At 32.0% G+C, this 72,089-nt stretch overlaps 5 protein-coding genes, 1 long non-coding RNA gene and 1 other non-coding gene across 12 annotated transcripts in view; 3 read left to right on the forward strand and 4 right to left on the reverse strand.

Annotated features, from left to right (window-relative positions):
• Positions 1–1,211: 1,211 nt before the first annotated feature.
• LOC110652421 (B-box zinc finger protein 19) lies at positions 1,212–15,795 on the forward strand. 3 transcript variants are annotated; one of them, XM_058141452.1, is made up of 6 exons: positions 1,212–1,677; positions 3,363–3,459; positions 3,571–3,686; positions 3,778–4,020; positions 4,166–4,251; positions 15,386–15,795. In XM_058141452.1, the coding sequence occupies exons 1-6, from the start codon at positions 1,585–1,587 to the stop codon at positions 15,387–15,389; spliced, it is 639 nt and encodes a 212-aa protein (XP_057997435.1). In that variant the 5' UTR covers positions 1,212–1,584; the 3' UTR covers positions 15,390–15,795. The 3 variants fall into 3 exon arrangements, with proteins under 3 accessions (XP_057997435.1, XP_057997434.1, XP_021663703.2); XM_058141451.1 differs by having other exon boundaries at positions 1,215–1,677; positions 4,166–4,261; XM_021808011.2 differs by lacking the exon at positions 15,386–15,795 and adding an exon at positions 4,342–4,583 and having other exon boundaries at positions 1,215–1,677; positions 4,166–4,261.
• Positions 15,796–21,284: 5,489 nt separating this feature from the next.
• Positions 21,285–23,521, reverse strand: LOC110644113 (fructose-bisphosphate aldolase 1, chloroplastic). Its single transcript, XM_058141279.1, has 6 exons — positions 23,202–23,521; positions 22,620–22,889; positions 22,352–22,461; positions 22,171–22,261; positions 21,814–22,083; positions 21,285–21,714 (listed from the first exon to the last, which is right to left on the reverse strand). The coding sequence occupies exons 1-6, from the start codon at positions 23,370–23,372 to the stop codon at positions 21,436–21,438; spliced, it is 1,191 nt and encodes a 396-aa protein (XP_057997262.1). The 5' UTR covers positions 23,373–23,521; the 3' UTR covers positions 21,285–21,435.
• An 868-nt stretch (positions 23,522–24,389) lies between these two features.
• LOC110644117 (uncharacterized) lies at positions 24,390–26,441 on the reverse strand. Of its 2 annotated transcripts, XM_058141281.1 has the most exons (3): positions 26,338–26,441; positions 25,783–25,884; positions 24,390–25,390 (listed from the first exon to the last, which is right to left on the reverse strand). In XM_058141281.1, the coding sequence occupies exon 3, from the start codon at positions 25,319–25,321 to the stop codon at positions 24,575–24,577; it is 747 nt and encodes a 248-aa protein (XP_057997264.1). In that variant the 5' UTR covers positions 25,322–25,390; positions 25,783–25,884; positions 26,338–26,441; the 3' UTR covers positions 24,390–24,574. The 2 variants fall into 2 exon arrangements, with proteins under 2 accessions (XP_057997264.1, XP_057997263.1); XM_058141280.1 differs by lacking the exon at positions 25,783–25,884.
• Positions 26,442–26,521: 80 nt separating this feature from the next.
• On the reverse strand, positions 26,522–26,594 carry TRNAE-CUC (transfer RNA glutamic acid (anticodon CUC)). The gene has a single exon. It is a non-coding gene; the product is annotated as a tRNA-Glu (tRNA).
• Positions 26,595–33,029: 6,435 nt separating this feature from the next.
• Positions 33,030–36,448, reverse strand: LOC110644120 (endoglucanase 24). Its single transcript, XM_021796748.2, has 4 exons — positions 35,785–36,448; positions 34,461–34,760; positions 34,138–34,299; positions 33,030–33,793 (listed from the first exon to the last, which is right to left on the reverse strand). Exons 1-4 carry the CDS (start codon positions 36,196–36,198, stop codon positions 33,185–33,187), a joined length of 1,485 nt encoding a protein of 494 aa, XP_021652440.2. The 5' UTR covers positions 36,199–36,448; the 3' UTR covers positions 33,030–33,184.
• Positions 36,449–52,146: 15,698 nt separating this feature from the next.
• The window catches only part of LOC110644114 (uncharacterized), a 24,593-nt gene continuing 4,650 nt past the window's right edge, over positions 52,147–72,089 (forward strand). Inside the window, exons 1-17 of one of the 2 annotated variants that reach the window (XM_058141289.1) lie at positions 52,147–52,346; positions 53,091–53,220; positions 53,314–53,443; positions 53,579–53,679; positions 53,849–53,993; positions 54,097–54,235; positions 55,635–55,728; positions 59,172–59,324; positions 60,850–60,950; positions 61,456–61,569; positions 62,107–62,330; positions 62,759–62,817; positions 62,914–63,099; positions 63,188–63,311; positions 63,573–63,628; positions 65,170–65,315; positions 65,450–65,614. In XM_058141289.1, the coding sequence (XP_057997272.1) occupies positions 53,160–53,220; positions 53,314–53,443; positions 53,579–53,679; positions 53,849–53,993; positions 54,097–54,235; positions 55,635–55,728; positions 59,172–59,324; positions 60,850–60,950; positions 61,456–61,569; positions 62,107–62,330; positions 62,759–62,817; positions 62,914–63,099; positions 63,188–63,311; positions 63,573–63,628; positions 65,170–65,315; positions 65,450–65,614 (1,998 nt within the window). In that variant the 5' untranslated portion in view covers positions 52,147–52,346; positions 53,091–53,159. Of the gene's footprint in view, positions 52,347–53,090; positions 53,221–53,313; positions 53,444–53,578; positions 53,680–53,848; positions 53,994–54,096; positions 54,236–55,634; positions 55,729–59,171; positions 59,325–60,849; positions 60,951–61,455; positions 61,570–62,106; positions 62,331–62,758; positions 62,818–62,913; positions 63,100–63,187; positions 63,312–63,572; positions 63,629–65,169; positions 65,316–65,449; positions 65,615–72,089 lie in introns of those variants that run through there. The other variant, XM_058141290.1, reaches the window with a different exon arrangement.
• LOC131176293 (uncharacterized) lies at positions 56,802–57,042 on the forward strand. 2 transcript variants are annotated; one of them, XR_009146416.1, is made up of 2 exons: positions 56,802–56,851; positions 56,909–57,042. It is a non-coding gene; the product is annotated as an uncharacterized LOC131176293 (long non-coding RNA). The 2 variants fall into 2 exon arrangements; XR_009146417.1 differs by having other exon boundaries at positions 56,803–56,851; positions 56,914–57,042.

Genomic DNA, 72,089 nt, shown 5'->3' on the forward strand with positions numbered 1-72,089 from the left:
TTTGGTGATATGGGGTATCATCAGCCTGGTGTACTGTACTATAAAATTTTATTGAATGAATTTCTTTTATATATATGTTTTATGAAATTATTTTATTAATGATTTTGATAGCATGAACATGATTTTATTGAATAGAAAATTTATTATGAAATTAATCAAACATCTGTCTGTTCCTATTCCGTTGTGTGCTCTAATTATCATTCACTGAGCATTAGCTCAAACCATGCTTTCTCTGTCTATTATCTATTTCATATCAGTAGAATTCAGCAGTTGATCCAAATATTCAATCTATTTTTTGAAGAGGGACAAACTTTGATTTGTTATCATGGTATGCTCGAATTCATGTTTCATCGGACTAATAATTAGTTTAGTTTATTGAATAGTTTAATTTTTTATTTGAAATCTATAGAAATTTCACAGTTTACTTATGACATATTTATGTTGTTTATTTAGTGTTTTGTTTATTGGGATTTTATATTTTTTTTATTAGTAAGTGACAATATATTTATTCAAAATACTTTGATAAGACTTGCATGATTTAAGAATACATAAATTATGCGCCCATCACGACATAAAATTTTAGATTGTGACATAGAGCAAGGAAAATATTTCATTAACGGAAAATAAGATAAAAAATAAGTATAAATCAATACATTATATAAATTAATATATTATATTTTTTATAAATAAAATAAATAATTTAAATAAAAATAATATAAAGAAGTTGATAGCATTTTTTGTGGATTTTTGAAAAAATGACACTGAAAAATAAACAATGAGTGAACTCGCATGCCTTATTTGAATGGTCTTTTTTAAAGACAATTGTTTTTCTCTCTTTTTGGTCAAATGCCAAATCAGTTAGAAAAAAAAAAAAGAACGGTGAAAAAAAAGTCGTTTTAATATCTAATATCAAATCAATATATATTTTTTTTTTTTTTTTTTTTTTATATGAAAATTAAACTCAAAGGTCCAATGCGATATTAAAATTTGATTATAAGAGAGAGCGCGGAGTGTGTAAAAAGTCCCGCAATGCTTCAATATCTGAAACCCATCAAGACGTATCACGAGGATTTACACTGAGATCAATATTTACTTTGACCGCTCAAAGAGAAATGAGAAATTTATTAGAAATTTTATTTATTTATTTATTTATTATGAGGGTGGATTATTAGGCAAACGCACGTGCTTGAGGAAAAGCAGTGACCAGTGATTAGTGAAGAAAGGAAATACATAGAGACTTTTGGCCAAGGTCGAAACTATTCCTTTTCTTTCTCCAGTTTCTGAGACTCCAAACGACTTCCATTTGTGTCTCTCCTCCTCTCTGCTCAGCTTCTTCCACTTCTTCTCCTTCACACGCTGTCCCTCTTAAACCTCCATTTCTGCATCTCTCTCAATCTCTCTCTTGTTTCCTTCTTCAATACTCTTTGAAACTGATCAATTCTTTTCTTTTGCTCTGCAAAACATAGAAATGGCGCTCACGGGAAGAAAGGAATAACAATGAGCAGCACGGATTAAAGAGTGAATTAAATTTATTAAGTTAATATTTTAAAAAAAGAAACGAAAAGTAAGTAAGTAAATAGAGATATGCGAACGCTTTGCGACGTATGCGAGAGCGCCGCTGCGATCCTCTTCTGCGCCGCCGACGAGGCCGCTCTTTGCCGCTCCTGTGATGAGAAGGTAGTTTTGTTATTAATTTTATCTTTTAACGTCTTTCTCTTGTGATGCTTAAAAGTTTGATTAGTGAGTTTGTAATTGAGTTGATCGAAGTGGACGATTGGCTTGAGGTAGTTTATCTCTGCTATGATGAGTTAAAATGATTCAGGTGTTTGTAAAGCTGGAAGTAACTGTTTTCTTAAGTTCTTTATACGTGAAGTTAATTGAATTCTTAATCGTCTGTTTGTTTTGAGGGAACTGAAGGGAAATGGGGAGAAAGGAAATGAGATCAATTTATTTTCTTTTGTTTGGATGTTTAAGTGAGGAAGAGAAAAGAACAGAAATAAAAAGAGAAGGAAAGAGGAGGGGGAGGGGAGAGGATTACTCACCTTACATTTCCTCTCAAAATGGAGAGAAATGGTAGGAAATTGAACTTTATAAGCTATCATTTTTTTTTTCGAATTTCCATATATAACCTCTTATCAATGCAATTAATGTTCCAAGGCTATCATAGTACAATGATTTTTTTTTATATACTTTCATCAATCTTCTAAATAAACATACAAACAATCAAAGAGAACCTTGTTTTCTTTTCATTTCCCTCTCTGAATTTCATCTTCTTTCCCCTGCAACATTTGATTACCAATTTTGAATGCATGTTAAAAAAAAATGAATACAAGTACAGTTAAAAATTTATTTTTTGAATACAATTAGAATCTGCTAAGCATGATATTCGAGAGATAAATCTAGGAATAATGTTCTCGTATTTCCATGTGATAGTTTGGAATTTTGGATTTAATCATTCTCTTATGGTGTGAGTGTTGGCTTTATTAGCCTGTGATCATATCAGTTGACTTTTTTTTTTGGTCAAATTGAAGCAAATATGTGTTTACTATCTTTTTCATTGCCAGTCTACATTATTTCTTAGGTAATTTGGCCATTTACCCATGTTAATGCCTCTAAAGGGACAACTTATGGTTAATGCTTGAAATTTCTATTGAGAGGTGTTAAGTTCAAAATGTAATTGCCGCTGTTTGGGGCTGAGGCGGAGGAATTGATTCGTGGGAATGAGAACTACTCTCACTAATGAAGTGCAAACTCACCTACATAACATTCTGAGCATGGGCAAGTTTGTTTTATAGACACAAAATTACTTGACTAACACTGTAAAGTATGGTTGTATGGTTTTCTTGCCCAAAAAAGAAAAAGGATATCCATTATGCATTAACTTGATTTTATCCACGTGTTCTCAATGTTTAGATAGTGAGATTTGACATTTTAATTGTAAGGCATCTAATGAATTCTGAGCTAGACATTATTGAGAATGAGGCCATCTGGTGCTAAATTTTTGGTGCAAGGACTTACCGTAAGGGTTCTTACTTATTGCCCCAGGGTTTACTTTCGAAAATATGGCATAACTAGGCATTTGAAGATTTTGTTTAGAAGCTCATATTTCACAGCAGATATGAAAAGTGTGAGTAAGAACTCACATTGGTATATAATGTTACCTTATTAGCTCTGTACTTATTATTAGTTTAAGTGTGAAATGTGGACCATTTGTTTTCTTAATGATAATATGTTGATCTTGCTTGTGTAATTTTCGAAATTCTCGTCCACATCTCTTTTGTATATTTTTTTACTCTACCGAAAAAATAGCAACAATACAAAGTACTGCTGCATCATGTGTTTTTTATGCATTGGAGTTGCAGGTCCATTTATGTAACAAGCTTGCTAGTCGACATGTTCGTGTTGGGCTTGCTGATCCTAGTGATGTGCCCCGTTGTGACATATGTGAAAATGCACCTGGTATAGGTTTTTAACATTTAGCAGTTTTGCTTTTTGCAAGGATATGCATATTTGAACTTCTGTTCAGGAATATGAGAGATTTTTTATGCTTCCCTTGCAACATGCATGTAGCTTTCTTTTACTGTGAGATAGATGGTAGTTCCCTCTGTCTGCAATGTGATATGATTGTGCATGTTGGGGGTAAAAGAACCCATGGGAGATATCTTCTATTGAGGCAGAGAGTTGAGGTTTGTGTCTCTGGACTGGGAGCTTGGTTTTTATTTTTTTCTGTAAATAAGGTCCCAAAAGTATATGCTTCCCTTTTGTTGTCTGGTTTAGTTTCCAGGGGACAAACCTGGCCATTTGAATGAACTTGGACAGCAAGCTCTTGATCAAAATGAAGTAAGGAGGGACCAAAAGCTGGCATGTAAACTCAGGTTGACAGACAATAAGCAAAATCACAGAGCATCCCCCATTTCAATGATGGAGAATAACACTGATGGTGATGGCAAGATTGACAACAAATTGATTGATCTTAATGCCAGGCCTCAGCGGATACATGGGCCAAATTCAACTAACCAGGTACTCACTTTTCCGCTGACCATCTTGAATCTATGTTTACATTTTTCAAAATCCATAACTTCATATTCATATGCATGCTAAGAACTATAATTTTATGCATTAGATTTACTCCTTAACAAAATTACATGGTTTTGTTTCTTTCAAGGAACAAGGTTTAGATGTTATGAGTGGTACTAATCATGAATCTGCAAGTGTGGTTCCTGCTGGATCCTTCAAAAGAGATCCTGAAAAGTAAGCAAAGGTATAATCTACATACTTTATAATTAATCAAGTCTGGTTCAAAGTATCCTTTCCTCCATTTATTATCAAGTTCACATACAGGTTGATGTCATGGGAAAGCTTCAAGTTAGCTTTGAAATTGCATTCCCCAAACTAATGGGCAGAGAAGATCTCTTATCTAAAACTTGAAAGCTGTACTGCTTGTATGATGCTAAATGTTCCCCCCCTTATGCCCCTAATTTCTTATGTTTTCTTGGCATGGCACTAAGTAATATTTCTTGAATTATTTGAAGAGAAGTAATGAATTGTCATTCTTAATTGAATAGTGATAATTTTATTGTTTAGCATGGCATACTATTTTTATAAGGTGGTAAAGTGTTATGCAGAGTTTGATCCAATCTGTAAATTTCCAAGATTTTTCATTTTGTATTTTCGCTGATTGCACCATAGTTTTAAATTATGGTTGCAGGTAACAGAAACATGCCTATAACAGTTGTAATATAAGGGTAACGGCTTGTTGCTACACAAATATCTTAAAAAATGTTGCTAAGTTTATGAAATGAATAGATATTTAAAAAATATAATTAAAACTAAGATATATAACTAAATAATAAACATAAATATATCAAATAAATACATTAAATCCATTTGATGATCTAAGCTCAAGAACTCAAGTTCTTGAAATGAATAGATATCTATATATAAATATTATAAAGCTGAATTTTGAAATAAGTTAATACAATGTTGACAGGTGTTTACTCTATTTTTTTGCCAAGTGGCATCTTTTGGAGAGAAAAGGTTCGCTACCTATTTATGTTCCAAGCCCCAGCACCTTCTCTCCTGCATCCCTCTTATTCAATTCTTATTATGAAATCCGTCTTTTGCTCTGTCTACCCTATTCTTTGGCTTCAGTTTCAATGATTTTTCGTCTCCCCCTTAATAATCCTTCATGTATAAAACCCCCACCCCTTTAGCTGTTAACATCATTGTAACACCCTAGGCAAATCCCACATCGGCAAAACACGGGAGAGATGCTGGCTTTATAAGTTAGCGGTTCGTAACCCCTAGTGACGCGTTTTAAAACCGTGAGGGCTTCGGCCCAGAGCGGACAATATCACTAGCGGGCCGGGCCATTACATTTGTGGTATCAGAGCCGCTCCGCGTGCAACCTTGGGCGATGGTGGGGCAAACCTCAGCGAGGACGCTGAATCCCATAAGGGGGGTGGATTGTAACACCCTAGGCAAATCCCACATCGGCAAAACACGGGAGAGATGCTGGCTTTATAAGTTAGCGGTTCGTAACCCCTAGTGACGCGTTTTAAAACCGTTACATTCGTGGTATCAAAGCTCTGATACCAACTTTGTCACGACCCAAAATTCTGAACCGTGACCAGCGCATAATTTAAGTATTCTTAAATCATGCAAGCCTTATCAGAGTATCTTGAATGAATATATTGTCACTTACTAATCCCAAAAATAGACAAAATCCAAATAAACAAAATGCTGAATAAACATCATAAATATCCCATAGGTAAACTGCGGAGTCTCTACAGATTTCAATAAAAACTTAAACTGTTCAATAAACTAAACTAATTATTAGCCCGAGAAAACATGAATTCGGGCATACCATGAGAACAAATCAAAGTTGTCCCTCTTCAGAAAATGGACTGAATATTTGGATCAGCTGCAGAATTCTACCGATCTGAAACAGATAACAGACAGAGAAAACGTGGTTTGAGCTAGATGCTCAGTGAATGATAATTATAGCACACAACAGAATAGGAACAGGCAGACGCTTGATTAATTTCACAATAAATTTTCTATTTAATAAAATTATGCTCATGCTGTCAAAATCATTAATAAAATAAATTCATAAAACATATATATAAAAGAAATTCATTCAATAAAAATTTTATGGTACAGTGCACCAGGGTGATGATACCCCACATCACCAAAGGCCAGATGGTAAGCGCGCTACCAGATATCAGATACCTTCCTCCTCCTTCACAGATATCAATGCATATGATACTAATGCAAACCATAAACTGCAATAATGCATGACTCGACAATGCAACCTAATACCGTAATAGTCCATACGGCGGGGCCAGATAGCAGAAACAGATACTGGGCACAGGTACCAATTCAAAACAGAAAATCAATTTGTACAAATCAATCAAAATCAATAAAAAAAATTTCAGATAGCAAATAATAACTGATAGTGCAATTCCAATAGTGTATTTTAATAGTTTCAGAGACTCAAGAAAATCAAATCAATCTCAAATCAATTCAATAAAATCAAATCAATCTCAAATCAATTCAGTAACACATCAGTAAATTTCATAGTCAAATATCAATCAATATAAATACATTAAAGGCCTGTTCTCGGAATCCTAATGGGTCTAATGCAGAGATAGTTGACAAAATTAATTATTTAATCGAAATCGAAATAAAATTCAATATTAAAATAAAACTCTAGAAAATCATATATAAAATAATTGTTAAAATATTAATTTAAAATTTTATTTAATAACAAACTTAATGCTAAGAAATTTTAAAAGGGACTAAAACGGTGTCATGTACTATAATTATCACTCACCTGGAACCTCCAAGACAATAGTTATTTTCAATGGAAGAGAGACAATTTCAACTGACTGATTGAATATTTGAATCTCCTACATACCCAAAATATAAAAGAAAAATATTAAATAATAATAAAATAATAACTCTTGTTTGTATATATATATATATATATATATATATATTTGCGGATTTTGCGGATTTGTGGTGTGCACGTGGGAGGAATGGTTTTGCGGATTTGTGGTGTGCATGTGGGAGGAATGGTTTTGCGGATTTGCGGTGTGCATGTGGGAGGGATGGTTATACTTATTTATATATATATATGGTGAATGGGACGGGACGGACGATGGACGGGACGAACAATTATAGTTTTATATATTAAAATATAATAACTCTTGTTTACATATATATATATATATATATCAATTATTATGCAATAATAATTATGATCAACACAATTTAATACCAATGATCAAAAAATAATTTTCTAGAGTAGTTGTAATAGATCAAGAAAATAAAATAAAATTAGATTCACCCATTATTGAATAAGGAATGAGAATTCTTACCTTGAAAACAGAATCGAAAGTGATGAATAGAGAAGTAAAAATTTAAGGTTTCTCTGTTGAGAGTATTTGATAGAAAAAGGAGGTGACAAACAGGTTTTGAGAGCAAAGTTTAGCAGAAGAGATGATTAGGGTATATATATATTTCAAGAGTTCTATTAGGTGTAGAATGGGATAAGAGTTATTATTGAACTGGGTTGTTCAGATTGCAGATATATATTTAATTTCAAAAATAATATATATATCTAAAAATAAATAAGCAGACCATCTAATAAAATATATATTTTTTATAAATATATTAAATTATTGTTAGCTAATTAAAATAAGATAATAATAAATAATAAATGTATATGGGTTTTCACATACTTCCCCCCTTAAAAAAAATTTGGTCCCCGAATTTGAATAGACAAAATTCTAACCTGAAGAATCAAATAAGTGAGGATATTTGGCTCGCATTTCAGATTCTGCCTCCCATGTGGCCTCACTACTTGAGTGATTATGCCACAAGACTTTGACCAAAGCCACTTCCTTAGACCGGAGTTTCCTAATTTGTCGATCTAAAATCTTTACTGGTTGCTCCTCATATGACATATCATCCCTAAATTGCATGGTTTGAGGTTGTAAAACATGAGATGGATCTGGTACATACTTCCTAAGCATAGAAATATGGAAAACTGGAACTCCATGAAGACTAACAATCTTGTTTGTATACAACTGTGCAAGTTTAGCAAAGTCATATGTAGTCTTCACAGGAAGGAAGTGAGCAGATTTTGTCAATCTGTCCACTATCACCCAGATTGCATTGTAACCACCTCGTGTACTAGGTAAACCCACAACAAAGTCCATGGCAATATGCTCCCAATTCCACTCGGGAATAGGCAATGGCTGAAGTAACCCAGATGGTCTCTGATGTTCTGCCTTAACCTGCTGATAAGTCAAACATTTAGCAACAAAGTCTGCAATATCCCTCTTCATGCCACCCCACCAATAATGCTCCCTTAAATCACGGTACATCTTAGTTGAACCTGGGTGTACTGTGTAAGCAGAATGGTGTGCCTCCTCCATGATTTCTCTTCTCAACTCATCAACATTGGGGACACAAAGTCTAGTGCCATAACTAAGAACTCCATCATCATTCAACATGAACCCTTGAGCTTGGCCTTGATGAATATTATCTATAATCACACACAGCTGAGAATCCCTCTTCTGAGCAGCCTTAATTCGATCAATCAAGATAGGCCTAACTCGAAAATGTGCTAAGAATGATCCAGCTATAATTTTAAACTCTACTCCCTGATCTAGCAACCCATGTAATTCACCAATCAAAGGCCTCATCTTGGTAGATATATAGGCTAAACTACCAGAAGACTTCCTGCTTAGAGCATCAACCACTACATTAGCTTTTCCAGGGTGATACTGTATGGTGCAATCATAATCCTTCAGCAATTCTACCCATCTCCTTTGCCTAAGATTAAGATCACGTTGGTCAAATATGTATTTGAGACTTTTGTGGTCAGTGAAGATTTCACAAGTCTCACCATACAGATAGTGCCTCCAGATTTTCAAAGCAAAAATTACTGCAGCCATTTCCAAATCATGAGTTGGATAATTCTGCTCGTGCCTTTTCAACTGACGAGAAGCATATGCAATAACCCGTCCATGCTGCATTAAAACACATCCTAAACCAATCCTAGAAGCATCACAATATACTACATAACCCCCTGATCCAGATGGAAGAGCTAACACTGGTGCTGTAGTTAAGCGAGTCTTAAGCTCCTGAAAACTTTTTTCACAAGCCTCAGACCACTGAAATTTCACATTCTTCTGTGTCAACTTAGTTAAAGGTGCTGCAATACGAGAGAAGTCTTGAACAAACCGTCTATAATACCCTGCTAAACCCAAGAAACTACGAATCTCTGACACAGTTGTGGGTCTAGGCCAATGAAGCACTGCCTCAACTTTCTTCTTATCAATGCACACCCCATCCTTAGATACTGTATGGCCTAGGAAAGCCACACTATCTAACCAAAACTCACATTTTGAGAACTTGGCATATAGCTTGTGTTCTCGTAAGGTCTGAAGGACAATTCTCAAATGCTGTTCATGCTCCTCCTTACTCTTTGAGTACACTAGAATGTCATCGATGAACACTATAACAAATTGATCTAAGAAAGGCTTGAAAACTCTGTTCATGAGATCCATAAAAGCGGCCGGAGCATTGGTAAGAGCAAAAGACATTATAAGAAATTCATAGTGTCCATAACTAGTCCTAAAGGCCGTCTTGAGTATGTCTTCTTTCTTGACCCTCAATTGATGATACCCAGATCGAAGATCAATCTTGGAAAAATACTTTGCACCTTGAAGTTGGTCAAACAGGTCATCTATGCGTGGAAGAGGATACTTATTACGCACAGTTACCTTATTCAATTGCCTATAATCAATGCACATTCTCAAAAACCCATCATTCTTCCGTACAAATAACACAGGAGCACCCCATGGAGAAACACTAGAGCGAATAAACCCCTTATCTAGTAGGTCCTGTAGTTGCTCCTTCAACTCCTTAAGTTCTGCGGGTGCCATATGATAAGGTGCCATAGATATGGGCTCAGTTCCAGGAACTAAGTCTATACCAAACTCTACCTCTCGCTCCAGGGGTAAACCTGATAAATCTTCTGGAAACACATCAGGAAACTCTTTAACCATTGCAACATTCTCCAAACCTACACCTTCTACCTGAACATCTCTAACATAAGCTAGATACCCCTTACACCTCTTTCACAATAATCGTCTAGCACTCACTATTGAGATAAAATTACTAGATGCTATACTGCGATCTCCCTGAAATTGAAATTCTTCCTCCCCAGGAATTTTAAAGAGTACAACTTTATTATGACAATCCAATGAAACGTGATAAGTGGCTGATCAATCTATGCCTAAAATCACATCAAACTCAAATATATCTAAAGAAACAAGATCTGTAGCTAATTTCCTTTCTCCAATGTGAACTATACATCCCCTATACACCATATCAGTGTTTATTGCATTCCTCATAGGTGTTGATACTCTAACAAAGTAGGTGGTGTACTAAATATCGTGGAAAAGTATGGAGAAACAAAGGAATGGTTGTGCCCCAGTCTTAGCCATAGTCGTATGTTTAGATGTCTGATTAATAGTTTGAGGTGGTACCTCCCTTGTTGGATCAAGGTTTGCACCATTAAGACCCTTGACCCAAGCTCTCCTCTTACGTTTAACAGACTCAGGCACCTATTCATTTTAATAAACAAGTATTAAATCTGAAAATGTGAGCCAAATTAAGACAGGTGAAAAAGTATGAAGGACGCAGATATCTAAAGCAATGATAAACTAAAAAGACGTTAAGGATCCTATGCTCCGCAAGTTTACTAGACCTCAACCGAGCTCTGATACCAACTTTGTCACGACCCAAAATTCTGAACCGTGATCGGCGCATAATTTAAGTATTCTTAAATCATGCAAGCCTTATCAGAGTATCTTGAATGAATATATTGTCACTTACTAATCCCAAAAATAGACAAAATCCAAATAAACAAAATGCTGAATAAACATCATAAATATCCCATAGGTAAACTGCGGAGTCTCTACAGATTTCAATAAAAACTTAAACTGTTCAATAAACTAAACTAATTATTAGTCCGAGAAAACATGAATTCGGGCATACCATGAGAACAAATCAAAGTTGTCCCTCTTCAGAAAATGGACTGAATATTTGGATCAGCTGCAGAATTCTACCGATCTGAAACAGATAACAGACAGAGAAAACGTGGTTTGAGCTAGATGCTCAGTGAATGATAATTATAGCACACAACGGAATAGGAACAGGCAGACGCTTGATTAATTTCACAATAAATTTTCTATTTAATAAAATTATGCTCATGCTGTCAAAATCATTAATAAAATAAATTCATAAAACATATATATAAAAGAAATTCATTCAATAAAAATTTTATGGTACAGTGCACCAGGGTGATGATACCCCACATCACCAAAGGCCAGATGGTAAGCGCTACGGATATCAGATACCTTCCTCCTCCTTCACAGATATCAATGCATATGATACTAATGCAAACCATAAACTGCAATGATGCATGACTCGACAATGCAACCTAATACCGTGATAGTCCACACGGCGGGGCCAGATAACAGAAATAGATACTGGGCACAGGTACCAATTCAAAACAGAAAATCAATTAGTACAAATCAATCAAAATCAATAAAAAAAATTTCAGATAGCAAATAATAACTGATAGTGCAATTCCAATAGTGTATTTTAATAGTTTCAGAGACTCAAGAAAATCAAATCAATCTCAAATCAATTCAATAAAATCAAATCAATCTCAAATCAATTCAGTAACACATCAGTAAATTTCATAGTCAAATATCAATCAATATAAATACATTAAAGGCCTGTTCTCGGAATCCTAATGAGTCTAATGCAGAGATAGTTGACAAAATTAATTATTTAATCGAAATCGAAATAAAATTCAATATTAAAATAAAACTCTAGAAAATCATATATAAAATAATTGTTAAAATATTAATTTAAAATTTTATTTAATAACAAACTTAATGCTAAGAAATTTTAAAAGGGACTAAAACGGTGCCATGTACTATAATTACCACTCACTTGGAACCTCCAAGACAATAGTTATTTTCAATGGAAGAGAGACAATTTCAACTGACTGATTGAATATTTGAATCTCCTACATACCCAAAATATAAAAGAAAAATATTAAATAATAATAAAATAATAACTCTTGTTTGTATATATATATATATATATATATATATATATATATATATATTTGCGGATTTTGCGGATTTGCAGTGTGCACGTGGGAGGAATGGTTTTGCGGATTTGTGGTGTGCATGTGGGAGGAATGGTTTTGCGGATTTGCGGTGTGCATGTGGGAGGGATGGTTATACTTATATATATATATATATATATATATATATATATATATATATGTATATAAACAAGAGTTATTATATTTTAATATATAAAACTATAACTGTTCGTCCCGTCCATCGTCCGTCCCGTCCCATTCACCATATATATATATATATATATATATATATATATATATATCAATTATTATGCAATAATAATTATGATCAACACAATTTAATACCAATGATCAAAAAATAATTTTCTAGAGTAGTTGTAACAGATCAAGAAAATAAAATAAAATTAGATTCACCCATTATTGAATAAGGAATGAGAATTCTTACCTTGAAAACAGAATCGAAAGTGATGAATAGAGAAGTAAAAATTTAAGGTTTCTCTGTTGAGAGTATTTGATAGAAAAAGGAGGTGACAAACAGGTTTTGAGAGCAAAGTTTAGCAGAAGAGATGATTAGGGTATATATATATTTCAAGAGTTCTATTAGGTGTAGAATGGGATAAGAGTTATTATTGAACTGGGTTGTTCAGATTGCAGATATATATTTAATTTCAAAAATAATATATATATCTAAAAATAAATAAGCAGACCATCTAATAAAATATATATTTTTTATAAATATATTAAATTATTGTTAGCTAATTAAAATAAAATAATAATAAATAATAAATGTATATGGGTTTTCACAATCATCAAAGAGCATATCATCGTGATGCTTACAGTAGAATGTGGCATTTCTCAAGTGTATGAAGAAGCATTTTTGAACCTGGAGAAATGCCTTGATAAAGGTTAGAAAGTCACTCGCTATGTCTTTGGCTTGTAAGCAATCTAATATTTATGTTGGTTTTGCTTTTGAATCTTCCAGATTATGCATCTGAATTTGTATCAATAGATGTTGCACATTTTAATTGTATGTTGTCTTAAATGAGATTTGTGTTTTTCTGTTGGATTGGGCTAAGGAAACATTGTATTACATTGATACTTTAAGTATACTATGTAATTTCACAGCGCAACGTGCAAGAGATTGGCTAGTTTAAATATATAATTAAAACTAAGATACACAATTAAGTTTTGATTTGGTCTCTGTACTTTAAATAAACCTCGTCTATTTGATGATCTAAGCTCAACAACTCAAGAATGCCTAAAGAATCACTTGAGAAAATTGAGAAAAAATGACTACAAAAAGTGTAGAAAACTGAATGAATAAAGCCAACATTGTCTCTACACCAAAAAAAAGACTCCAGCTGCTGCCTCAAATGAAGACTGCCCAAAAAATCCTCCAGATGCTGCCTCACGAGAATAACAGCCGTTACGGCCGTGAAGTAGCAGTTGGGTAACAACCGTTGCCGTTACTTAATGGTCATAATGGCTGTGACACACCAAAATTTAAAATGCCATTGTTTCAAGGGTGTAACAGTACCTGTAAACAACAGCCGTTACATAATGCAATGGCTGTTTTTTAAAACTATGACCTGCATTGAATTGCTTGTTATCTTTTGACTGCATTTAATCCTATAATATTTGGAAAGCTGGAGTATATGTAAACTTATGGTGATTTAACTGGAAGGCTTCATCATAGAACCAATTTAATTAGCCAGTAAAAGCAAAGAAATGCCAATATCATGGTAGCTATTTACTCCAGGCATGGTTCTTGTTTTGCTGACTGGCTTCTTGTTTGGTTGTGATCAATGTAATTGACCAACCTAAATAGAAATTTTGAATCTTTTAGGGGGAACAGCTTCATCCACAGTAACCAATTTACTAATTGTGCCAAGAAGTGGATATTATGTTTTGACTTCAGAAGTATGCTTGTACTTGAAAAGGAAAATTATTATTGTTGCATGTCTGTGACGTGCATGTGGTTTGGATGTGATGATAGAATTCACTGTATGTTAATGATGATGATTACACCACCTCATTCATGGAATTTTTCCTGGTTGTTACACTTGTTTGCATTTTTCAGATGTCAGATTAGATAAAATATGCGTCATTTATTTTTGTTGATAGGTTCCAGAGCATTGATTTAATTATGACAGTGAAATTTGATATTATATGATTTTAGAGTTGGTCCATGTCTATGATAGACAATTTGCTGAATATTATTCTGGACAATTATTGAGTTAGTGTACAAAATTAAAAATCATAGTCTTCATTATTCTATGATTGATAAATGCTTGCTTTTTGGGTTGGCCCGATTGGGGATTACAACTTGCTTGATGGACAGACTTTAAAACCTGGAGAGTTTTCAGGTTTTCTTTTATCCACATGCATAGATATAGAGCTCGTCCTCTGCGAATATGCATTGTTTGCAAGTGCATATGCCATATACTGCAGATGGCCTCTATGCTTCTGTTTTTGTTAAGTGGTTATTTTCAAGAGTTCATGATTCATTTGTTTTTAGGATATGTGGAACTTCTAGATGAACAGAGTACATCTTGAAGAAAAAAATTATGAGTTACAAAAACTGAGTCCTGTTCTTTTTATTTTTTATGAGCTTTTGCTTAGAGGCCCTGCATTGTTACCATGAAGGCAGGCATTGCCTAGATGCCTTCACCCATAAATGTCACTCTGTAGTGATACTAGTAGGACTTTTGAACAAAAGTGGGTTGTCAGTGTAATGTGGAGTTGCAAAAAATTGGAGGAAATGTTTAGTCATGAGTTGAACAAGAGACTCTTTTTAGAGCACTGATTGGCTAAAAATGCCTTTGAATTGGCGTAATCATTTGAATTTCAATTCAACTAGCACTCTTTATTGAATTTGTATGAAGACATGAGCTTTCTTCTTCTACTTGCTCTCCTTGTTTCTGGATTGTCCTCTCACCATTCATAGTTTGGTTAGAATCATAGGTGGGGGTTTTATTGTTTCATTGTTATGACTTTATTGCTCGGAGTATTAATCTCTAGCTTATCATTTGGGCTATGGTCGGACATAGACACTGTAAAGTAGTGCAAGAATGAAAATGAAAGGCAACTGAAAGCATATATACGTGCGTACGCTTTGTTGAAGAGTCTTCGCTATCTGAGAATAATGTGGACCCCTCTCATTGTTCAAATTTGTGGCTGCAGGTAATTTTGGATCCCTTAGTGACAAGTTGAGTAGCGCAACCTGATATAGCCTGTGTTGATTGTTTCCACTGGCTGAACACACCCACTGCCTGCTGGTCATTGCTTTTATATTCTATAAAGTTGTGGTGATTCGTTTGGAATGAATTTTTTTTCCCCTTTGAAAATCAAATGAAATAGGTTTCATTACTTTGGAGCAATGCAAATGAGGCAAGTCTCTCTTTAAACTGACATTACAAGCTACCCTGTCTGCTGTCAACATGTTTGCCTATTTTGTAGCCCACTTAATCTTTGTCTCATCCGCAATTGGTGGTAATAACCAAAGAATGTCCTCTATGTGGAAAGAGATTCTGGTACTATTGCAATTCTAAGGAACCAGTGGTTATTAGAGGAATAGAGTTTTATTCAAATCCTATCTAATATTTCGCCACCTTATTAGGGAAACGAAGTAATACTCTCACCTAGGGTTGTGGGTTCGACAAAGTTTATTTTGAAAGTATTCAAATTGAAATTAACAGATTAAATTATAAAACTACATGTGTTTAATTTTTACAGTAAACATGTGGGTTTGATTTTTACGATTTTTTTTATAATTTTTACTACTTTAATGCTTTTTAGACTTTTATAATTTAACTCTTAATAAACTTTTTGCATATACATATTATCATTAACTAATTGAAAAATAAATATTAATTTAAAATATATTATTTAGTAAAAATAAATAAAAATAAAAAATAAAATAAAGTTATTCACGAGTTTCTTGTGTATATACACATATTTGGTTTGGGTTAAACTTTTATTATATTAACTTAAAACTCAAATCGAAAATTTAGTTTATATTTATTTTGAAATCATAAATAATATTTAAATATATAAAATCACCATTTTTTTCATTCAAAATGATTAAATTTTTTGGTTCAGCAGTTTGTTTTTACGCCCTGCTTCCACTCTATCTAATAAAAGGTAAGAGTCGAGGAACAATTTGTATCCTTGTTTAAGAGTTTGTTGAGGTTGGAGAAGAACAATCCCTTCAATTTTTATTTTGTTTTTCATAAAAATTGAAAGAATAAAAAAAAAAAAATATCTATATATATATATATATATATATATATATATAATTGCTTAGTTTAAAAAAAAAATTATTTTCCTATCATATGGATTAAACACTATTCCTTTCTTTTTTATCCAACAAGAACTCTCAAACATGGTGTGGATCGAGACACCAATTGTCACGACCCAACCTATGGGTCGGACCGACACTAGGACCTGGGGCCACCAACGCGCCGAAAAAGCCTCGGCTCTCGTGGGTGCCTAAATATTCCTCAACCAAACTCTAAAGGCCCCATTTGGGCCCAATTCAAAATTCATTCAACCGTTGTATAAAATAAAATTTTTTTTTTTTAATTTGACTTTTTTTTCCTATAATATATAATATAAATATATATAAATTGGGAGCCCTCTCACCTCCTCATATATAAAAAAATATAAATAAATAAATCATCAATATATATGTCATATATATTATTATTTTAATTTACAATATGATTATTTATATTATTTATTATATTAATTAATAAATAATAAATATAACAAAACAAAAATTCTAAACAACACACAAAAACGACAACAAATTAGAAAAAAAAAAAAGAGAAAAAAAAAAATAAATATCAATAAAAAAAAATATATAATAAATAGCTGAAAAAATAAAGAGTAAAATATCAATTTTAATCATAATCAATATAAATATAAAACTAATAAATACTCTAAAAAAGAAAAAAAAAACAAATATAACATTTATTTTATATCACATAAAATATAAATTTAGCTAAAACACACACACAGCTAAAACAGCACATAATACATACATAAAATCCAACCCTCTACATCCAAATCCCCGATCACAAATGAAGAACTCAAGCAAATAATATTACAGACAAAATTTAACTATAAATAAATATATGTATAAATATAAATAACATATATTTAAATATTATAATATATATTAATATAATAATAATGCATATAATTATAATAATATTTAATATTATCATTAAAATTAATATTTTACTCATTTTTAATTAAGTGGTGAAGGAGGTCAGGAGGAATTGGAAGGGATTTTTTTTATACAATTATTACAATTTTTTTTTTTAATTAACTTAAAAAAAAAAAAAAAAAAGAGAAAAAAGTCCTAGGAAAAAGTCTAAAAAACTCCCTGCCTGTCCACCTAACAAACCAACCCTACTTAAAAAACAAAACCAATACAAACACTTCTATACCCCACACCACACAACACATACACATAATCACACTCACATCCCCCAAATCCCATCCAATCAATAATAATCAATTATCATCATTTAAATTAAAATTTTAAAAATTAAAAAAAAAAAAAAAAAAAAAAAAAAAAAAAAAAATAAAAAAAAAAAATAAATAAATAAATATTAATACAAATAATAAGTTAATCATAATTTTTATTTTATCATAATTTTTTTTTTGGATTTTAATTTTAGAGTTTTTAAAGAAAAAAGTAAAAAAAAAAAAAAAGAAAAGTAAGATTTCGAGACATATTTCGAATATCTCTCAACACAATGTGATATAAAAATCTTCGAAAAAATCAAAAAAAAAAAAAAAGTTTTGGTTTTTTGTTTTATCTTTATCCAATTTGAAAATCGAATTTCGCAACTTGAATCGAATTACTGAAAGAAACAAACACTTCTTAAATCAACAAGGTTAGTAGAAAAGTAAATTTTTTTTTTTTTTTTTTTTTTTAAAAAAAAAAAAAATAAAATAAAAAAAAAAAAAACCAAAAAAAAACAAAAAAAAAATTTTGAAATTTATTTTGCCGCTTCTCTCGGAGTGGAGCGCCTGGAGCTTTCGGGTTCGTGGCTTTCTCGGTTCAATAAAAGAAAAAAAATAAAAAAAAAAAAAAAAAAAAAAAAAAAAAAAAAAAAAAAAACAATGGATTTTTGAATGTTGTCCATGGGGAAGTTCTCTGTAAGTGGTCTTTGATATAAGATCGTCCATTACGATGTGTCCATGGGGTCAATTTGGAATTCGGGCGGGTTCGTCGAAGCAGCGCCGCGCGCGGCGCGCGGCGCGTGCGCGCCGGGGCTTCCGGGCGGCCGGGAGGCCGAGGCGGTGCGGGGGGGTGCGGGGGTGGGGGGGGAGGGAGGGAGGAGGAGAGAGAGAGGAAAGAGGAGAGAGAGAGAGAGAGGGAGAGAAAGAGAGAGAGGAGAGAGAGGAGGGAGGAGAGAGGAAGAGATAAAGGGCGATCCGATCCGATTTTTCGATTAAATTTTGATTCATTTTAAATTTTAAATTTTTATTTTTAAAGAAAAAAAAAAAAAAAAAAAATTAAAAAAAAAAAAAAAAAAAAAAAAAAAAAAAAAATTTTAAAAAAAAAAAAAATTTTTAATTTTAAATTATTTTTTTTTTTTTTTTTAAAAATTTAAAATTTTTTTTAAAATTTTTTAATTTTTTTTAATTTCAAAAATTTAATTAAATAAAAAAAAAATAAAAATAAATAATAAAAAAAATAAATAAAATAAATAAAACACTCTTGGAGAGTTATCATATGGATCATTCCTTGTTTACCAAATACTCCAACATAGGGTGCCACAAAGGATACAGACAGTAGAAACTATGGCTCTTCTATCCGCTCACTTCCCTGTTCGGCCAGCATGACAAGTTGCGCTTGATCGGGTTATCACACGGCACACCTTCCTCACGCTGCTGGAGCATGAAGCACTTGCGAGAGAGTAGAGGCCCAGTATCAGTTAGAGGCTTTAATACCATATTATTGACTAGATTTAAATAGGGATGGCTACGGGTAGGGTACCCGCGAAAATCACTCGACTCGAATCCGAATTTGATTAATATTCTCAAAACCTGAATTCATCCCAAACCCGACTAAAATTTATTCTCAACTATCCGAACCCGTTCTAAACTTAATTATTATTACCAAAAAAATATCCGAACCCATTTAATTTTATATATTTAATTAATAATCTATATAAAAAAATTTTTTTATTAATAATTTATATTTTAAAAATTTAATAATTTCAAAAAATATTTCAATTTTATTTTATATAAAATAAAATTATAAAAATTTATAAATATTATTAAAAAAATATATATTTTTTTTATATTTAATTAAATATTTATATAAATTGGTTCGGATAATGGATACTCAATATATAAAATCCGAATCCGACACGAACCTGTCACGGGTATTAAATTCTAAACCCGAATCCGTCTTAAACCCGATTATATACTATCTAAACCCGTCCTATTAGGGTTCGATTGGATTGGATACCCATAAAAATCTGACCCGTTATCATCCTTAGACTTAAATGATCATAAAAAATTAAGGAAGAACAGTGCCTAAAACTTTATAAAGGCACATTACTTTATCCCAAATCGATATTGCCAGTAATTTCATAATCTATATTACATAGAAAGGGGGCGTTGGCAATTTCTTCCAAATGTTTGAAACACAATTTTAAGGATTTGAACTTGAATTATCTCAAGCTGGGGTGGTTTTGTGTAACGTAACATTAGTGTTTGAAGTATCTGCAATGAAGCAACCGCTGGTCCCTTTCGTTGATGAGATCAAAAAGTCTCATTCCTTACGTTCCCTTTTGGATTTTTTGCCTGTTCCATAATGTGTCCTTGGACTTCGTAAAAGTTGGAGATTGAGGCCTTTCCAAAAGATGAGGATGTTCATTGCCCATCTATTATCTTTATATAAAATTTGTTTTTTAAATAAATTATATATATATATATATATATATATATATATATATATATAATAAAATTAGTTAATCTTATCATTACCACTGTATGTCACAGTTTCTTTATACTTAACATAAAAATTTTAATAAAATTAATATACATCTATATTTATAAATTATAATTATAAAAAAATTTTAAATTTAAAATTAACAAATATAAAAAATTAAAAATATAATTAAATAATTAATACTTTATCTGTTTCCAGTAAAGTGGATTGAAGCAAAAAAATATATTATTTCTCTTCTTTTTTTTTTTCATTTGAATAGCAATTAAAGAAGAGAAAAAGATAGGAAAATGATAGAAATTGCTTTTTGATTTTCCTTCAAACCTCTTAATTTAAAGTAAAAATAAGGGAAATAGGAAATAAAAGATTATAGATTTTGAAATTATGAATACACCCTTACATCATATAAATAGTAAAGGAATACATGACGAGGGTATAACAGTAAAAACAAACTTTATAAACTTATTTATTTTTCTTTTATATCCACTTCCTCACATAAACTAACCAAATAATATAACAGAAAATAGATTTCTTTTCCTTTCTTTTTTTCTATTTAATTTCTTTTCATCTTCATTGCATAATTAAGAAATTAAATAAAGGCTAAGTGATTGTCCATAATTTCAATACATTTTTTTTCAATCAATATATTTTCATTAATTGATAATTACTAATATATTTATATTAAATAAAATTATTAGTCTTACTGACCTATTTCTGGCCAGTTGCTGCTGCTTCAGCTATATGGTGATCAAAGAAGTCACAGATAACTTCTTGACTTACAATTCAGTTCCAAGTTACTTAGCGATCAAAACTGGTCTTTTTTTTGTACTTTTTTTTAAATTTATTTATCAGGGTATCTTGCGAGAATTCTAATTCTTTCGGGGGTTTGTGGCCGTCTCTTCCAACACTATCTTCTCCAAGGAGGAAGCCTGAGTTATACTCTTGGAAACACAGTGAACCTTATCACTTAATTTTAGTGTCATGTTTCACTAAATTAGTAAATTGAGTCTGGCTAAAAATTTCTCAAGCGCTTAAGCTTGAAAACTGTCAAACTGATATTGAAGCATTTCAGTATATGGTGCATCATATTAAGAACACGCTAACTAATCTCATCAGCAAGAGGATTATTAAGTGGCTAAAAGTACATGTAAAAAAGAAAAAAAATAGTATTCAGGCTATAAAGCATTTAACACACAATCATGAGAAATTTAATCTTGGATTTGATTTCTCTTCTCCTCCACCTTCATTCTATAGCTTAGTACACGTAGCCCTTGACAAACATTCCTTTCTTGGCTTCTTCTGATTCTCCCTCACCTGTGTACTTGCCAAGCTGAGCAAGAGAGTTGGCCTTGGCGCGGACAAGAAGTACCTCCTGAGCAGCCTTCACATTCTCAGGTCTGCCAGCCCAGGTCTTGAGGCAAGTGTTCTGGAGAGCCCTTGCATATGAGAAGGACACATGCCATGGGTTTGGACCTTGGTTCATGGCGTTCAGGTTCAGGGTTGCTTCAACCTCAGATTGCCCACCAGACAAAAACTACACCCACAAAGTGATTCACATTTAATTAATACATCTGTACATGTTTCAGGGATACTACGTAAATTTTAAGTAAGGAAAAAAGAGAAGGGAACTTGCCATGATTCCTGGAATTGCTGGGGGGATTCTCCTCTTGAGGAGCTTCAGGGTGTAGTCTGAAACCTGCTGAGGGGTGGCCTTGTCCTTGCATTCAGCTCCAGGAGTGACCATGCTAGGCTTGAGAAGAATGCCCTCAAACAGGGCATTGTTCTCTGCCAAGTAGTAGAAAACCTCAGCCCACACCTTGAGTGCTACTTCAAAAGTCCTGTCAATGCCATGCTCACCATCAAGCAAGATTTCTGGCTCAACAATTGGGACCAATCCATTGTCCTAAAGGATCCAACCGGAAGAATTTCCTCAATCAGATATATATTCATGATTAGAGTTGATCAGCAATACAGAATTGCAGATGGATACCTGAGAAATAGCAGCATAGCGAGCAAGACCCCATGCAGCTTCCTTCACTGCCAGAGCAGATGGGCCGTTGGGAATGCTCACAACAGTACGCCTAATCAATTGTGTTATAAATTATTTATGAGAAACTAATTCAAAGATTTGATTTAGTACATATAAAGTGAAAGGGCTAGATTTCTCGGACCATTTAGCGAAACGAGCACCCTGCTGGTAGTAAGCAGCTGTGCGGGAGGCAAGACCATCAAGACCTTGGCACCATGATTCATTGTTGGATCCAGGTAGAGGCACCAAACCCTGTTGTTCTCATTGTTCAAGCTAAATGTCAATGTGAATCTTCTTTAATATAAAATTTAGCTACCTAATTACACTGCTTCAATGCAAAAATTTGTTCTTAATCCACAGATAAACACAATTTCTGATATATTAATATGTGCATATGCACTAATGTTTACCTTGTCGACTTTGATACCAGGGACAATGTTTTGCTCGATAAGAACATCCACCATCTTCTTGCCATCAGTGGTGGATTGGTAGAGAGTCTCCTCAAATAGGATGGCACCAGAAATGTATTGGCCAAGGCCAGGAGCTGTCACAAGAAGGGTACGGTATGCCTGGCGGTTAGCCTCAGTGTTTTCTAGCCCAATTGATGCAAGACGTTTCCCACATGTAGCATTGGACTCATCCATGGCCAAAATTCCACGTCCAGGTGATGCAACAGTTTTCTGCATATCCAAGTAACAATAACACTTATCCATTGAACCTATAGCTAGTAACAAAACCCATCAAGGAAATTTATAGCAGGCAAAATTGCTAGCAAGCTAGCAACTTTTTTCTTAGTATACCGTGTGTGTGTGTGTATATAACTATATATAAAATTTTAATTAATTAATATCTTTTTTTTTTCCACACCACTGACTCAAATTCTTGGTTTTGCCACTGTGTGTGTGTATATATATATATATCTCAAGTTGCCTTGATGAGTATCCTTGAAGTTTGGTTACAGTGATTGAAATTAAGGTGCAAAAGTAACATACCGCAGTCTTGACAAGCTCATCAGCATAGGAGCCAGCAAGAATGGTGAGGGCTGAGGAGGAGGCGGGGTGGCACCGGATGATGGAGGCAGAAGGTTGGCGGAGGGACTGACCCTTCACGAACTCAGACCTGTCAAGGACTGGTGATGACTTGAGAAGTGATGCAGAGGCCATGTTTTTTCCTTTCTTTTTTCGCTTTTGCTTGAGAGGCTAACCGCTAATGAGTATATAAGCCTTAGCCTTACAAATAGTCTATAATCTTATCTCCTCTCTAAGTTAGTGCCTCTCTACCACATATACGCATGCATCTGTAGACTCTAGTCGCTGTATTTATATTTGGCTTGTGTGTTATCATAAGATGTCACATTTGAGGCTGTCGTGAGTGGACCAATAAGCGTTCTCCACGTTGATGATAGCATGGCAGAGTTGGCATTTCTGTATGAGTGGTTGATATGGATGGTTTTATTCCCACCTCGTAAATTTTTTGAAATTTATTGTCTTAACATTCAGATTTTTTATTGCAGAGAAGACAAATGCATCAAACTCACTAATGTACCGTGAGTTCAAAATAAGTGTTGTTTGGGAGATTCCCCTGGAAAGCAAGTGTGAGGCTCTAATCTCCCTTGTTTGTTTTCTAGCTTCATTTGATATGGCCATGGTTTGCTCTACAGATTTTGATGTTCTTTGCATCCATTTCAACGGCAGACAGCTTGCCAGATCAGCTGCCATACTCCATGTAATTAGATCAAGATTTCAATGCCACATAAGCCTTAGTGGGTCCACGTATCATTGGGTTAGGCCCATTTTGCTGAATCCTAACACCACTGGTACTACAATGACATGTGGTTAAAGATCCCTGCACAAATTATAACCTTCTTGATTCAATGCTTTGAACAGTAGCTATGGTGAAACCACATGTCATTCTTCAGACACAGCTAATGCCCTCACTTATAGGGTGGCTCTTCCTCAATTTTCTATGCAGAAGTTACATGGCTAAGCCTAACAAAATTTTCAATTTACCCAAATATACTTTCATTCAAATCAGGACTTCTAATTTGGTTTATAAAGTTACCAATGTCTTAATTGTGTTATGTGAATTTGAGACTTGTGCTTTACGCACTAGCATGAACTAGTTAAAATGAAACTATAGAAAACTAATCAGATTGATGTGGTTGCTCCTAAGCTTCAAGAGACCATCAAATGGTGACTTTTATAGATCTGAAAACGCATATATCATATCATTAATCCCTAAAACACATTGATCCATTTTCAAATATCACATAAAACACTAAATGCAGCATCCAAAAACCCTGTTAGCTGTTAGTATCAAGAAATTCAACTACACAGATGTTGAGATTATACTATGAACATGTTTTCTATTTAAAACGCTCAGTCAAAGACAGGTCTGCAATGCCAGCAATTAAATCATCAACTGATTCTTCTTTACAATCCTTCCATGCCCCCGAATCATCAGTCCTTGATGGAATCAATTGATCACTACTTTCTGAAAGGGCCTTGTTCAACTGTTTAACAAACTCATCTTCCTCTACAGGAATGCCCAAATCCCAGATCCTAAAGATATCCTCAATTGATGGCTCTATCTCATCTGTTGAACAACCAATACTGAGCCTTGAATCAATGGATTCACTCATTCTCTTGTTTTCCTCCCTGTAATTTGGCAGAAAAGCATTACTCAAACTTACTGAGAGATCTCCCTGAAAATGTTGTGATAATGAATTGCCACACTCCTCCTTGATTGGAAATTCATCATTGCTTGTTTCCGTTTCTTTATTAATTTTGATAGAACCAACATCAGTTCCTCCAGATGACTTAACAAGTCCTGGTTCGGCAGAATGAAGCATCTCAATGTCAGTTCCTCCAGGAAAGCTGTCAGTTCCAGGTGCAGAAGAGTCATGAGAATCAGGTTGCAAACCTAGGATTTCTATCAAGGCATCTTTCATGGAACTCCAATCACCATCTGAAATTTCTGGATCTTTAATCAGACAAGAATCAACCCATGCTATTTCTTCAGGTGAAAGGGCATCTCCGTTCTGATTAGTCCTCAAGGAATCAATAAGAAGAGTAGATATAGAGCCCTCAACTATATCATCATTGGAAGCCATGGCTAAATATTTGTAGAAAACAATGTCTGTATAAAGAAAACAGACCAACTTATGTACAATTGATCAAACCTGCAGACGTGAAGACAATGTTTGAGTCAAAAGTCTAAGAGATGCAAAAATTGAGTATTGCTGAATGCACGTTATGAGCATGTTCTAACTAATGAAGTCTACTAGTTCATACGGACCAGCCACAATTATTTGATCAAAATATATACTTCCATAACAGTTCATAACAATGTTAAATTTTAGATTCATGAGATGTCATGCAGAAAGTGTTGAAACCCATTTCTTTTTCTTTTTCAATGCCTATATTTTTATGCATATATTTTTGAAATAAAACCATTTTTTGACCTAGGACATAAAATGTTTCTATTTGCAGGAGACAAAGAAAAATAGAAAATAAAGCGAAAGGAAACTTTAGTTCTTCAAACAATGAAATAAAACGATGAGCAGGATCAAACCATGACAATCATTCCAAATGCCAAACTCTCAGCATCTATCCAATAACTCAAGAAATGACAGCAGAGTAGCAACAACATAGAAAACCCATGTTCCACAAACACCTTACAATTTATAAAACACCACATATTAATTACCAGATAAATTGATACGTATGATGCTATGGAGGCACACTGAAACTATCATAAGATTCTCAGAAAAAAAACCCTAATTTAGATTCTCAATACCTAAATCTATTCAAGTTAGGAAATGAATAGGCTTCCATTGAAACAAATTATTTACAATAAAAGAATTCAATTAAATTCTATTTCTTTTATAATTAAGTTAAAAAGAATTGAATTTTTTCATACATAAGAATAGACCAAAAAGAAATCAATTGAATAAATTGTTATAAAATTCTAATTCTCTGTATTAAATTTCCAGTTTCTTTTATTAAACTTTCCACTAATGAACTTAGTACAGGTTCGTAAATATTCCACAAGAAAGAGATGGATGAAAACTAGAGAAATTTGCCAAATCCACAATCGCTACAGAAGAAGATGAAGAGAGAAACACACCTGAGTTGGAGACGCAAAAACCTAATTTGCCAACAGTCCAAGGCTCTCTTCCTTGAAGCGGTCTTTGAATTGGGGAACGATAGGTTGCTGCAGAAGAAAACAGCTTAGACGACGTAGCTTTGCTTAATTTTCGTTTTAAAAAAATAAACAAATATTTTCCTTTTTTTTAAGGAAAAAAATAATATTCCGTTGCCGGGAATCGAACCCGGGTCTTTCGGGTGAGAGCCGAATATCCTAACCAACTAGACTACAACGGAAGGTGTTTCTTTACTTAAATGTAATTTCTAATATATAATTTTAAAAAAAATAAAGGAGTTAATAGTTAAAAATTTAAAAACTTAAAAAGTAGCTTCCAACCATCAAAATCAACCTTATTAGTAAGGTTTTTGGTTTAACTTATCTACTTATAAGTTATAATTTTAAGTTAATTTATTTGTTTAAAAAATTTTATAATTTTAAGTTAATTTATTTATTTTAAAAATTTTTAGTATTTATAAATTATGTTTATAAGTTAAAAACTAATAAGTTAGGGGAGAAATTTTTTATTTTAGTATTTATATGCTAAGTGTTTATATATGAATTAGTTTTATCAAATATTTTACTCTATCACCATTATTTAATTTTAAATTCCATCAAGTATTTACTTTTCTTTATTAATTTAAATAAATTATTTACACTAATTCTAATGAATTTAAAAATTATTTATATTAATTTTCAATAAAATATTTACTATAAAATATTTGTTTATGTAATTTAAAATTAATTATATTGTAAAATTATTAAAATATATTATGATAATATTATAGTAAAAAATTAATTTTGCATCATTTGTCATTTGAAAAAATAATTTAGTATCCTTTTGCTGGTCAATAATATAATTTAGTAAAAAAATGCGTCAATTGCTTGTCAATAATATAAATATATTTCCTAAATATATAATTGTGTTAAAATTTTAAATATTTATAAAATATTTTTTATTGGCTAAATCAAACATAAATCAAATCAAACTTTACAGCAAATTATCAAGTACACTTAATGTAAATGCACTTCACTTATATAAATTCATGTACTATTTATATTTATATGTTAATGAATTCTGAACATATATTAATATAAATATTTAATTTAATTTAATAATAATTAAATTCATTTTTAAATGAGCTCCGATTTATATTAGATGTTCTAAAAAAACTTATTTTATGTTATGGTAAATTTATTTTTGGGTCTCTAAATTATGATATAACTAACACTTGCGTCCTTTATTATTTATAAATAGTTGATTTAATCCCTAATGTTTGATTTGTTAACACTTTAATATTTTCGTTAATTTGTTAAGTATAATTCAGAATCAAACAAATGAGAAGATAATTTTTAAAATACTCTTATGTCTTTCTCCTTTTTTCACCTCCTTCCTCTCCATCTCAACTTCTCTCTCTTCAAAACCTCACAAAATTATAATTTTCAATTTGATCAAGTCCATACTTACATCCTTCTATTATTTAGGATTTAATCAATTCAACACTTAATTAAAATAGTAATTTATTAAATATCTAAACTTATAAAATTCATAATAATTGAACACAAATTAATCATATCATCGATGATTTTTCATAAAAGTAAAAAATTGTCAAATTTACCATATAAATTATAAAAAAAAAAAAACAAATTTACCTTATAATTTTTTAGAAATGGTCCCACTTAGAGAAAAATTTAGAGTAAAGTTAACAATAAGTGAGACCATTTCTGATTTCTGTTGATAATTTATGATATGACTAATTTGTGTTCAATTGTTATGATTTTTATAAGTTTAGGTGTTAAATAGATTACTATCTTAGTTGATGTGTTCAATATATTAATCCCAAACAGTACAAGGGCATGAGTATGTATTTGGTAGGGGTGGTCACGGTCCGGTTTCGAATTGGAATCGAACCGAAACCAATTTGGTCAAAACTTGATCGAAATCGGTCAAAACCGGAATCGACTTCGAACCGGACTAAAACCGTCATTCTACAGTTTGGTTCAGGTTCATAATTTTTTAGAAACCGTGAACTAGCGGTTTCGAACTGGATTGAACTGACGATTCTGAACCGGATCAAACCGGCGATTTAAATACAAAAAAATTCAATAAATACCTCACTTCACTCCTAATTCATATATATATATATATATATATATATATATATATATATATGTATAATTCTCTACACAATTATTCTCTATACTCTCTTTAATTCTTAATACTCTTTCAATTTCTCTCAAAATTTCTAAATAATTATTTTCTACACTTCTTTTAATTCTCGGTACTTTCACAATTCTCCTATTTTATTATTTTATATGCTTACTGAAATTTTTAATACTATCTCAATTATTCTATTATTATTTTACATATTCAATAAAATTTTCAATACCATCTATTTTGATTTTTTTATTTTTTTAATTATCAATTATCATATAATTTTTTAAAAAAGGGCAAGTAATACTCAATTCAACTAAGTTTTTATCCCAAAAATTTATTAGGATCGGCTATATAGATTCTTTTTTTTCTACTATAAACGATTTTGGATTAAATCCTCCAAAATGTGTAATGCTTCTAAGTCATGTTATACTATTTTTCTCCAAGTCAGTTTAGATCTACCTATTATTTTCTTTCTATCCTCTAACCCAATGTGCTCTACTTGTCTAACTGGAGCTTTCCTATTTCTACGCTTCACATGACCAAACCATCTAAATCTCCTTTTTCTCAACTTATAACTGAAAATTTTGATTCCTCAATATCCTAAAGGGATACATAGGCAAAATTAAGTTCATGCACATTTTTCTAATTTAAAAAAAAAATAATTTCATCTTTAATTTTTTAATAAGTTCAAGTATTTGCTTATTAAATTTGTCTTAAAAATAAGTTATTTTTATTCTTTTTTTTTCTTATTTTATTTTGATTGAAAGATTTCTAAGAAAAATTAAAATATTTTTACAAATATAACTTAAATTATAAATCAATAAAATTTTCCTTTAACATTTTCCTTTAAGTCGCTCTTAAATCACTCATAAACCGCTTTCAAGCCGTCTTGAACTACCATTTTTCAAATCGTCATTTAAACCGTTTTAAATCGAGGCTCGATTCGAAACCGGCGGTTCAAGAATCGTATTCCAAGCCGTCTCATGATGATTTGATTCAGGTTCATAATTTTATTGAACCTGAACCGGCCATTTAGAAACCGTAACCGGCGATTCCTGAACTGTAGCCACCCCTAATATTTAGTCTTTTCAACTTTAATTCAATTAGTTTTTATAACAATATGCACGACATGTTACTTATACTTGTTATATATATTTGTTATTTAAATTTTTTTATATATACTTTTCAATTAGCTTTGTGTATATGATGTAATATTATTATAATATATTAATTTTTAATGGCAAATTAAATTTATTATTTTATTATTATAATATTAACTTAATGTATTTTTTTATAATATAATTCACATATCATGTTGTTTTTATAAATAATATTGCTAATACATATCAAAATAATCACTTTTAAGAATATCCGTCCTTAAACTCATAATTAAAAAAAAAAAGTTAATATAGTAAATTTAGAACATGTAAAAAAAAACTATAAATTAAATAGGCTTAAAATTTCTATGTTAACCAATTAGTATTGGAATAAAATTTCAAAAAATTAATGATAATTAATAGAAATTTATTTATACTTCAAAGTAACAGCTCAAATTGCTTTGTTTAAATAAAATTACATATAAATTGCATTACAATTAAAAATAATATATATAGTTAATTTAAATTAAAAATTTTATAAATATTAATTTAAACTATGTTTTTGTAATTTTATTAAATAGATTAACTTAATAATCCAAAAGTTAAAATTAAAATAAATAAATATAAAAGTAAATTAAAATTTTAACGGTTGATTTTATTTTTAACCTTTTTAATTCAATAATATATGTTGACATTAATTTTTATATTTTCATAATTACATAAATAATTAAAGATAATTTTTTATTTATATATTCAACTAACTCTCTCTCAAATTCAAAGTTAAATAGTTTACAATAAAAATTAAAGTTAAGAGACGTTACTATTGTCAATTATCTAAGTTGTGAGACTATAAATAAAATTAACCCATTATACTTTGATTAATATAACGATAATTACATATAAAAATACATTTAATTATATTTATTTACTTTAGTATGTTTTTTTCATTGTCACCTCCACCATTTTGCCACCGCTAATACTATCACCACTATCTAACGATCACTGTTATTGCTATTATCACTACTCAGTTACTGCTACTATTAACATCACTATCACCTAGGCATCAATAATAATAGTTATTATCATTCTTTTATTATTATTATTATTATTATTATCATCATCATAACTAAATTTAATATTTAAATAAAATTATTATATTACTCACATTTTTATTTTGTAATTAGACATGAGAATGAAAGTTAAGTGTTCAAACTCTCTTCAAGTTCAATAAAAAAAAAATGTAAAATTAAATAAAAATTCAACGAAAATTGAAAAGAAAAAGAGAAAGAAATAGTGTGGAGGATTGGGGGGATTGATGGAACCAACAAGAAAGTGATTGACAATAATGGAGATGGCAAGAACTAGTGTCGAAAACGGATATAACCGAAGGCCATGAAACCAGTTAATGGGTAACTGTTTGGTACGGCTGAATTAAATCATGTTAGGTAATGCGTGAAATCAGTGTCCCTTCAACGACTTGGATACAAGCTCAATCCTCCTCAATAGGTGTTCAAATTTCTGCCCCTTTTAGTTAATTTATCTTTTCCTACTCTTTTTTTATTTAATTTTAATTAAAATTTAAATCTAAAACGATAAATTATACTTCATTAGTTTCATCTCTTAACATATCATTTATTCAAATTTTTAATTACTCAAATTAACCAATAATAAAAATGAGAACATGAATTGAAATGCATTTCTCTTCTCATTCACTGTAACATCACAACCCTTCATCTAATAGGGCTTAAATTTAACTTTTTGATTTCTTAATTCTAACTATTAAATGGAATGTTGTATTGAAAAATTGTTGTTATATATATATATATATATATATTGAAAATGTAGTTCATTGCATTAAACAAGATTTGTTGGACAAATACAACTACATCTAATTACAAACAAGGCAAAGGCCACAAATCAATCCAAACAGCAATCCACACCCATAATTCATTAAAAACCCAACAAAATCACCCAAACCTTGTTGCCCACATGAATGAGAATCTGCCTTAGCCATCATGTAGCATCGTCAAACGTCCTATAGCTGAAGCTAGTGCAGCATCTCAAGGAGAAAATATCAAAGGCAACACAAACAAACTACATTTACTGACACTCAAGAACAAACCCCCTTGTCATCAAAGGACCATTGACCTAAGAGAAGAGGACTCTAACCCTCAAGTCCTCGTCCTTTAAGCCTCCTCCCTAATTGATCACTTGCCCTTCCAATGAAATCGAAACCATTAGCATTAAGGAGAAACAGAACCATGAAAGGATAGTTCCTCCACCATCGAGCTACACAGTAGAACCACAAGAAGCTCTCACCAAACCACCCATTTTACAAATTAAAACTACAAAACTATACACAGCCTCACCCACTGATAAGGAGGGAACCCATTCTCTAGGGAGGAGGTATAACCATTCCTTGCCTCGAAGGGCAAGGGGACGACACCAAACAGCCGAGAAAAACAGGGGTCTGAACCCTAAGAAAAAACCTAACATTTGAGAAAAAAATAGTCTCTAAATAAGTTAGAGAGAGAGACTTGCCTTTCTTTTGTTGTTATACTTTGTAGTTTGTGTTTGATAAACATTAAATTAGCCATCTAGTAATTTAATTTTTATTTCATAGCATGAAGAATTAAGTGAGGTAAGGTGAATTGCTATGTTCTCTCTTAACTCAAGCGCTTTTCCAGGATTTAGATGAGTGTTGTTGGCCACCAGAGCACCCTCCTATACTCTTTTTGTAATCTTTTACTCTTTTCTCAGTGGTTTTTTATTTTATTTTTTTCCTCTTGATTTTTTTTTCTTTGTTTCCTTTTGTGTTTTCTCTTGAAATAATCCCAAAATCTTATGTTTTTTGAGATGTTTTCTTGTGCATTATTTTCAAATATGGTGATTTCCTACCTCATTTTGAAAGTTAATGTCCTATCTATCTATGGTAGAGCTATCTATGATAGAGGTTGTTTTGTTCCATTAATGTGCACTGCACGAACTTATTTGTAGAGGTTGATTTTCTTTTATTTGAGCTTAATAATGCGGCCTATTCCTGTAGTAGAATTTATGGCCTTTGTCTATTGTGTTCATTCATATGCAATCAATTACTGGATTTTTAGGTCAGATGTAGAAGATTAAAGAACTCTTCAATTAGATGATAATAAAAAAGGGCTCCGTTCTCCTGAAGTTGCATGTCTATATCAACTCTTTAGAACACATCACATGTCTTGCAATTGATTGAAAGCTGACAAATGTCTTCATTTAATTATTAGACTTAATCATGAAATGCCAAATAATGCAAGACCAGACAACTTGAAAGAAATTGAAATTTTTTTTTCATTTCCTTTGTCAAATTTGAAGCTATATTTGGATTTTACATCTCAAAATTAGCTCCTTGTAATCATAATCACTTTCCAAATGAGATTTTGTGATGCAATTCTTCAAATTCAGAATTTATATAACAGGCCTCTGCCATCTTTACCTTTGCCAAGATAAGAGACTTCCTTTTCTTTTCTTTTTTTTTTTTTTCCTATTTTGAAATGTCAATAAATATTGACTTGTATACAAAAATAATTGGTGTGGGGTTTCAACTAAAATTAGGATTTGCTGCGAAATAAGCAAGCACACCAACAAATGGTGCATTAATATATGTAGTGGGCTCAGACTTCTTATAATCGGCTCGATCATCTCCATACGAGTCATCTTCACTAGGTCCACCCACAATTGCACCCACAAGCACATTAGGATTAGGATTTGTTGAGTTGAAGTAAATTGAACCCTCTTTGCAAGCGATAAATTCAGGGTGATCCTTAATCGATGGTAATGATGAGCCACGATGATGAATACGTTGAGGATAATTGTTACTGTATCCAACCATGTAAGATAATCCCAATGGATTATCACCTAATATGTAATCAACTTGCCTCTTGGCCTGCCGACGAAGCGAATATGGACCCGCATTTACATTGCCACAATTGACTGATTGGGATGTTCTTTCTAGGTAATTTGCATAAACAAGTAGCAGAAATGAGATTGTTGTTGCATGTTGCAAGTTGCTTCCTCCTGGCTTGTAAATGAGGCCACCAGGAGTGTATTCTATGTGAGAGGAGGCTGATTCTGGCATAAGCGTGCACATGAAGCTATCTGCTGATGCCTTGTATGATTCAAGTGAGTACATGTTCCCTTCTAGGACTTCCTATAAAAAAACAAATCAAATCTAACATTAAAAAATATATAATATATATAATTACATCACTGGCTTTAATGTAATGGTAAAATGAGCCCGCGGAATAGCTTCTTTGCAAATTAAGGGTAAGGTTGTATATATTAGTTCTTTTGAAAATGAAATTTTTACTTAAATTCGATTCATTATAAATTTAAGACACACACATGAGATTCATATATTTAATATATGAATCAATCATATATTTTGTATTTCGAGTCACCAGTCTAGGCACGAAAAATCCCTAGGGAAAACCCACGTTCCTGGCACTGAAGTGACTTTTATTTTCATCAAGAGTGTATGAGATTAAGACTAACCTTGGAGACAAGAACATTTAGGCCAGCGTGCTTATTGTCCCAGCCAAACTCATTAATATTGTCGTCAGCTCCAAGGGTTCTGCCATTGCTCTCTATGTAACTAAGATAAGTGTCATCATAAGATGCCCTCCTAAGCCAAGCTGCTCCCCATAGCAATTCATCCTTTGAAAAAAATCAACAAAAAGAAATAGAATTAGATCAAAGCTAAATACTTGGAAATCATAGCTTTATAATCCATAAGGTTCATTGGCAACTAATAATAAGAGGATCACTGATATAAATCAGGCAACCAAAATTAGGATGTTAATAAGATTTGGGCTCACTTGATATCCATCAAAATCACAATAAAATGGGCAGACACCATCTCTAATGTTCGAGTTGTCACTGTAAGCTCCTCTATAATTGTCAGCAAATTGAAAGGCTTTAATGGCATTTCTCAACAATGTGTCAGCATATCCTGGGTCCGATGACCGAAGCGCCATAGATGAAGCTGCCAAAGCGGCTGCAGTCTCACCGGCGACATCCGATGCCGGATTTGGTGCATCTACTGAATAGACAGTCCTAGGAGTATCCATATCCTCCGGCCTCTCCCAACAACTATGGTCTACATTTGGATCCCCCACCTATACCAAGAAGTTAAACATCAAACAAACAAATTCAAATAATTATGATAAAAGAAACTCAACCTCGACAATATTAATCTCGATGATAAATGCACCCCTCAAATAAGGTTCCTTGGTAATGTCGAAGACGTTTTCAACGTAGAAAAAAAGTGAAGCCAGTCGCAGACTGAGCGCTTGGGATAAAATTTCCATCTGGGGCATCTCTTATATCGAGAATAGACAAATGGGGACACTCTTTGATGACCCATACACGTTCACGAACTTTGATGTAAAATAAAAAAAAAGAAGAAAAAGAAGGGGAGTGGTCCAGTGGTGTGATCCAATGAAGAAATATGGTCCTCTTCATTAGTTGGCTCCTTTATGATGGTTCCTTTATGAGACCGCTAGTAGCATCTAGCCCTTGTGCAGCCGCAGCCCCTCTTTAAATGTTATAAAAGAAGAGAGATTGATAAGTGTAGTCGCACTTCATACAAATATGCAATCTTATTTATATGCACCGAAAGTACCATATAATTTGTCATGTACCATATGGGGCTGGCTCACATTTCTCTTGATGGGTGGCAAAGCCACCGTCATCTAAAATCTGAATTTTTTTATTATTTATATTCAAATTCTCACTCCCTCAATTTTAGATAATAAAAAAATTATATCATTACAGTGTTGGAGGTAGTAATAAAGGAGTGGTTGGATTTTAGTCAATTAAACTGACATTAATGCACTGCTAATCCAAATAATGGAATTAGACCCATGAACTCATCGATATTTGACCAAAACTCTCCGACTAATAAATTGTCATGTCAGGGGCTGGGGGACGGCTTGGGTTACTTTCCAATGTATAAAGATAAAGGATGGCTTGTGAGGAGTCAAAATGGTCAATGCCTGACAACTTGTGGACTACAGAAGCCCACAAAACGAAGGATTCCTGAACTTGCTTCCGGATTAGTTCAACCACGACAAAACTAACCCCAGAAAATCAACTGCCCCAACCCATACTCAGTAAATTACAAAACTACCATTAATTTACCTGAACAAAAATCCGGTTAGGCTGAGAAACAGTCTTGAGCAGATAATCGGTAGCCCAACGAATAGCGACCATAGTATTTCTGAGCTCGCTTGGAGGCATTAAGTCTCCGAATTCGATGACGCTCCAAGCCAACATTGTGGTAGTGAATGCCATCGGAAACCCAAATTTCACATTATCACCAGCGTCGTAGTACCCGCCGGTGAGGTCTGTATTGTAGGTCCAGCCATCGCTGAGGCCTGAATTGGCTCGCCAGGTGATGCGTTGGTCTTGAGGCAAATAGCCAGACCTTTGGCCTTCGAAGAAAAGAATGGACTTAGATAATGCTTCTTGGTATTCATGGTAGACCGACTGGGAGAATGGGAATTTAGAAACCATAGAAACGAGAAGAAGAAAGAAGAAAGGAGAGGGCTTCATGGGTTGCGGTAGGGTGGTGGCAGTGGTGGTGGTGGTTAGTATCAGCGGTTAGGGAGTGATAAAGTGGTGTTTGTGGCGGGTATTTAAGGGTACTTGGTGGTTGTTTTTATGCGCTAAAATTGAGGGTGTCACGAGAGAGAGAGAGAGAGAAGTGCCGACAGTGGTGAGAAGAGTGTCAGTTGAGTTCACTCTTTCACATGCATTGGCAAATGTGGGTGTCCACTGTCCAGTGATCGGCTAAAACCGAGAGAAGGCATTCATTCATATGATGCATTGTCTCTCATAATTCATTATTCACATTTTAAGGTGCACTCACATTTTTATATATACTAAAAAAATTGCATAGGCTTAAATGTCTCTTTTGATTCTTCAAGTGTGGTTCAATAGTGATTTAAATCCAAGAAAAACAAATTTAGAGTCAAATATAACCTTTAATTCTTAATTTAATTCAAATAAAGTTAAAACTAATGATGTTAAAATAAAATCAATCATTTATAAATAAATAATTATTTATACTAAAATAATTAATTATTTTCAGACTTAAAATTAGTTAAATTAATTTTTTTAAATTAATTCTTACTTTTTCAATTAATCAAAGTTCTTTGTAATTTTCAATATATTTACCCTTAATTATCTAAGAAATTGGAGAAGTTGTGTTCAGTTTACTCAATTTTCATAATAATTTAATTCAAAAAATTAGTTATGCATTTAGGTGATTACTCAATTTTTAGTACACCAGCAAATCACAAACTATAAACTAGCCAAAATTGTTTTTTTTAAGAAACAATAATTTTTTTTGTATAAATATTAAGTTTAGTTTTAAATTATGTAATAATTTATTTAATGTCCATCATAATCTTAATTTGTAATATTATTTTTTACTATTTTTACAAAAGAATTTTAAAATAATTACTTAATAATTTATATTAAAATACAAGACAAAATTTAAAATCCACCCATAATAATTTTTATTGCTTAATATTATTTTAAAAACTGATATTTTAATAATAATGATAATTAAAAATTACCTTAATTAATAAATAAAAGCAAACAATTGAGTTAAAATTTTCCTACTTGGTCATATGCTTTCACTTGCATTGAAATATGTAATATCATAATTATAATAATAAAATTAATTAAACCACCTCTTGTTTTGCTATTTTATATGAAATTTTTTAATTTTGCATTAGGTGAAATTTCTCAATCTAAGTTTACAAAATAATCACATGAACATTAAAAATAAAAAATATTTTTATTAATAAAATATATATAATTTATAAAAATAAAACAATTACTTAGCACCCGATTAATTTCACTCATTGTCCCTTAATTTAATTGTTTGTATTAATAATGTTCCTCAATTTTAATTTATATCATAAAAATCTATAAATTTTAATTTAAGTATCGTTAAAATTATTGTAACACGTTATTACAGTTTTTCAACTTAACTTATAGATAAATGTCACTTATCGTTTTTCAACTTGATAAATATACCATACACATCCCTCAATTTTAATTTATCTCACAAAAATTTTAAACTTTAATTTAATATATAAATAATTTTAATACAAAATGTAAGATTGGATATATTATTTTACTAATTTAATAAGTAAAGACAAAGAATATATAAAATATCAATATATATATATATATATATATATATATATAATTAAATCTTTCACACTTAATTAAATTTAATATTTTCAAAATAAAGTAAAATAATTATATATTATTAATTTTATTTTCTTATATTAAAACAAATCAAAGGAATTAAGAAAAGTTAAATATAAATCTTTTAGATATTAACCTAAAATTGAATTAAAAATAATATATGTGAAAATAATAATTTATATATGATAAATTAAATTATTAATTAATTATAAATATTTATAAAAAATTATTAAACTATTTTTAAAAGTATAATTTTATTTTAAATAAATTAACATTTAACATTTTAAATTGACTATAAAATTGAGATATAATAAATTCATTTAAGTTGATAGATAATGAGTAAAACTTAATAATAAGTTAATATGAAAATTTGTTATAGCATATTATATGAATTTTAGTGGTATTTAAATTAAAATTGAAAAATTTTTATGATATAAATTAAAATTAAAAAATAATATTAATACAATATTACAAGTGAAACTATGCACTGCAACACACATACATGATGGAGATACGCTGCACGATTTAGAGTATGACTTTAAGTGCATAATTTCATATGGAGGAATCAGGTTAGCCAAGTATAGGAATTTTACTATTTTTCTATGATTTAGCTTTATCTCGTCTACTATTTAAGTAATTGTTGGACAGATTTGGGTTTCAAATGGTTCTTACGATGGTTTCGGAAATTCTTGCCTGCATGTATTTTGGACTATTTCACTCCTTTATTGGAACCATAAATTTCAATTAAAAAAAACCATATTAAAACTAAAAATATATTCACTCAAGGGTGTGACTATTCATATGGCAGAGGAGCCATGGTCCTCAATATTTTTTAATTAAAAATTTACCCATAAAATTTAATATATATATTTTTTAAATTACTATTTACCTCTTTAAAAATTTTTAAATTAAAGTATTAATTATAAATTTTAATGTATTTTTAAAAAAAATTATTATTTAGTACTTTAATATTTTAATATTAAATCAAGAGCCGAGAGTTCCATTTTTTTGCATTATATATATATATATATAGTATGGACTCAAAATAAAAGTAATTTTGGAAACTCACATGTAGTGTTGAGTACTATACGGTTTGAATTGAATAAATCAAATTGAATTATTTTAATTTAGTAATTTGGTTCGATTTTATATTTTAAAAATTTTAATTATTTTAATTTGATTCGGTTTAAAAAAAATCAATTAAATCGAATCGAATTACTTTATTAATTTTTAAATTGATTTATTTTTAAAGAAAATTTATTAATTATATGTAATTTTATGTATATAAATTGTTTAATTTTATTGATTAATAATTATTAGATTCAAATCAATATCAAATTAGATTAAATAATTTGAAAATTAAGTCTACATTAAAAAATTTATCCTAGCTCAAAAATCAATCGGTTCAAATCGAATCTAACTGAAATAGAGTAATTTGGTTCAGTTAGATTTTTTATTCATTTTGATATGATTTGATTTTTAAAATATAAGAATTTAATTATTTTAATTTTGATAATTCGATTTGATTTGAACTAAATACATAGGCATATTTAGTTGGGAGTACACGCAAGTTGTGAGCGCGTGGGAGTTAGGGTTCCATAGATAAAGAGAAAGGGGGCAGAAAAAAGAAAAGGTAATTCGAGAGATAGGGTTTAATTAGGTAGGAATATGAAAATGGGATGTATGGGGGCAGAGGACAAAGGGAGGTTTGTTTGTATTATGAGATTCTTATCTCCTTGACTGCTAGTGGAGAGGGGGCGGTGCTTTGCTTCATGCTTGCGTTTGCTCACATTTCCTTTATTTCAACCGTAAATTGGGTGAGCCCACGTGAACAAAGCAAAGATAATTGGCCAACCAAATTCTTGAAAACAAGTATTATTCCCTTTCTGTTAAGTTTAAATTTAAAAAATACTTATGCTCTATTTGTTTTATAGATAATATTTTTTAAAAAAAATATTTTTTATATTTAAAATATTTTAAAAAATAATAAATAAAAAAATTAAGTAATTTTTAATAAAAATAATTTTTTTAAAAAGAAAATCATTTTTATTTTTTAGATTTTAATGATTTTATTAAAATATAAAAATATTTATATAAATATTTAAAAAATATTTATTATTAATTTAACATTACAACTAAATAATAATAAATATTTTTATAGAAAAAATATATTTTTTATATATAAATTATTTTTGTTAAAACAAAAAGAGCTTTAATTTATAAATGTTATGCGAACAATAATTTATATATGAAAAATTATTTTTTAATAAAAATATTCTTAACAAATATTTTTTATAAAAATAATTTTATTCGAATAACTGTATTGTTAAATTAATAATATATATTTATAACATAATATTAAATTAATAATATATATTTATATTATGTATGTACAAGTATTTTTACAATTTAAAAAGATTATTAAGGTTCAAAAATGAAAAATGATTTTTTTTTAAGGAATAAGTCATTTTTCTTTAAAAATAACTTAATTTTTTATTTAATCGAAAAAATATTTTTTATTAATTTATTTTTCTAAGTACTTTAAATACTAAAAAATATAATATCTTTTGGGAAATAAACAAATATTAAAGCTCTATTTGTTTTATAAAATTTTTTTCTTCTTGCATTTTTTAGCATTAGAGATATTTAAAAAAAAGGCTCAATAAAAAATATTTTCTTAATTAAAAGAAAAAACCTACTATTTTTAAGTCATTTTATTGCTTATATTAATATTATTAAAATATGAAAACACATATATATATGCATAACATAAAATATATCATTAGTTTAATATCTTAAACAAATAACATAAAAGATTTTTAAAAAATATTTTTTTAAAAAGTAATTTTTATAAGAAATATTTTTTATATACAATTTTTTTAAAAATAAATAGAGTTTTAAATACAAATACATGTGCATGTTCAACTCTTTATATTATAATTCATTAAATAATCATTAAATATTTTTTATTTTAAATAAAATTTAAATTTAAACAAAAGAAAAATATTTGCTGAGGATGCATATATATTAAGAACAAAAACATTTATGCTTTGTCAGCAACACAGTCATTACTACTTTGATCAAAGATGGCCAAGTTTTTAGGAATTATCAAGAAGAATAAATGTACTGCAGAGAAGGTTTAAAGATGAAAAAGTTTGCAATTTAAATTTTAATATTTACCAATCATGAAAGTTTAAAGAGAGAATTATACAGTTCATCATCAAATATTTAAATCTCTACTGAATTAGAAAAAAATGGATAAATATAAATTAATTTGATGAATTCTCTTTAAAATTGTGACAAACAAACTATATATATACACACGCGTGCGCAAGCTATACTTCAAATTACGAGTGTATAGTAATAAAATATTTAAATATTAATTTATAATATAAAACTATATTATATTAATTTATAATATAAAATATTAATTTACAATTTACCTAAAAAAATTGTAATAAACCCTTGCAAGTGGGAAAAAAGGGGGGCCATGATTTAGCATTTGGAAGTTGTGCTTTTAGGACATATTTATTATTATTGTTGAAATTATTGTTGAAATTATTAATTTTTTAAATATATTAATTAAAAAATATTAAAAATTAATTAAAAATTAAATTTAATTAATTTTTATTATAAAAATATTAAAATAATTATTTTTAAATTATATTTTTTAATAATATTTAAAATGATATTTTTATTTTAAAAAATAATTTCAAAGAAACTCAAAGCTTTTAGTCTGTATGGATATTGGTTAATGGCTGGGCAGCAGCTCGCAGTCGCAGCTTGATAGTTAAGTGGAATCTTTATCAAACTTTGCCCAAGTTGTTTTGGGTAGGCGAGGTGACTTTGCGGTTCTTCCACGAAAGATATCCTTCAGCCCAACATGTAACCTTTAAGAAAGGAAATTATAATTTATGATTTTGCCTAAAATGATTTTTTTTTTTTTTTAATATTTGAGCCGTTAGTTCTTATTTTATAGTTAGTCGTATTCCCGCATGCTTCGCACATGTTACTATAAATATTATACAAATGAATTCTTTAATAGATTTTTTTAATGATAAAATAATTATACATTGGTGATTTATAATAGTTTAATATTAATTTTATTTATCTTATACTTTAATAATTGTATATTGTTAAAATTAAATATAAAGTGAAATTAGACATAAAAAATAAGCACTTACATTAAATAAAAAATATAAAATTTTTTATTAAATAAAAAATCTGTAAATTCAAATGATGATGTATTACAATAAATAAAAAAAAAGAAAAGGATTATATTTGTGAGATAGTAAAATATTTTCATAAATTATATTAATTTCTGATAATATTTTTTTTTGGGAAGCTGATGATAATCAACTTTTTTTTTTTTTTTTTCTAATGAAGATGGGTGCATATGCTCATAACATTTTAATCTTTTTAGAGATGACGGGTGGACTAATTTTCAAGAGTATTTGATTCATCTAAATCCTAATAAAATGAATTTAGGTAATTTTTATTTGAATTTAGAAAATATTACTTGTCGCAGGTTCGAATTTTGCATCCTAAATACTTCTACCCAAACCGCTTAGCTATTTGGGTAATGGGTTTAGGGTGCTTGTATACCAAATCCGTTGAACTACGAGGATTTAAGGCACTCACGAATACTTGATTTAACTACCACGAAAAAGGAAAATGCTATTCGTGCCTTTAGTGGGATTTGGACCTTAGAACTCCAAAAGTAAAAGGATTTAGTCTACCACTAACTTACATCTCACATTTGTTACTTATGCAACTTGCATATTTTTTGTGTAAAATTTATATTGTATATATATTTTTAAAATATCAAATTTTATATATTTTTACATATTAATGATGTTTTTGCATATAGTTTGAACATTGATAAATTAAGTAAATGAACAAAATTTTTTTAAAGATTTCTAAAAATTTTAAATTAGTATTTTATGTTTAATATTACTATGTTTTTATATTATGGTTTAGGAAGCCTTTTATTATAAAAATGGTTTTTTTTAATCTATTTTACCTAATTTCTTCTTCATTTCACAGCCTCCAGAGACTTCCTGTTATCTTGTTCTTCTTCATAATTGGTTTCTTCCTTCAGTATCTCTGTTTCGTTTCTTCTTTTTTCTTTGAGAACTCGATTTATTTGATTGGTTTTTCTTTTGATTTTTCTAAAGTTTTAGGGTTTTGAGTAAATTGTTGTATGGTTTTTTAGTGGATTGCTTTATGGTTTATATCTACTTTAATTGTTTTTGCTGCTTTCCTCCTCTATAACTTTTTAGGTATTGAGTTTTTTAATTTGCATGATATGAATATTGGGCTTATTTTGACCGTTTGCTCTGTGCACTTTTTACTAGTCAAATAAGAGAGAACCTATGTTCTTCAATTGGGTTTTGTGAGAAATCAGAGCTTGAGTGTGGAATTGCTTATAGGCTAAAGGAAGGTGTTGTATTGATTGAACAAAGGGAATTATGGTTAAAAGGACAAGGGCAGTTCAGTATTTAATCTAAGGTGTTTGTTGCTAAAAAATAGTAAGCTCTTTTTTTCTTATGTATTTATCAATATGATATTGTTGGCTTCTCTAATTGTCGCAAGGGTTTTTGCGATCGCCGAACAATTCTCACCAAAGTGGAAAAAGTGAGGAGTCGCCACTTTAATTTTGAAGGAAATTAAAGAAAACCATTTGTAAAAATAAAAATTTATAAAAGCACTTTTGAAACAGAGATTCTTGGCTCGGGGTCCGTGTACGTGTGGGGAAGGTGCTAGCACCCCACCTCGTCCCTCAATGAGAGCAAGCAAATTTCACGATGTGCTCTTTATAATTTAAGATTGATAATTTTGGGGTTAGAATTATGATATTGGTCCTTGTTATTGATAAAATGAACGTTTAATATTTCACCATCTTGGGTTTCCCAAGAACACGAGTATATGGGATGATCCTACAGTGAATTGATGTTGTATTTGGTTAATTTGTTATGTGTTTTGTCAAATTCCTCCCTTCTCGAATTAGGACTCTAATCTCGAAGAGGTGTTATTTAGTCCCTAAAGATTCATAACGAGTGAGGAAGACTCTTGGCTTACACATTATATATCTCATCATTAGCATTCAAATAACTGAGGGTGCGAAGTGTGTGTAGTGGATATACAGGAACTGATATGAGTATATATTTTCATTCCTTTTAATTAGGACTCTAATTCAAAAGGAATGTATTAATTAAAACCTAGAAAGTTTCCTTCATTAATGAGGACTCTTAGTTAACGAAGGAAGGTCTCATCATTGACATAATTATCTATAAAACCTTTACCTATATCATTTCATGCAAAATTATTTAATGTTTTATAATAATACTATTTCATTTAACTATGCCAATATGAAGGTATAACTCTCCCTTAATAACATAAGGACCTCAAGAAGGACTCTCCATTGGGTCTTAATATAGAATTCAGGGTGGAAGGACTCTTTCGCGAACCGATTACTGAAACATGTGATATTTTTTATTTGTAATATTCTGTAAAAATAAATGCTAGGATTATCAAGGAAATGACTCTCTCCTGATCTCCCCAATTTGTGTTAAACAGGTTTATAAAATTTCCAGAGAATGAAGATTCAAGGAAAAGACTCTCCCGATCTCCCCAATCCAATACCGAACAATATAAAACTTTACGGGAATCCCAGTAAAGGACTCTCTCTCGATCTCCCTAACTTAATACATAATGATTTTATAAAATATAAAATTACGGGAATTCCAGGAAAGGACTCTGTCCCGATCTCCCTGATTTAATTCCAAACAATTCTAAAAATCTATGGGAATTTTGGGAAAAGACTCTCTTCCGATCCCTCTATATTTTAAAAAATGAGTTTTAATAAAGGTGTAAAAGTCATAGATGTTTGGTCAAACTCTTTCCCGATCTCCCGAAAAAAGACCAGAATAAGAAGTGTTATGCACGTAATTTTCGTTCTTTACCATCCGAACCTTTTGGTTTCTGACCTCATAACTTATGGTCCTAGTTCATCTCGATTTCCAATCTCATAACTTAATCATCCGAACCTCACTACATTCACATGAACCATGTCTATTTATCCCAATTATTTTCCCCTTTACTCAGTTCGGAACTCTCTATGTGTTCACTTCCGTTTGTACTCTTTACAATACTTAAAATTCCAGCAACTTTTATATCACCCGAACTTTTATTCTCGTACTAAATAAAAATAAAAAAATAGAAATAAGATTCTTTAAGGTGAAGCAAACGTCACAATAGAAAACCAAAGGTAATATTTACGAGATAAATCAACTTGTTATTATCCTATTCTGAAAGTTTGGTATGACATGGTATCTTAAAAGTTCTTATATCATGAACACAGGTTGGTTGTTAAAACGCTTAGCTGTGGAGAACCAAAGTAAAGGAAGAGCTAATTATGATGTCCCACAAAGCTAAAACTGCTAAAGCTGGGGTGACAAAGTGACTTGAGCTGCCGAAGACGATGAAAACAAGATCTTGATGACGAACTGAGATTGGACCTTCAAGATAGTGCACGAGTATTGGGGATATGGATTGCAGTATTTGTAGCTCTAGTGATAAGATCCTTTAGAAAACTTATTTTTAAAGTATCTAGAAACCTTAAGAGCTTCAGAATGAAAGGAAATAAGGCTACAGTGATATTTAGATTTAGAGATCCCCTTCAAGAATCATGATTTTCTCCTCCCGCTACAGTATTGTATGTAGGTATTTATAGGAAACGGGGGCTTCAAATGGAGGGTCAGGATTTCAGTAAGATGAGGTGGAGAGTCTGGATTCAAAAGGACATGATCCTACATCTTAGAATTAAAGAGAATCAAAATTGAAGGTTGGGATTTAGTTCAGAATTTCTGTCCCTTATTCTCTAATCCAATGATCAGGAGTCTTGCCTTACAAAATAGATCCAAGAGCTGGGAATGAAAAGTGCTAAATTAGTTACTCACTTCCCAAAACTCATCCTTACAAGTGAAATCTACGGTGTGAATTGAGGCGTACTTGGATACTTTAACTGCTTGAGATCCATTGACTCAGGTTCGTCCTAATAAATGGGATGGATGGTGGGGATTAGATTGTACCCAAAATGCTTTAACTAACTTAGATCTGACGGCAAGGGGAATTAACCTTATATATTAAGGGTCATGATTGAAGATGATTCGATTCCCCAAGCTTTCTGATATTTATTGGCCAATTCTCGGTTTAACCGATCTCTTATTTTGGTTGGCAGAACTGAGACCTCTTATTCTGATCTCTTAATTCAACCCTTTCCGCATCTGATTTCTTCTTGCTTCCCGATCTCTTTCTTGTTTCTTCTCTGTATCCGACCTGTATCGGCGAACCCTGAATAATGAAGCATTAAATGCTTCGATTACCGATAAGCCGCTTCGAGTTATGCATGCATTAAATGCCAAGGCCCTATATATATGCGGGAGAGAATTCTATCATTCTCACACTCACACTCTTCCTTCTCTGGTGAATTTTTAATGTGCTCCTTTTCTGATCCTTACTTTTTCTAGTGAGAATTCTCATTATGTCAACCGCCTTGATCTTTTTTCGATAGCCTTCTTTGCCTATAGCTTGAAAATGGACGATGCCGGGGATTAGAGAACTACGAGAGCATCATTTGATGACGGCAAGGGAACTAGACTAATTAATCAATCAGAGTCTAAAATGACTACTGGTCTAACTTTTGATCGGCTTATTGGTCTGAGCTATGGACCGATCTTAGGCAAGGGGACAATTAATTTTAATCTTGATATCGGTGACTACCTTTTGAAGTTCATTTGGCTCCTAACCATCTTAGGGGTCCCGACTGTAGCTTAGTTCTGGTCGATGACATCGACGATAACACCGACCTTCCCATAGTCTTTACCATAGTTGACGAGAGGTACCCTCCTGATCTCCACGTATCTCTTAAATGGCATCTTGGGATCGAGAAAATTTTAAACTGTGGGAGCGAAATAGGTAGAATGTAGGATAGAGTAAGGGATATTTGTAATTACTAATCTTGAGAGATTGCCCAAATGATGTAATCTGACCTTTTAGAAATGAAGTGGACTTTTATTTACTTATTCTATTTTTATTTTATTTTGTCTTCATTATTCGCATTGCATTAATTGTTTTTCCGATCTGTAATAACTGTGTCCAATCTGATCCCTGATTGAACCCAAATTCCACCAATCTCTTCCATCCGAATTCCATCACTATTCGCTCTGCAATCGACCTTACTTTTTCGATCTCCTTCCCATGCTTCTAGAACTTTCCCTTGATGCAAAATTGAAATGACTAGATTTCCGCTAACCGATGCGTTACCTAGGGCTTCGCAAGCATTTAATGCTCGGATAAGTATAAATAGGAAGGGGGGAGGGTGGTAACCATTCGCACACTTATACCATTTTCAAATTTTCCAAGCAATCCGACACTCTCTCTCAGTTTCTGCATTTTTTGGCTCTGATTTATACTCTGGTAAGGGTCTTGATCTTTTTCCGATCAAATTTATCGTTGTTGTTCGAAAATGAGTGGCACCAAAGGTCAGAGAGTTACGAGCTCCTCTTTCGTTCACTTTTCATGGACCTCGGAAGAAGGCGATGTGACCGAGCCGAGTGGGAGATCTGAACCTATTATGGACATCATCCCGATCTCTAGTCAGGCAGCCGGGTTAAAACAGGCACAAGCTTTGACCACGAGGAAGGAAAATCTACTTGTGGATGAATTGCCATCAGTCCTCGAGGAAGCCGAACTCCAATCCATTAGCCAAGAATACAATCTCCGGATCGACTCTTTTGAGCTAATTAGATGCCATGAGAGTCTTCAAGCCGATCACTTCTTTGACGAAACCAATCGGATCATGGTGTGTAAAGAGCAATTAAAAGCTGGGCTTCGGTTTCCCTTGGATGAATTTTATAAAGACGTTTTGAATTTCCACCGAGTTAGTGTAGCTCAAGTGCATCCGAATTCTTGGCGGACTATGGTGGCCTTCAGAGGTCTTTACAGGGCTAAGGGACTTGAGCTCACAGTGAAGGTTTTTGCTAAACTACACAGATTTGCTTGGTGAAAAGACGGTGAATATTAGTTTTTCCAAGCCAAGCCGAACTACGGGCTTTTCACCGATCTCCCTTCTTCACTAAAGAACTGGAAAGATCGATTTTTCATACTGAGGAGTAAAGATCCTAATCGCTTTGAGAGCGTTCCACATAATTGGAATTATTTGGTTCTCAAAGCACCCAAGAAGATCACTCTGAACAATGACGAGGATGCCATATTGAAGGAATTGAAGAACTAGGCGATCACTCACAAATATTCATATTCGGACGTGATTATGGTTGAATTAAAATGGTGGATGATGTGAGTGATCCCTCGCGAAGACTACCAATTGCAACTCTCTGACCTTGACCCCGGTAAAACCTGAACCTTAAGTTTTCTAGTTTTAGTGAACTCACTAACTTCTTTTTTGTGCAGGTATGACTGGGGGCGAATCCGCAAAGGAGAGTCGCAAGTGGAAGAGGGAGCTCGCCCGAAAAAGTATTGGAGATGAAAGAAGCTGTTGTCGTTGCCCAAGCGCAAAGATGGGCTCTGGTAGAGGTGCCAAGCTCCCCTTTCCTACCTCAAGAGTAGCCTGCCTCAAAAGTAGAAGTCATTATTTTGGAGCCCCCACCTCGACTTGCCGAACCTCCTCCTCCGCCTTTGATCTCTTCAGATGCAGAGGGCGGCTCTTCTTGACCAATTGTTCTGGCTGCTCAACCGCTTTCTTGGGGTGCCTAGGTTCTACTTCAATCACTGGAGGGAAACCGATCAGTGTGGGGAAATCCCAATCTGGCTAAAGTTTTGGGCGCTTCAATATGTTTTTAAGAAGATCAGACTCGGATGGCCCAGGATAGCATCGACGATCTTCTTACCTAAACCAGCAAGTGATTAGAGAGAAGGCCCATCTCTTAAGGAGGGAGATCATCAAGGCAGTCCAGGATGCGGTAGTTGCAAAGTCTCAACTCTCGGCCGCTAATGATCGGATCGCGGACTTAGAAGGCTAGGTGAGGTCCTATGAGGAAAGAACGGCTCAGCTGGAGCGGGAACTTGAAGATTCTCGGACCTGCTGAGCTGCCAATCTGGCTCAATTTTCTGATGAGATAAGGGCCAAGGAAGACGAAGCTTTGGTGAAGGAAGCCGGTGCCTATGTAAACGCCCATAGCGATCTTCTAGCTGAGCTAGTGAAGCGTTTCCATGAAGAAGACTTCACCTAGCTAGAGAAGCTCACCTCGGGAGTTGAGGCCGAGAGTGAAGAGGAGCAAGAGAGAAAGAAGGGAGAGAATATTGAAAGTGTACCTGAAGAGCAGGCTAGGGAAGACCCTCCTACTGAATGACTTATATATTTTTCTTTCTTTAAATGAATTTAAGTTTTTTGTGATCAATTCTTGATGAAATCGGAAAATATCAAACTAAGTATGGATGAGTACTGAATCAACTTTCAATTGATTAGATAAGCTCGAACACAGAACTTAAGATCATTTATTGATCATAAAACATGGCTGCTTAAAGAGATCGAAGAACATTACTTGAGAATATGAGATCGGAAAGCCTTGTGACCGAAAATTGATTAAAATTTGGAAATATTTAAAAAATAACTTGAGAACGGGTCCTAGTTTGAATTTGTTAAATTCGAAACCACTTATTTAGAGATCGGATAAGACATTAACTTGGTTAAATACTTGAACAATTCGAGCGAGATACCTGATCACAAAACTACCTGGGATTTGGAATTTTGAACACGAAGAGATCGGAAAACAAAATACAAAATCAGATGGTCTGAAGGGCCGAAGATTAATCCGAACAGATTTGAGCGTACATTAGATCAAATAAACTTGGAATTTATTATTTATCTGAAATAACTCAGATTATTACCAGTTTAGACAAAAATGACCTGAGGTCAAGTAACTGGTAGAGATCGGATAAAACACTAAGATGGGAGATCGGCTCGAGAAAATATTTGAAAGTGAATTACAACCTAAATTGTATATTAATTAGGCAGGTTATGCAATTGAGGATCGACCAAAATATGGTATCTACATCAATATTGTTTAGTCTCTAATATAATTTTGTTAGTGTGTCCTAAAATCTCTTAATTTGGGTCATATTGTGTTTATTTGGGTATGAATATTGGATATGTCCTTCTGGGGTTATAAAACTGGATATATCTTTTTATGTGCTTAATCAGTACAAATTTGTTCTGTTTCATTATGTAAATGCTGGATTTGTTCTGTTTCATTATAAAGCAGCAGTAAAATTATAATTCGTTTTGTAGAAGAATAAATTTGGCACTTGGGTACGTTATTTGTACTTTAATCATGTAGCTGGCTTATAAATTTTTCTCAACAAAAGCTTGCTAGCCTGGTTTCTTTTTTGAGTTTCTGAAAGGAAATAATTTCTTAGGCATGTACTTGATTTTCTTTCACCAGTAGAAATTACTATCTGAGCAAGATCAGCGATGTGGTTTCTTCCTTCCTTTTCTTTTCTTTTTGGTTGTGTTATAGTCAATTGGTTTCTATTAATCTAGGCTGCTTTGGAAAGGCAAAACCTGGATTATATATATATATATTCTTTATTTAATTTATCTCTTTTTGCTGTTAGTATTATGGATTATTTTCCTGCATAGTAATAGTAGCAAGATGAATGATCTTTGGTCCTGGTCCTTCTTTGTGTTTTCTATGTGCTTGGGCCAGTTTTGCTGAGATTATTATAGCAAGATAAATATTCAGTTGGGATGTTCATAGAATAAATTTGACTGAAAATTAGAGTGAGGTGTTGAGTTGGGGTCAAAGAGAATAAATTTGGGATGAGGCTATGCTTGTATTTTTGGTTTTGTAGAAGGGGGAGGATTTGCTGCACTCAATTTTGAAGAGAAAGAATTGCTTGTTTCAATGGCTCAAACATATGCTAGTGCTTAGTAAAAATTTGTGACCATCTTATTGTTCTAATTCATTGTTTGGGGGTGTTTTGATTATGATGTGTTGATATGAACTTTGCTTGTCTATATGTAGGTACCATTGAGGTGTATGGTGGAAACAACAAAGTCAGCTGTAGAAGGTTCAAGCGCCTTTGATCAATCAAAGCAGTCATGGTCTATTGATCTGCAGTGTTGGAATTTAGGTAAAGCTTGCTTGTGTGCTTGAACTGAAGGCATATTGTGACTTATGTTTTGAGGTTTCTTCTATTTTCTTTCTTACTGAAAGATTATTGTGACTTGTATATTTTGGACAAAAATTATAGAGCTGGGTTAACGTGTAATAGTTAATAAATATTTCGTATTTTGCATTTAATTTTTTTGTATTGTTGATGATGTGTATATTTTCTAGAAGAAATATGGGGTTTTGCTTTTGGCAGCAACATGCTATGGGAATACGGGCTAAATTTATACAGTTTTTGAGTAGCTGAAGCCCAAAACACATTTCGAGCTCTAATACCATGTAAGATATGTGAATCAAAGGCTACTGTTGCACTGATACACATAAATATAGATATGGGAGATAGATAATAAGCCTTTAAAGCCTTTAACTGATGCAATTAGTTACACAGAGTTACAAATAATGATGACTATGTTACAGAAGGATGGGCCTTATCGGAAACAACTTTTCTTTCTTGAAGGATAGCTCATTGCTGCTAAATTTCAATTTACAAATTGACAAGAAAAGATTTCATGTGTTGTTGGAGAAAGACATTGACAGGGGAAGGGCAAGTCCCCATCAAGGGAAATTTTTCCCCTATTTTTTAACCATGGTAAGAAAAAAAAAGGTAAATAGCCCATTTTGACTTTTAATAAAAGTTCAACGGTTATTTAAGCTTTTATTAAAGTAAAAACAACCATGATATTTTCAAAAAGCCCAATTAAGTCCAAGCTTCTTAAAAATAAGAAGAATTCAAATATTGATCACGTGAAGATGGCTGATTGTTATTTGTAGTATTCCATAAGGATAACTAATTTTCAATTTTATATATACGTAATATAAATATATATTATTAATTTAATATAATAATTAAATAATAATGAATATTTTTATTTCAAAAATAATTTTATTTTCGCATACAAATTATTTTTCTGGAAAAAATATGGCAGTGTAAAAATTTTCAAATTTCTGTAACCTATAAAGCATAAAAGACGTGTCGCTAATATTGCATTATTGCAATTGTTTTTTTTTTGGGTCACCGGCCCATCTTCGAAATGGAAATCCCCAAAGCCCAAGGAAAAATAAGATCCTCAATTTTACTTAGCCGAGAGCCGCCATTTCAAAACCTCCGCCACTCTGTCTCAGCTCAGCTACTTGATTTTAGATTCAGTAAGCTTGTAAACGAGAGGGTGAGATTTTAGAGAGGAAGAGGACCAAAAATGATCGGAAAATGGTAAACGAGAACGAAAACTGTGGTCTGGACGGAGTTCCCGACAGAGATAATCTAAACCCTAATTGTTCAATGAGGTTTGTGCTCTTTTTTTTAATAAATTTTTTATTTTAATTATTTTTTTTTTATAAAGCAGTGGTCTGTATTGAGAGTTAAATGAGGTTTAGCAAAGATGTGAAGATGGCTTGCTGATTGTTATTGGTAGTATTCCTTAATGGGATTTTGCCAAAATGAGAGCTTTATGTTCATTTTCCTCCTAGTTAGTGTCAGACAATGACTTAAAAATGTGGGGGGAGGGGGAGGAGAGGGGGTGGTATAATTTCAGGATATTTATTGATTCTTTCGTATCTGGAGCTTTTTGTTTTGTGCATTTATATCAAATGGAAGTCAAGGGGGCATCCTCTTGAAGTTATTGTTTATTTAGATTTGAGGAAATGAAGCTACCTTAGCAAAGGAATGTAAAAATAGTGATGGTACAATGTGTATTTTTACATAGAAACTCGGCAGTAAATTGGCAGTTTGTGTTAGGGGTTGTGAGGAAATCTGGGAACATACTATTTGCAATTTCAAGGCATAAATATTAGGTAAAGGGTGATGCATTAATAATTACTTCTCCTGAGTGAGCAAATGGGGAAGACAGATGGCAATTATATTTATATCGTGAGGAAGTTTTTTATGTTTGATATGGGTAAGAACTATGAAGCAAAGCATTATTCAAAGTTTCCTATGCTATTTTTCCCTGCCATTTTCCATTTCCCCACCCTTGCATGGGTCCTCAAATAATTTTTTTTTGGTATGGTTTTTGTGGTTATTTTTTGCAGTTTGTGATGGTGCAAGTTTGAGAATATGTTGTATCTAACTCCAGCTTAACATAAATTTTCTCTGAGAAAATGTCTCTTAGATACCGACATTTGAGACAAATTTCAGTGCTGTTGTCTCGGATTTTCCCAGGTTGGCCTTGCATTTTTATTTTTATAAATTTGTAATTGATTCATAGAGATGCACAGTGATATATCTAATTCTTCCTCTTTTTAATATTGGCAGGTAATCATTTACAGCAATCTAAAGAAGTCATAAACTTTTGCTCAGCTTCCTTTTTTATCCCAGTGCATCACTCAGACGATTATAAAATTAGTGATTGGAGGATTCTGGATAAAGGGTTTCATTCTCAGAGGTAATTAGTTGCATCACACTTTTATTATTCCCGTGTGATTTTGATCAGTTTCTTTTTGTTTTTTGTCATTTGAGTACTTCACAGTAATTATTGGTGATTTTGGGTTATTAATTTTGCCTAACTTATGAATGGCAGTTACTTTCAGGTACCAGCAATATCACAAGTGACAAATGAGTCTACTCTGCATGTTGATGATATATTGTCTGTCATCCAGTCCACTTTTTGTGAGCTTCAAGGTTGAAACAAAAACTAGTATTCATTTACACTAATTTTTTAGTTTTTTCTTTTTTAATTTTACCTGTTTTATATATTGGGCTGCAAGAAATAGATTGGATTGACTGATAAGTTATATTGCAGAAGTGATTGAAATGAATTCTTATTTAACTTTTGGAATGACTTGTGCAGGCCCAGATCATTGTTGGTTAAATAGAGTTGAAGGAGAAAAAGATTGCTTCAAGGAAGATGGAACCTTTTTGGTTCTTGCTGGACAATTCTTTGAGAATTCTCAAATAGTTCTTATGATTGAAAAAATCAAGTCACTTCAGCGGAAGTAAGAGAATATCAAATATTTGCTTCTTTAAGTTATTAAATTTGGATGAATTAGATTTAATAGATGATTTACTCGGAAAATGTTATTTCTTTTGTCATGCTAGATATCCTGAGCTTTGTGTAATGGGCTTCCATTCTGGAAATTCGATTGGATATGCCGCTGTTCAAGCTTACCTTATTGAATTGATAATGAAGGAGTACATAACATTTCCCATTCTATTGTCCAACAAGAACTTTTTAGAGGTGAGAAATAATACTTAATTTAAACTCAAAATTATAGAAATAAGATGTTTTGCATCCAAAAATTGTATTTTCCGGGATGGCTATAGCCTTTGCCTACAAATTTATGTTGGTTCTTGTGTTATTGGGATATGGCAGGAGTTGGATTAGATTACACACACATACACGTTGTTGGTTAGATGTATTTTTGGTTCTGTTGATATAAATCTCTTTCTTATAATAAAAGGATTTGTTGTGTTTTGTTACCACCTGCCAATGTTTGAACTCCTTGTACTCTCTTACCGTATATATCAAGAACTGTTTCTATTTTCCTGTGCTCTTAAATAAATAATATCTGCCAATAGATTCTGGACATGGTTATATTTTGCAAATTAGTACGTCTATACAAATTTATTTATGGGTGTTACTTATTGGTATAACTAGTTTATTGAATTGATATGCTTTTCAATTTGTTGACATAATGATGTTGAGTCCTAGCAAATGATGATGAATAGTTATGAAAAGTACTGGAATAATTTTAAGTTTGTTTAGTTGTCTCTGTGCTCATATAATACAAGTTAATATGCTTTGGTCTTTGTTTTGGTTATTGCATTTTGCAATCTTTTTTTGTTATGGATAAATAGGTTAAGGCAAGAGAGCATAAGACTAGCGAGGAGGGATGCCAAGGCGTCTTATATTTTTGTATTCATAATGCCCTGAATCTGATATTACGTTTATGTGTATCTATTTGGTTATTTCCTTGTATCAATAGTTTTCCGACTTAAAAAATAGCTATGCATATAAAACATATACTTTAGTTAATTTCAAATCAGTGTCAAATTTTTCTTGCATTACTTACATTTACATCTAATAGAATAATAACTAAAAGAACTGTGATGGGAAATGAATTTGACATTTCTATATTCTTGTACAAGAATATCAGGTTTTTAGAAAAATGAGGTTATTCATATGTGTGCATGATTAAAAATTGCACATTAAATATCATAAAGCATCATGTGTAATGCATGTGAAAAATTGCTAGCATGTAAGCATTTGTCTGTTTATAATATTGACAAATAAAAAAATTTCAGCAAAAGCAAGGAAATATTTAATTTTATTCAAATAAAAATTTGTTCTAAATATATAGGAATTGTGTGAAAGGGTACATATAATTGATTTCATGTAGTTGGGATTGAGGCATATTTATAATAAGTTGTTGTATTCTGTATTCAAGCACATATTCATACATGCATATTGATTTTGAGCAATACAATTATTAGCCAATCTTGTCATAAGCTGAGATTTATTTGTTTATTTATTTATTTGAATATTGCTGGTTGAGTTCCTTATTGATGTTATTGTTTCTTAATATTGGATAGTTGTATGTAGTATAACTTACACATTGTTTTGTTGATGTATTTAGATGGAAAATGGAGCATGCTATATTTTATTCAGAGATTCTAGGAGTCCTGTTATTTATCATGAGAAGGATTTGGATCTTGGAATGCTTAATAAAGGTATATGTTTATATTTTTCTTTTACTATCTAAAATGAAAAGCTTTTCTTGCAACATAATAGTTTTTGCTTATTAGTGAGCAATTTTTATCAGACATGATATCCTGCGATGCAGTCAAGAAAGTCTAGACTTAGGAATTATTTTGATTTTAATTTTTCATTGTAAAATTAAGAAGTTTAAGTTTCTGTTATTTAGGAAATTTATTAGGAAGTAGTATTTCTATTATTTAGGAATATTTAGGCCCTGTTCACTTTTGGAAAACTGGAGTAGTTTTTTGAAAAAAGAGTTTCATGTTCACATATATTAGTTTTTCAAATGGAGGAGTGGAAAACATTTTTTTCAGTTACTCAAATTTTAACTAATATTTGGAAAGTTATTTTTCATTGTTTTTCTTCATAAAAAAAGTCTTGTTTTCCAAATATAAAACAATGATTTTTCTATAATCAAAATTATGTTATAATTTTTTAATAACTAAAATTAAGTAATTATTTGGGAAAATATTTATTTACAATGATAAAAATTAATCATATTATTAGAAAAATAAATGAATAATACATATTAAAAAATTAAAAAAAAAAATTCTAAATATATTTTATAATAAATATATATTTTTTTTAATAATGAAAGATATGAATATTTTTTTTAAAATTTTTTTGAATTGGAACATTGTTTTCTATTATTGAATTATTCATAGGTGAACATATTTTTCATATTTTCCCTTGTTTTCTATGGAAAATAAAAATTTGAGTTGTCTTAGAAAAAGGAAAATGAAAAATAGAGAACTGTTTTCAACAAGTGAACAGGCCGTTAAAGAGTTCTATTAGGTTTAGTATTTTCCTAGTTAGTGTTGGTTTTGTATTCCTAATTAGATTGGTTTAGTATTTTCTTATTTTGGGATTCCTAATCCTAGTACTAGTGTCTAGTAGGACTAGTTATTATTGCATAAATACATGCGTCATCTAGGCAGTGTTATCAAAGGCGAGCGAGGCGCCCAGGCGAGGCGCCAGGCGATGCGAGGCGCACCTCTGTCGCCTCGGACCGAACGCCTCATGGACTTTGGGAGGCGCCTCGGCCGAGGGGCGAGAGGCGACGCAGGCGAGAGGCGACGCCTCTTCACAGCAACGGTAAGTTTTTTTTTTTTTTTTAATTAAAAAAAAAATAAACCCACACCACTCCCTCAGCACAGCTGCTTTTCCTCAACCTCACGAAGACAACAGAGCATCGCAGACGCCTCAACCTCACGTCTCTTCCTCGACTTCACGATGACAGGGACAGATCAGATCATCAGGGTTCTTCCTTTCGAGAGTCAGGACAGGTACGCCACTACGCCCTCTCTCTTTTCTTCTTCTTCTTCTTCTTCTTCTTCTTCTTTCCTCGCTCCGATCTCTCTCTCTCACGAGTCACAACTTCTTCTTCTTTCTTTCAGAGATCGATCTCTCTCTCACTCTCACCACGTCTTTTTCTTTTTTACTTTCTCCCTCTCCACTTTTCTTCTTTCCTCCTGCGTAATGTTTTTTATTTTTCTTTTTTTTTTTCCCCTCACCTCTCCTTCTTCTTTCAGCAGTGCAGTCCCTTTTTATTTTTATTTTTTTTCTTTTTTTTTTCCCCTCACCTCTCCTTCTTTCAGCAGTGCAGTCCCTTTTTATTTTTTTTATTTTTTTTCCTTCTCCTTATTATTAATTAGTTATTATTAATTAATTGTTTATTTGTTAATTTAATTATTTTATTTTTTATTCTTGTTAATTAATTATTTAAAATTTATGAGTATTGGTAAATTGATTATTTTACTTTGTATTATTATTTAATTAGTTGATTAATTAATATGGGTATTGTTGATTTGTTGGTAATTAGTTTAATTTTTATTTGTTATTCTTGTTAATTTGATTTTGATTAGTTTTACTTTTTACCTTGTTAATTAAACATTATTTGTCAATTAATTATTTATTTTATATAGATATTATTAATTTATTGTTAATTTAATTTTTTATCTTCTTATTATTGTTAATTAATTATTTAATTTATATGGGTATTGTTAATTTGTTATTTAATTAGTTTACCTTTTACTTGTTATTCTTATTAATTAGTTTTAGTTTGATTAATTTTGTTTTTTTTTTGTTAATTAAATATTAGATGTTTATTTTATATGGGTATTATTAATTTATTATTAATTTGAATATTTTCTTTTTATTCTTGATAGGTAATTGTGTAATTTATATAGACATTATTACTTTGTTGTTAATTAGTTTACTTTTTACTTCTTATTATTGTTAATTAGTTGTTAGATTAATTAGTTTTACTTTTGTCTTGTCAATTTCTCTTATTTTAGATATAAACATAGTGTAAATAATTATTTTTTTTCTTTTTAATATGTTTTTTTACTTATCAACTATTTAAAAGTGTATATATATATATAAAATTTAAACAATTAAGGTTATGGCGCCTTGCTTCACAAAGGCCCTCGCCTCGCCTCTCGCCTCTCGCCTAAGGCCATAGAGTACTCTATCGCCTTAGTGTCGCCTTTCGCCTTGATAACACTGCATCTAGGTATTTTATTAGAACTTATTATTATTGATAATGATATTGCCAATTGAGAATTAATAAAATTTGAAAGTTTATTTCTTTTTCCCCTTTGAGTGTTCTATTGTGTTCTACATCACTTTGTCATGTGTAATTCCACAACATTTTAGCTGACCTAAATACTTCTTTCTTTCCTCCTGCACACCATAATTTAGATGAGCCATTTTTGTCTTCAATTTTACAATTGGAAGCATTTCATATTGTACAAATTACTTGCCTAGAAATATTTTTTTGAGTTCTTATATTTAATTGTTTATTTTGGTGTTCGGATGGTTAACTGTCCTTCAACTATTATCTCAAGTTTCATTCCTTGCTGGTTGTACTTTGTTCTTCATTGTTATTGTTGTTATATTAAGGTAAATAAAATTTTTTTTTTCTAACATTTAATTTGTTGAATTTGGATAAGTTTTTAAATTTTGAGCAAATGCAAATATGAATGTGGCATCAGATAAGAAAAGAAGTTTAAAACTAGATTTTAAATCCAAATTGAACTAGTTGCTCCCCTCCCACCCCCAACAATACCCCAAAGCACCACCACCCGACTAACCCCCTTATTTCTTTGTCCCATCCAGCATCTTTGTCTTTCCATTTTATTTATCATGTCTTGGATTGGAATTTCACTGAATATTTTTTCGCTGAAATTCCTATTTCTTAATATGATTATCACAGTTATTGAACTGTTTCCTCTTCTTTTTCATTATATTCAAATTTTTTTACTATAATCTTTGTTTGGATATGGTGACAACTTGAATTTTGGGAAAAAATTCAATATATCTGCTTATATGTATCATGTGCATAATTTATGTGCAAACATTCATAAAGACATTAATTTATATGTTCATTTTCTCACTAAGTACTCTTTTTCAGGAATTGAGGAGCTAAACGTGCAACAGATTGGGAATGTTGACAATGAAAATTATAGTTCATACAAGTTGAAGAGCACTTGGGTGAAACAAGCTGAAGGCATTAAGGAACCAGATTTTCCCTCTTCTCTGCAAAATATGCTCCTCTACTTCCCAGGTAGAGGTTTCCTTGGCTTTTTGTTTTGGCCTTATCATGTAATTGTATGTCTTCTTATGGTATCATCAAAGTCAAATTTTGCTTTTTTGGTTGTATAGCAAAATTCTCAACTCAACTCAACTAAGCCTTTATCCCAAAAATTTGGGGTCGGCTATATGGATTCACTTTCTCCACTATAAACGATTTTGGGTTAAATCCTCAGAAATGTGTAATGCTTCTAGGTCATGTTGTACTACTCTCCTCCAAGTCAATTTAGGTCTATCCCTTTTTTTCCTTCTATCCTCTACCCGAATGTGCTCTACTTGTCTAATAAGAGCCTCCGTATGTCTACGCTTCACATGACCAAACCACCTCAATCTCCTTTCTCTCAACTTATCCTCAATTGGCACACTCCTACCTTTTCTCTAATGCTTTCATTACGGACTTTATCTAGTCTAGCTAAATATGAAGTAAAAATCTACTTAGCTCTATGACCAAGATTTTTATTTGGTTTGAAAACCATGCTGACACCTATTTTAAATCACTCTGACCTCAATAGATGGTGACCTGATGAGTTGGCTCTCTCCCTCTTTTTTGACTCATGAAAGAAATTTCCTTTCTAAAAATGACTATTGAGTAACCATTTTTATATTGTTTTCAAAAATAGCTATAATTGATTATTTCCCCCTCTCTTTACTGCTGAAGAAACATAAAATGAAAATGATTCGTATTTTTTTATGTGTATGGATCTATATAATGAGATGTGACAAAGTTTACACTAGTTGTTACCTAATGCAACTATCCTCTTTTATCTAGGCTTGGGACCTGGCTACATATGATCTAATTGAGCTATATACCTAAGCAGAATATGAGTTAGGAATTAGGATGGTATATAAATGTATATATACATTTGGTTTATATGCATATCATGTGCATATTATTTTGTAAGCATTCTATCAATCATGTTTTGTAGTATACTAGTTTTCAATATTAATATAATACTTTAGTATTTTATATTATTATATGGTATAGAAATATGCTTTCCTATTCTTTTTTATTTATCTTCCGTTCTATCTTAAACTTAAAAATGACTTTTGAATAGGTAAATAAAGATATGGACGTTTTCCATAATGGTTCTATTTTCTTTTATGTTTCTTTTTTTGTTTTGTTTAATATTATCTTGCATTTAAAAAATTTGAACTGTGTGTTAACCTGAAATAACTGGTCTGAATCCAAAGTTGGACCAACCCAAATCAACCTGAACCCAAAATAACCTCATCTAGACCTGCCTGACTAACCTGACTGCTATTCTGTTCAACCTTTTAAGAGGCAAGAGTAGATTTTTATTTCAAAGATGAATAGCATCCAGGATAAGTTCATGCATATTTTATCCCCTGATCCTTGGCTTCATGGTAAAGGGTTATGTAGTGGTAGGCTTGGGTACCTGAACTACAATCCTACTTATCCTAAAAAGGAGTTGGAGCATATATGTAATTTATTGGCTTTCAATATTCTTTTCTCAAAACCTGCGTTGCTTTTTCCACAGGCTGCATCTCTGCAGATGAAAGTAGTGATCGCTTATTCCTTTCCGACAGCAATCATCATCGGATTATCATATTGGATGGGAATGGAAAGATTATGGACTGTGTATGTATTGAAGTTGTATCAATTGTGTATGAGTCCAACTGCAATTAATTTTTTAAAAGTATTTTAAGGTCCTTCAGTAGCAAATAATGTGTGCTGGTGATTTCCTTTCTGTGACAAACTGAGTCCTTGTGCATACTGATCATTGTTTTCATCATCTGGCTATCTTCATTTCTTACAAATTGAGTATTTGGTACTATTCTGAAGCATGGTTAATGTGTATTTGATTCCACATGGACTTTCAAAGTGAGTCCCATGTTCAGCATCAATCCATTATCAATATATTTGGGTTTATCCTGTGGATATAGGTTGGTGAAGTAATTTGAACTGTTTTGGTTGTTTATATTTTAAAGGGCTTCAATTGATGTCACCTTATGATTTTTTTTCTTATCACTTTTCTGTTTTGTTTTGTTATTATCCATATTTAAGGCATTCCATTACAATTCCAAAAGATGAAAATTTAGATGAAAACAAAGCTTAGATTTAGACTTACATTTTCATATGTCAGATTGGTTCATCCCCAGGTTTTGAGGATGGAGAATTTGAGTCTGCCAAACTACTGCGACCTGCTGGTTCCTTTTATCATGATGCTGAGGATTGCCTATATATTGTAGATTCGGAGGTATGCATTCTGAAGCTTTTGAATGATATACAATATTATGGAACTGATGGGTCTTTTATATCTGATGCATCAATTTTGACATGCTCTGTTGATGAGCTGACCACTTTCTGATGAGAGCCTATTCTATAGCTTATGCTGAACAATTATCTGTTAAACCAGCTCTTTTCTTTATGCGTTCACACTAGTTCTATAATGGGAATTAGTGCGGGTTCCAATTATATTCACATTTATCAGCTAATGCTTATGAATTGTAAATATCACTAGTATTGTATTTTTATATAATGGGGTAAAATGTTATTGATTTGTTGCATATAATAATTTTATTTGCAATCTTTTTTCTTAACCGAAGGATTTCAAATTTGTGTGTAAGTTGATGCTTAAGAGAGGATCTTGTTTTACTGTAACATACACAATTGCTTTTAAAAAAGATGGAAGCTTCATTTATTTTGTTGGCTTGTTTTTCAAGAAAGTATATCTTGCTGTTTTTAGATGATTTTGGAACTTACAATTTTTACTTTAATGATTGATATTCCTAAGAACCAAGCTATCCGGAGAGCTGATATGAAGAGGCGAGTTTTAGAGACTCTTTATCCCACTTGTAGTGTCAATAAAAATAATAGTGTATGGACCTGGATTGCAAATAAAGTGGGTTTTGCAACGAAGATTGATTCGAAGTCCAAAGAATTTGATTCCCAATTGCTGGTTTTCCCCTGGCATCTTTTGAAATCAGTAGATGATAGTTTCTTAATCATCAACCGCAGGTAAAAGATGATTTTCTTGTTATTAATTTGTGTTTTATTTTATTATTTTTATTTTTTATAATAAGCAGTAGGCTCTATGCTGCTTTTTGTGTTTTTGCTGTAGTAGTAAGTATTACAATCTATGAATTAAGTTTCTGTCTATGCCCACAACATTTTGTCATTTTAGGTTAAAACAAGGATGTGCATTTTGAGTAATAGATCCTCTAACTTGAACTAAAGAGCAATCACTTACATTGGATGTCTATTAAAGATCTAATTTTAGAAGACTTTTGCCAGGAATGATTTGGTATTAATTCATCTATCTCAATTTAATGAGTCTAAATACCTTAAAGCCAACTTGTGACCTTCTTATCTAATGTTTTTCCTGGTTCTTTTTAGGTAATCTTTGACATAAGGATTAATATGGTAAATTTTGTTTTTATTCGCAGCTTTGAAACCCTATGGATCATGGATTTGGCTTCGGGAGAAATAAAAGAATGTATCAAAGGTTTGAAATTGATTTTCTATCTTTTTCCCTATGCTGCATTATAGTTTATAGGTCAACTATTTACCTCTGACATTTGCTTGTTCAAATACTGAAAAGGATTTCCCAAGATCTTGGAGACCTATGGACAGTTGATCATGGATAAAGTATCCCTCTTGAAACAGATGCCAAGTGATTGGCTGCAGCGTTGTATTAATGCTGATTCCTCTCCAAAGGTTTTTCCATTTGCTAGTCTAATATCAGCTGTAACAACCTTTCATAATCTCATAGTTGTGTGTGACACAGGTACGAAGCACATTAGTTTGTTGTCTTCTTATTTTCACCAATCATTTGGTTTTAGTTATTACTCATTTATCACAATACTTACTTGAAGTTGCACAGAGGGTGCTGAAACTAGATAGAGAATCAGGAGTCTGTTCAAACTTCCAGTTTTCAAATTTTGGGATCCTTGGATTTCCTTATTGGGCATCCTTTCATTTGGAGAGAGTTTTTTCTGAGTAAGTAATTATACTTAAGTTCTATCATGCTTCTGAATTCAACCTGTGTACCATTCCCCTCCCCCAAACCTCTCAGTACTTCAAGAGGGTGAGTTTGTGCTAACTTCTTTCCTTTTAAATCCCTGTGTGATTTGATCATTGTAATGTTCGTTTTTTCCCTTTTTCCAGCCAATATATCAGCTGTCTGTCAAATTGATTCATTCTGAACTCCACCTATATATGTATATATATGGTTTCAATTTTTTTCCACTGGTTTGACAGAGCTCCATGCCGCAGAGGATGGACTGATCATCTTCAATCTTTCAGCTCGTTGCCAGGTATTTTACTGTTGATAGTTGTTGATTTATTTATTTCAGACAGGAAAGAAAAATTTTGCTGCATCCAACTTGGAGTAAAATATAAATATAGCAAACAATGCATTTGACTGGAGTTCTTTTTTAACTTTGATGCTCAGTTCAAATAAAAAAAAACTCTGTTGCTTAAAATTTTATTCACATATCTCCTTCTTGAATTTGATGTTAAATAAAGTTCTCAAATATGGTTGATTGACTTTCCATGTGAATAACATCTGAATAAAAATATTAACTTGAATGTATAAGCATTGCATCTCGTCTTAAACCATTGTTAATTTTTTGTTTAACTGGCATTGTCTGTAATAATTATCATGTTGATGGATAACCTAAGCACTTTAGTAACTGTATTGATAATATCAGGAAAGTTACCAGTGCTTGCAAGGTTGATTTTCTGCAAGAAATTTTATCATGGTTTCAAACAAAGGATTTTTTGGATAATCCAATTACAGTTGCTCAAGCTATTTTCAGCAGACTTCTTTACTCTTACTCATTTGGATTGAGTGCAGTGTGGTTTATTAATATATCATATCTTATAGTGTTGCATTTATTGGTATGATTTTTGTTGCTAATATATTTGAAAAAAATGGTATGATATAAGATGTTTTAATAACGTTTTCTTGTTTAGTTAGATGATATGGTACGGTAAAATAAAAATGACGATTACTAAAATATCTTATTATTGTTTTAGATATATAAATGGCTCTTGTATAAAATGGGAATATAAAAATTTAAAACCATCAAACCACCAATTTGGTGGTTTGGAAACTTGTAGTAAAATGATGGTTATCATTTTATAATCCAGAACCACCATTCTTCAGGAACAATCTAAACAAACAAGGAGTATGACCATACCATACAATAGGAAACTATTATAAACCATCATCCAAACAAGAGGTTAAATATAGAGATGAGTTTTTGGTTTGTTTTTAAAACTACACTTCCTGGTAAAGATGACAATTTCTAACCCAGTTTGCAAATCCAATTCCAATTCATTCATAACTTGCATAAAACTGAGATGTCTTAAAAATTTGAGGGCCAACCCACCTAAAATATGAGTAGGTGGAAATAATTTATTTTGAATTGAAAAATTCAAAACAAGTGACCCAACCAGATCTATTTGCCACCTCTACTTCCTTGTGAACTGCTTTTTCATAAGTCGTTGATTGGTTGAGTCGACAAGCGCAAGTGTGTACTTTTTGGTTGCATCAAGTGCTTGAACAGCTATATTATTTGCACATGCAGCTATCTGGACCCTCCTGTCCTGATTTGGATAACAAGAAAATTAAAAGAGAGGGTGGTTTTATTTTTATTTTTTATTTTTTTCTTCTTTTGGGTTGGGGGGGGGGGGGGGTGGTGGTGGGTGGGTGGTGGGGGCGGGGAGGAATGCACAGAGATGCTTAGATGCCAGCTACACTAATTTTCATATCCCAAGTTTCTTGCTGCTTATATAATTTATTATTGATGCTGCAAATCATTGAATATTAGCAAAATTGTGTTTGTAACAGGTAGGATTGACATACGGTTAAATGTTGATATCCCTATGGATGTAGAGCTTGTTGAACCATTGCAAAAAGAATGTATATGGCGTCAGGCAAGGGGGGCTGCTACTGAAGTTTTAGGAAGAGAGTGTATAGAGGGATCCTCAGAGAAGGTTTTTTTAGCTTTGTTTATTTGTTGATTTATTTATTTTTCATTTGTTTCTTTTTTGATCCTTGTTGACTTGCCATTGCTAATTTCTCTTTTTCCAGTGCCTTATGGTTATAGTTTATGGGTGCATGCCTGCAGGTTGGTGTTGCCCAACAGTGGTATGATGATTTGGATAATCTGGCCTTTTCAACTCCTGAATATGAGATTACGGGTGAAGACGGTAATACAACTTCAGATGTCAAATCTGAAGATGGAAGGGTTCACATTGATTGTGCCATTAACACAAGTCCTGGAACAAGTGAGGTACGCCCACTCATCATGCTCTTTTTGATTGTTAAGATTTATTTTTCTTCTCTCTCACTTTTCATTTGTATGTGCGCACTACAATTTTCTGCGCAAATATGAGTTCATCAGAAACCTCCCATTTTGCTAATGTCTTCAGCCAATGCAACAAAAAGCTTGTTTATAATGCTTAAAACTTTTTGAACTTCAAAACAACTTCCATTTATCAAGTTTTTTCTGAAGGAGCAGAAGCATGTAAATTGTTAGATTAGAGCATTGAATATAAAAATTTCTTCTAGAGTTTCATGCATCATGCCATATCCATTATGTGCCTAATTAATTTCAATGCTCAATTGCATATTAAAACACTTTTAATATATATTAGGATCTACATTTGCCATTTAAGATTTTTGAATTAACAAATTAATTCAATTGAACCCTAGTCTAAAAGAAGAATATGTGCACTAACCTTTTGATGTACTATTGATGTAATTGACACCTTTAGGAAGCACCTAGGACCCCAAATGTTATCCCTCTAGCTTGTCCACACCAATATCACCAATGGGCAGTCCCCAATCTTGCATCTCAAGTCTTGCCAACCAATTATAAATTGGGTTCTTACCTTTAGGATGTTGTATGTGTATATAGGACACTAGAAACAATTTCTAGCACTTTTAATTCAAAGGAACTTGGACAATTTTCTTTGAATTGATGAGAAAATAAGAAGAGGAGAGGAAGAACAAAGTGTGCCGCCACCTTGAGAGAAAATAAGAGAGTGAGTGTTTCTTTTCTTTTCCCTTTTATGATTAGGTCATCACTTAAACCTTATACCATATGTCACCTCTACATTGCATCTTATTTTTAATTGACATAATCACATTAAGCCAAGTGTCAAAGCTAGACTTAATCTTGACTTTGATCATCTTACATGTCACGACCCAAAATTCTGAACCGTGACCGGCGCATAATTTAAGTATTCTTAAATCATGCAAGCCTTATCAGAGTATCTTAAATGAATATATTGTCACTTACTAATCCCAAAAATAGACAAAATCCAAATAAACGAAATGCTGAATAAACATCATAAATATCCCATAAGTAAACTGCGGAGTCTCTACAGATTTCAAATAAAAACTTAAACTGTTCAATAAACTAAACTAATTATTAGCCCGAGAAAGCATGAATTCGGGCATACCATGAGAACAAATCAAAGTTGTCCCTCTTCAGAAAATGGACTGAATATTTTGGATCAGCTGCAGAATTCTACTGATCTGAAACAGATAACAGACAGAGAAAACGTGGTTTGAGCTAGATGCTCAGTGAATGATAATTATAGCACACAACGGAATAGGAACAGGCAGACGCTTGATTAATTTCACAATAAATTTCTATTCAATAAAATCATGCTCATGCTGTCAAAATCATTAATAAAATAATTTCGTAAAACATATATATAAAATAAATTCATTCAATAAAATTTTTATGGTACAGTGCACCAGGGTGATGATACCCCACATCACCAAAGGTCAGATGGTAAGCGCGCTACCAGATATCAGATACCTTCCTCCTCCTTCACAGATATCAATGCATATGATACTAATGCAAACCATAAACTGCAATGATGCATGACTCAACAATGCAACCTAATACCGTGATAGTCCACACGGCGGGGCGGATAATGTAAATGAATCGGGCACAGGTACCAATTCAAAACAGAAAATCAATTTGTACAAATCTATCAAAATCAATAAAAAATTTCAGATAGCAAATAATAACTGATAGTACAATTCCAATAGTGTATTTCAATAGTTTCAGAGAGTAAATAAAATCAAATCAATCTCAAATCAATTCAATAAAATCAAATCAATTCAATAAAATCAAATCAATCTCAAATCAATTCAGTAACACATCAGTAAATTTTATAGTCAAATATCAATCAATATAAATACATTAAAGGCACATTCTAATCCTAATGGGTCTAATGCAGAGATAGTTGGCAAAATCAATTATTTAATCAAAATCGAAATAAAATTCAATAATAAAATAAAACTTTAGAAAATCACATATAAAATCATTGTTAAAATATTGATTTAAAATTTCATTTAATAACAAACTTAATGCTAAGAAATTTTAAAAGAGACAAAACGGTGCCATGTACTATAATTACCACTCACCTGGAACCTCCAAGACAATAGTTATTTCAATGGAAGAGAGACAATTTCAACTGACTGATTGAATATTCAAATCTCCTACACACCCAAAATATAAGAGAAAAATATCAAATAATAATAAAATATAATAACTCTTGTTTATATATATATATATATATATATATATATATATATATATATATATATATATATATATGTAAAGCTACCATTCCTCCCACGTGCACACCGCAAATCCGCAAAACCATTTATATATATATATATACACATGATGAATGGGACGATGGACAGACGAACGGACGATTACATGATGAATGGGACGACGAATAGTTATAGCTTTACATATATATATATATATATATATATATATATATATATATATATATATATATATTATCCAATAATAATTATGATGAACACAATTTAATACCAATGATCAAAAATAATTTTATGGAGTAGTTGTAACAGATTAAGAAAATAAAATAAAATTAGATTCACCCATTATTGAATAAGGAATGAGAATTCTTACCTTGAAAACAGAATCGAAAGTGATGATTAGAGAAGTAAAAATTTAGGGTTTCTCTGTTGAGAGTATTTGATAGAAAAAGGAGGTGACAAATAGGTTTTGAGAGCAAAGTTTAGCAGAAGAGATGATTAGGGTATATATATATTTCAAGAGTTCTATTAGGTGTAGGATGGGATAAGAGTTATTATTGAACTGGTTTGTTCAGATTACAGATATATATTTAATTTCAAAAATAATATTTATATATATCTAGAAATAAATAAGCAGACCATCCAATAAAATATATATATTTTTTATAAATATGTTCAATTATTATTAGTTAATTAAAATAAAATAATAATAAATAATAAATGTATATGGATTTTCACATACTTCCCCCCTTAAAAAAAAATTCGGTCCCCGAATTTGAATAGACAAAATTCTAACCTGAAGAATCAAATAAGTGAGGATATTTGGCTCGCATTTCAGATTCTGCCTCCCATGTGGCCTCACTACTTGAGTGATTATGCCACAAGACTTTGACCAAAGCCACTTCCTTAGACCGGAGTTTCCTAATTTGTTTATCTAAAATCTTTACTGGTTGCTCCTCATATGACATATCATCCCTAAATTGCATGGTTTGAGGTTGTAAAATATGAGATGGATCTGGTACATACTTCCTAAGCATAGAAATATGGAAAACTGGATGTACATGTGCAAAACCAGGTGGAAGAGCTAAACGGTAAGCAACTGCTCCAATTCTCTCCAAAATTTCAAATGGACCAGCAAAACGAGGGCTAAGCTTCCCTTTCTTCCCAAATCTCATGATTCCTTTCATAGGGGAAACTCTCAGAAATACATGATCACAAATTATAAATTCTATATCTTTACGCTTAGGGTCAGCATAACTTCTTTATCGACTTTGAGCAGTCAAAAGTCGATTACGAATTAGTCGAACCTTCTCTGAAGTTAATTGTATCAACTCTGGTCTAGTAAGCCTTCTTTCTCCAACTTCATCCCAACAAACCGGTGACTTGCACTTTCGACCATATAATGTCTCATATGGAGCCATCTCTATACTTGCCTGATAACTGTTATTATAAGCAAACTCCACTAAAGGCAAATGATGATCCCAACAGCCACCAAAATCCATAACGCATGCACGAAGCATGTCCTCTAATGTCTGTATGGTCCTTTCTGACTGTCCGTCCGTCTGCGGGTGAAAAGCAGTACTAAAGTCTACTCGTGTTCCTAAAGCTTCTTGGAATTTCTTCCAAAATCGAGAAGTAAACTGAGTACCACGATCAGAGACAATGGAAACTGGAACTCCATGAAGACTAACAATCTTGTTTATATACAACTGTGCGAGTTTAGCAAAGTCATATGCAGTCTTCACAGGAAGGAAATGAGCAGATTTTGTCAATCTGTCCACTATCACCCAGATTGCATTGTAACCACCTCGTGTACTAGGTAAACCCACAAGAAAGTCCATGGCAATATGCTCCCACTTCCACTCAGGGATAGGCAACGGCTGAAGTAACCCAGATGGTCTCTGATGTTCTGCTTTAACCTGCTGACAAGTCAAACATTTAGCAACAAAGTCTGCAACATCCCTCTTCATGCCACCCCACCAATAATGCTCCCTTAAATCACGGTACATCTTAGTTGAACCTGGGTGTACTGTGTAAGTAGAATGGTGTGCCGCCTCCATGATTTCTCTTCTCAACTCATCAATATTGGGAACACAAAGTCTAGTGCCATAACGAAGAACTCCATCATCATTCAACATGAATCCTTGAGCTTGGCCTTGATGAATATTATCTATAATCTCACACAGCTGAGAATCCCTCTTTTGAGCAGCCTTAATTCGATCAATCAAGATAGGCCTAACTCGAAAATATGCTAAGAATGATCCAGCTATGATTTCAAACTCTACTCCCTGATCTAGCAACTCATGTAATTCACCAATCAAAGGCCTCATCTTGGTAGTTATATGGGCTAAACTACCAGAAGACTTCCTGCTTAGAGCATCAGCCACTATATTAGCTTTTCCAGGGTGATACTGTATGGTGCAATCATAATCCTTCAGCAATTCTACCCATCTTCTTTGCCTAAGATTAAGATCATGTTGGTCAAAGATGTATTTGAGACTTTTGTGGTCAGTGAAGATTTCACAAGTCTCACCATACAGATAGTGCCTCCAGATTTTCAAAGCAAAAATTACTGCAGCCATTTCCAAATCATGAGTTGGATAATTCTGTTCGTGCCTTTTCAACTGACGTGAAGCATATGCAATAACCTGTCCATGTTGCATCAAAACACATCCCAAACCAATCCTAGAAGCATCACAATATACTACATAACCCCCTGATCCAGATGGAAGGGCTAACACTGGTGCTGTAGTTAAACAAGTCTTAAGCTCCTGAAAACTTTTTTTTCACAAGCCTCAGACCACTGAGATTTCACATTCTTCTGTGTCAACTTAGTTAAAGATGCTGCAATACGAGAGAAGTCTTGAACAAACCGTCTATAATGCCCTGCTAAACCCAAGAAACTACGAATCTCTGACACAGTTGTGGGTCTAGGCCAATGAAGCACTGCCTCAACTTTCTTCTTATCAACGCACACCCCATCCTTAGATACTGTATGGCCTAGGAAAGCCACACTATCTAACCAAAACTCACATTTTGAGAACTTGGCATATAGCTTGTGTTCTCGTAAGGTCTGAAGGACAATTCTCAAATGCTGTTCATGCTCCTCCTTACTCTTTGAGTACACTAGAATGTCATCGATGAACACTATAACAAATTGATCCAAGAAATGCTTGAAAACTCTGTTCATGAGATCCATAAAAGTGGCCGGAGCATTGGTAAGACCAAAAGACATTACAAGAAATTCATAGTGTCCATACCTAGTCCTAAAGGCTGTTTTGAGTATGTCTTCTTTTTTGACTCTCAATTGATGATACCCAGATCGAAGATCAATCTTGGAAAAATACTTTGCACCTTAAAGTTGGTCAAACAGGTCATCTATGCGTGGAAGAGGATACTTATTTCGCACCGTTACCTTATTCAATTGCCTATAATCAATGTACATTCTCCAAGACCCATCCTTCTTTCGTACAAATAACACAGGAGCACCCCATGGAGAAACACTAGGGCGAATAAACCCCTTATCTAGTAGGTCCTGTAGTTGCTCCTTCAACTCCTTAAGTTCTGCGGGTGCCATACGATAAGGAGGCATAGATATGGGCTCAGTTCCAGGAACTAAGTCTATACCAAACTCTACCTCTCGCTCCGGGGGTAAACTTGATAAATCTTCTGGAAATTACATCAGGAAACTCCTTAACCACTGCAACATTCTCCAAACCTGCACCTTCTACCTGAACATCTCTAACATAAGCTAGATATCCCTTACACCTCTTTTGCAATAATCGTCTAGCACTCACTACTGAGATAAGATTACTAGAGGCTATATTGTGATCTCCCTGAAATTGAAATTCTGCCTCCCCAGGAATTTTAAAGAGTACCACTTTATTATGACAATCCAATGAAACGTGATAAGTGGCTAACTAATCCATGCCTAAAATCTCATCAAACTCAAATATATCTAAAGAAATAAGATCTGTAGCTAATTTCCTATCTCCAATGTGAACTATACATCCCCTATACACCATATCAGTGTCTATTGCGTTCCTCATAGGTGTTGATACAGATAAAGGATACTCTAACAAAGTAGGTGGTATACTAAATATCATGGAAAAGTATGGAGAAACAAATGAATGATTGTGCCCCAGTCTTAGCCATAGGCATTTGTTCAGATT

The sequence above is a fragment of the Hevea brasiliensis genome, unplaced genomic scaffold (assembly GCF_030052815.1).
Source record: "Hevea brasiliensis isolate MT/VB/25A 57/8 unplaced genomic scaffold, ASM3005281v1 Scaf1, whole genome shotgun sequence".
In the NCBI taxonomy this organism is placed as follows: Eukaryota; Viridiplantae; Streptophyta; class Magnoliopsida; order Malpighiales; family Euphorbiaceae; genus Hevea; species Hevea brasiliensis.

Coding starts and splice junctions, on each gene's coding strand:
- LOC110652421 (XM_058141452.1), top strand. CDS start 1,585: ATGCGAACGCTTTGCGACGTATGCGAGAGCGCCGCTGCGATCCTCTTC. Junction 3,460..3,570: donor CATATGTGAAAATGCACCTG/GTATAGGTTTTT, acceptor ACATGCATGTAG/CTTTCTTTTACTGTGAGATA. Junction 3,687..3,777: donor TATTGAGGCAGAGAGTTGAG/GTTTGTGTCTCT, acceptor TGTCTGGTTTAG/TTTCCAGGGGACAAACCTGG.
- LOC110644113 (XM_058141279.1), bottom strand. CDS start 23,372: ATGGCCTCTGCATCACTTCTCAAGTCATCACCAGTCCTTGACAGGTCT. Junction 22,890..23,201: donor ATGAGCTTGTCAAGACTGCG/GTATGTTACTTT, acceptor TTGGATATGCAG/AAAACTGTTGCATCACCTGG. Junction 22,462..22,619: donor CTGGTATCAAAGTCGACAAG/GTAAACATTAGT, acceptor TGAGAACAACAG/GGTTTGGTGCCTCTACCTGG.
- LOC110644117 (XM_058141280.1), bottom strand. CDS start 25,321: ATGGCTTCCAATGATGATATAGTTGAGGGCTCTATATCTACTCTTCTT.
- LOC110644120 (XM_021796748.2), bottom strand. CDS start 36,198: ATGAAGCCCTCTCCTTTCTTCTTTCTTCTTCTCGTTTCTATGGTTTCT. Junction 34,300..34,460: donor GTGATTTTGATGGATATCAA/GTGAGCCCAAAT, acceptor TTTTTTTCAAAG/GATGAATTGCTATGGGGAGC. Junction 33,794..34,137: donor TAAATGTTCTTGTCTCCAAG/GTTAGTCTTAAT, acceptor GTTTTTTTATAG/GAAGTCCTAGAAGGGAACAT.